At 37.0% G+C, this 50,770-nt stretch overlaps 5 protein-coding genes across 5 annotated transcripts in view; 3 read left to right on the top strand and 2 right to left on the bottom strand.

Annotated features, from left to right (window-relative positions):
* Positions 1–11,285: 11,285 nt before the first annotated feature.
* LOC118029641 (uncharacterized) lies at positions 11,286–14,847 on the top strand. Its single transcript, XM_035033536.1, has 3 exons — positions 11,286–12,924; positions 13,390–13,633; positions 13,734–14,847. The coding sequence occupies exons 1-3, from the start codon at positions 11,286–11,288 to the stop codon at positions 14,845–14,847; spliced, it is 2,997 nt and encodes a 998-aa protein (XP_034889427.1).
* Positions 14,848–15,252: 405 nt separating this feature from the next.
* LOC118029647 (polygalacturonase) lies at positions 15,253–17,067 on the top strand. The gene is made up of 4 exons (XM_035033542.1): positions 15,253–15,720; positions 15,832–16,121; positions 16,256–16,484; positions 16,594–17,067. Exons 1-4 carry the CDS (start codon positions 15,268–15,270, stop codon positions 16,810–16,812), a joined length of 1,191 nt encoding a protein of 396 aa, XP_034889433.1. The 5' UTR covers positions 15,253–15,267; the 3' UTR covers positions 16,813–17,067.
* Positions 17,068–22,140: 5,073 nt separating this feature from the next.
* Positions 22,141–23,763, bottom strand: LOC118029652 (NADP-dependent alkenal double bond reductase P2). Its single transcript, XM_035033546.2, has 4 exons — positions 23,471–23,763; positions 23,163–23,346; positions 22,815–23,064; positions 22,141–22,633 (listed from the first exon to the last, which is right to left on the bottom strand). The coding sequence occupies exons 1-4, from the start codon at positions 23,735–23,737 to the stop codon at positions 22,255–22,257; spliced, it is 1,080 nt and encodes a 359-aa protein (XP_034889437.1). The 5' UTR covers positions 23,738–23,763; the 3' UTR covers positions 22,141–22,254.
* Positions 23,764–25,513: 1,750 nt separating this feature from the next.
* Positions 25,514–27,097, bottom strand: LOC118029646 (polygalacturonase). Its single transcript, XM_035033541.2, has 4 exons — positions 26,645–27,097; positions 26,251–26,540; positions 25,941–26,169; positions 25,514–25,837 (listed from the first exon to the last, which is right to left on the bottom strand). Exons 1-4 carry the CDS (start codon positions 27,095–27,097, stop codon positions 25,619–25,621), a joined length of 1,191 nt encoding a protein of 396 aa, XP_034889432.1. The 3' UTR covers positions 25,514–25,618.
* A 23,274-nt stretch (positions 27,098–50,371) lies between these two features.
* Positions 50,372–50,770, top strand: part of LOC118029651 (polygalacturonase-like) — a 1,847-nt gene continuing 1,448 nt past the window's right edge. Inside the window, exon 1 of the mRNA XM_035033545.2 lies at positions 50,372–50,770. This exon is cut by the window's right edge and continues 103 nt beyond it. Coding sequence (XP_034889436.1) covers positions 50,421–50,770 — 350 coding nt within the window. The 5' untranslated portion in view covers positions 50,372–50,420.

Genomic DNA, 50,770 nt, shown 5'->3' with positions numbered 1-50,770 from the left:
ACTAGGTTAAATGTGAACAGTTGAATCTGATAAGTGAAAAGAGGATAGCCGCAATCTGTCATCATCAACTTTATCAAAGAAGGATGGCCAAATCATACAACAAGAGGATTCGACCTTGAGGGTCCCACGAAGGAGATCTTATATTGAAGAAAATGTTGTCTTTTACCAGGAGAAGGTCAGAGTAAATGGACGCCAAACAATGAGGGCCCTTTAGTGGTACAAAAAGCATTTTTGGGAGAAGCTTTAATTGTTATCTAGAATGGATGGAGAAGATCTATTTAGGCCCATGAATTCTGACTCTATAAGGAAATATTACGCTTGATGTATTTCGTAATTTCCCAATCAACAAAATTAAAGTCTGACCATGAATTCTCTTTGTAAAGAGCCTTTTTTTTTATATATATATATATAAAACATATGATCTCATAGCATTTGAAATCTTTTACACATGACTAAGGAGATGACTCCATCAATTGGAGAGCACCAAATCAGATCTTCTTGACATATAGTTGCACTCCACACTAGGGGGCAATAAAATATTATTTCCTGAAAGGTTTTACATGTTTTCAAAACGGGATGAGGGCCCGTAGATTTGAAAAAGATAAAGCATTTAACAAAAGCATGACAAAGAGGCAAGGACAAGTCGTAAATTTAGAGAAAAAAAGGGGCTACTTGTAAAAAAGTCGAAGACTTCCTATGATAGGAGGCAACACGAGAGATGAATCCAGCATACGATTTCAAAAGCAAGCTCATGTTGAGAGGGAGTCTCACGAACAAGAAGATGAGGATGGGGCCTATGTTTCAAAACCAGGTACGAATGCATGCATTGCATCTAATCATAAATCATTGCATGTATGTTTTTTTTTTTTTGGATCGTTACAGGAGGAGATCTTAGTGCATTCCAACAAGATTATGGACGAAGAAAGAATCATTGAGTTGATTCTAGAACAACAAGAAGAGAAGATAAGGATTCTCAAACCCTGCCAGCAGGAAGAACGACATCGATAGCATTCGGTAAAAAGGAATCGCCAGATGGGATTCCAAGTTGTTTGAGATCGCCAGAAGGGATCTCGTATTTTGATATTCGTCAATGGAGGTCGCCAGAAGGGACCTCATATTTCATGTTTGAATAAAAGGAATCGCCAGATGGGATTCCAAGTTGATGGAGATCGCCAGAAGGGATCTCGCATTTCACTATTTGGAGGTCGCCAATGGGACCTCATATTTCATGTTTGATAAAAAGGAATCGCCAGATGGGATTCCAAGTTGTTTGAGATCGCCAGAAGGGATCTCGTATTTCGATGAAGGTCGCCAGAAGGGACCTCATATTTCATGTTTTAATAAAAGGAATTGCCAGATGGGATTCCAAGTTGATGGAGATCGCCAGAAGGGATCTCATATTTCACTATTTTAGGGGTCGCCAGATGGGACCTTATATTCCATGTTTGTTAAAAGGAATCGCCAGATGGGATTCCAAGATGATTAAAGGAGATCGCCAGAAGGGATCTCATGTTTCACTATTTGGAGGTCGCCAGATGGGACCTCGTATTTCATGTTGGTTAAAAAAGGAATCACCAGATGGGATTCCAAGTTGGTTAAAGGAGATCGCCAGAAGGGATCTCATGTTTCGATATTCATCCAAGGAGGTCGCCAGAAGGGACCTCATATTTCGGCTTTGAATAAAAGGAATCGCCAGATGGGATTCCAAGTTAAAGGAGATCGCCAGATGGGATCTCATACTTCGACATTCATCAAGGAAGGTCGCCAGAAGGGACCTCATATTGAAACCATTTCTTAGAAAAGCATTGGAGTTTACTAAGAATTCTTCCCCCTGGGTAGGTCACCCATACAATGAGACCATTATTTTTCTGGGTAGGTCACCCATACAATGAGACCATTATTTTTCTGGGGTCGGTCACCCATACAATGAGACCATCATTTTTCTAGGGTTCGTCACCCGTACAATGAGACCAGCACTAGGGTTCGTCACCCGTACAATGAGACCAGCATTTTTCCTGGGTAGGTCACCCATACAATGAGACCATTATTTTTTTGGGTCGGTCACCCATACAATGAGACCATCATTTTTCTAGGGTTCGTCACCCGTACAATGAGACCAGCACTAGGGTTCGTCACCCGTACAATGAGACCAGCATTTTTCTTGGGTCGGTCACCCATACAATGAGACCAGCATTTTTCTAGGGTTCGTCACCCGTACAATGAGACCAGCATTTTTCTTGGGTCGGTCACCCATACAATGAGACCAGCATTTTTCTTGGGTTTGTCACCCATACAATGAGACCAGCATTTTTTCTGGGTAGGTCACCCATACAATGAGACCATTCTCCAGCATTTTTCTGGGTAGGTCACCCATACAATGAGACCATCATTTTTTCTTGGGTAGGTCACCCATACAATGAGACCATTACGCATTTTTGTATTTGGTTGTGAGTAAAGGAATCGCCAGATGAGATTCCAAGTTGGTTGAGATCGCCAGAAGGGATCTCGCATTTCGATATTGGTCAAAGGAGGTCGCCAGAAAGGACTTTATATTTTAGCCTTGGTTAAGAAGAATCGCCAGATGGGATTCCAAGTTTTTGGGGTTAAAGGAGATCGCCAGAAGGGATCTCGAGATGGCTAAATTTTGATCATGGTTTTTGGGTTGAGGAGGATTGCTGTAAAGACAAAGTTTCAGAGCGATCAAGCTCCAACCAGATCAGTTTCGGGAGTTCAGTTTGGGTTTATCTTTATAAATCTTACTGCGCAAAACCTATGCTCCGTAAGCTTTATAAAGAGGGGGCATCTGTTGTAACCCATTTTTGGGTCCCCACAAAAATAAATAAAATAAATAGCCAAAAGAGGCTAGAAAAATAACGGAAGGCAGAAGCACTCAGAAAACAGTCAGAAAATTTGTCAAGGAATTTAAAAAATACAAGGATTGAATTTTTGACAATATATTCTTGAAGGATGAGGACCCTGGTGGATAAGAAAATTTGAATTTTGAGGAGAATAGCCCAAATTTGAATGTTTATGGACTTAATTGGATTTTTGATTGAATTTATAGAAGATTTGATGGCAAGAAAAATTGATTTTTAAGTCAATTTGGGCTTTAATTAGAAGAAATTTAAGTTCTGGGGCCAAAATATATTTTTTAGGAATTTATTGGGTCAAATCAGGGGCTTAATTGCATAAATATTGAAGTTTAATGGCCAATTAGGGACTTAATTGTAAAAATCCGAAACCAGGGACCAATTTGGAGAAGGCGCAAAGATAGAGGGGGCTGTTTGAATTTGATCCAGGGGCTTAATTGAAGAAATTAGAAGTTTATTGATCAATTGAGGGCTAAATTGCATAAATCAGAGGCCAAGGATCAAAGTGGAAAACGCGGCCAACTATGGGGACGGACCGAAATTGGAAGGGCCGAAATTGAATTGAACACAGATGATTAAGGACTGATTCAAGAAATGTTCTGGCGCCTTTATTTTAAAATGGAACGGCGCGTTTTATCCAAAACGACGCCGTTTCATGCAAAGAAAAAAAAAAGACCGAACGGTGCCGTTTTGAAAGGCACTGTTCACTTTCTTCTTCCCCCGAACATTACAGCGGGGAAGAAGGAAAAGTTTGCATTATTTATTTTTCTGCAGGTCCCTCTTGTCACCGACCGAGGCCCCACGCCGGTGGGCCACCGACAGAAGACACTGGCCGACCACCCGCCGCGCTGCCGAAGCCGAGGGAGGCCCGCCTGGACAGCCGCTCCCCGACAGCCGCTCCTCGACCCGCTCCTTGGCTCCACGGTGAAGCCACGCCCGCTGGTTCTATAAATGAGGAACGGACAGAGAAGAGAGGGGAGGAAGACAGAAAAGAAAAAAAAAGAACCCAAAGAAAAAACAAAGAAAACCGAAGAGAGAGAGGAGGAGAGAACCCGAAGAGAGAGAGAGAAGAAACCGGAGAAGGAACGGACAGAGAAGAGAGGGAGGAGGAAACAAAACAAAAAAAAAGCAATGAGACAGTGAGGGGACGACCGAGAGAGGAGACCATTGTACACAGAGAAGGATGAACAGCTGACAGAAGGAAACACCCGGGATCAAGAGGAGAAGAACCAGACATAAGCAAAAAGGAGGAAGACAGAGGTACGTGCGTCTACATAAAGAAGAAGAAATACTGCAGAAAACAGTTGCGCTTCCCAACCACTGCCACCGTCAGAACCATCGTGAGCCCCCATTGGCTTCCTGTCCACCGCCACCAGCATCACTGGGAGTGTTCGCCATCGTCTTCAACATCATTTCTGCCACCAGGTTTGCACCCCCTTCGTCGCTGTGCATGCACCATTTCCTTGCATTTCACTGTTGAAGTGAAATATAATTCACTTAAACAGTGAAATGTTAATTCACTGTTCACATCACATATAATTCACGTGAACAGTGAAATGCTATTTCACTGTTCACATCATATTTATTTCACTGTTCACATGAGGCCTGCTGGGTTCAGCCCAGCCATGTGGGCCCCGCTGGGTCAGCCCTAAAAAAAAATAAAAAAATAAAAATTCTTCAAAAAAAATTATTTCAAAGAATTTGTGATTTTTCTGTAATTTTTATTATTGTATTTTGGGTCAATACCGGTTTGTATTTTTATATTGTAAAGATACAAATTCGGTATTAAAATACCCGGTTTTCGTCAAAAAAAATATTTACTAAAAAAAAATGTTTTGTTTTCATGCATACGGCCAATACACTAACATGTTTTGAATGTTCTTTTTATATATAAAAAAAAAAAATATTGGAAGTTTTGAAAATGTGTTTTCGCATGGATTTCTTAAACACAAATCATTTTCTTGCATTTGTGGATTTTACAACTTGTTTGTAAAACTCCAAAGGGTATTGGCCAATATTCCAAAAACTATAAAAAATCTTATTTTGGGAGGAGAAGTTGTGGTTATTGTTCACCGCTAATGTTTGGATGAAGAAATCCTTAAAAGGACGAACATCCAAAATATTATCGGGAGTAATAAATCAACGCACATGTTTGAAAGAAGCTTTGGTTGCGATCGAGAACATTTCAAAAATTTTAATTTTTTTTCTCCACGGTTTACGAGTCACCGACTTTTGAAATACTAAAGGAAAAAACGAACTTTCATAGCACATGGAATTTCCTTAGATTTCTATCTAAAATAAATTGACGGGTTTAGAAGACACCAACACCATAGACTATGGAGCAAACCAAACACCAAGCAGCTTACCTTAGGTAGGGCGTACTAGGGGTGCTAGTACCTTCCCTTTACGCAACCAGTCCCTTGCCTTAGAATCTCTGAAAGACCAGTTAGGGTTCCTAGTGACCAAACACTAGGTGGCGACTCCAAAGAACCAAATCCTTAGAACACAACGAAAATCGCCAGCCGATGTCGTGCCTTTATAAATTTTTTTGAGGGGGTGTGACAGACCTCATTTAATTCAATTTAGCATAATGTCTTTTTCAGCATTAATAAGTTAATAAAATGCATGAACTTGTTAATCTTTAGGGCTGCTTTGATATTTGTCATGACCCAATTTTGGATTCCCTAAAATTCTTTTATGTAAAAAATATTTTTTCTTTTTGAAAAAAATCAAAATTAAAAAATATTTTAGGGTCACAAATGGACAAGCCATTTTAAAGGTGGCAAAAATGGCTTGAAAAGGGACTTAATCGCACAAACTAAAAATTAAAGGACCAGATGGCAAAGTTTGGGAACTCAATATACATTAATGGAGAGCCTAATTGAACAAAACAATGACAATTTAGGACCAAATTGAAGAAATATATTGAGTATTGGGGTAGACTTGTAAAATAATTAAGTTCAGGGACTTAATTGAACATTTGATAGACCAAAGTAAAATTAAGTTTGAAAGCTAATCTAGATAAAATTAGAAGGATTAATTAAGTTTAATGATTTAATTAAATATTTAATGAGTGTAATTGACTTAATTGAAGGAAAACTAAGTTTGAAAGCCTAAGTCGAGTCACATTGCAAGAACTAGAAGTTTTGAGGATCAATTTTGAATTTTAATAAGTTAATTGGTCAATTAGGGTGCTTAATTACAAAGAAAATAAAGTTTGAAGGTCAATCAAGGGTTTGATTAAAGAAATTCAAAATAAAAAACTAAGTTACAAAATATGTGTATGTTTAGGGATTGCAATTGACTAAATCATGAGTCAAATTAAGACAAATTGAAAGTTTAATGGTCAACTAGGGATCACATTGTATAATTTGAAAACTAAAGATCAATTTATAGAGGCACGTAAATTAAAGGATTCTAATAAATATTGTCAAGAGTGCGATTTCATGAATTGAAAAGGTTTTTTTATTAATTACGGGTGCATGCACCAAAATTCAAAGTTCAAGTGCTAGAATGAAAATTCACAAATACTTAATTGAAATCCTAATTTTTAAGGATTTAAGATAAGAGACAAGTCATTTGAGCTTTAATGAAGGGAAGATATGATGCATCATTCAACCATTGTTCTTCTTTTTCTTCAGGCAAGAAGGTTGAATGAGGAGTCGTCTTTAAACAAATAAATGTAGTGTCTCTTATTACCTTAGAAGTTCTAATTGGCACCAAACATTGAGATACACTTTCTATGTAAGAATCATCCATCCTAATCATATATATATATATATATAAACATCTTGTCTCAAAGGATAATTTTTTAAACTTGTGTTTTTTCAATTAAGAGTGTCTTTAGAAAACATACCCTAACATATTTTTTCACATTCTTAACTGAAAAACACAATTTTTAGATTTTTGGAGAATCATTTTACAATTAATTTTAGGCTTTTTATACCACTTTTATCCTTCTATATTTAATACCTGAAATTGTTAACATATAATCAAAATACTTTTCTAGTATTAAATAAACCAATTTTAAAATATAGAGAACAACAATAAAAATCCTCCTTTAAAAAAATTATGTTTTAAATTGCATATGGCTAAATTCTAAAATGATTTTCATGCATATTTTTTTATTAAATAAAAAAATATTTTTTGAATTTTTTCTTTAGAAAAATCAATTAATTGATTTTACAACTAGTTTGTAATTTTCCATTAAAATTTGGCCTAAATTTCAAAAATACTATAAAAAAATCAAATTATTTATTTTTAATATCAGGATTTACAAACTTTATATAATTAAGATATATTTTCAATGTTAAAAAAAATAAGCTCACAATCAATAAAATAACCTCCTTCTCTCTCTCTCTCTCTTATTTACTTTTAATATTTAAAAATTAAAAACTTACGTATTCCTAGTATCAAGGAAAATAAAAATAAAAATATAATAAAAATGTTATGTTGAATCCATTAAGTCATAATTTACCTTACTAAGATATATTTGTTTTAACAAATAAACAGATTAATAGTTAGGGAAAAAAAAAAAACAACAAAGCCTTAGTGTTAATCAGATAAATAAACAATACAATTTATTTTAGGTAGGATGTATTATAGATGATATTGTTATTATTATTTACAATTTATCCTTTTACTCAGACTCTTTGTAGAATAACTAGGATTACTAATTATTAAAACACTAAGTTACGCCTCCAAATCTGATTATATACAAGAAATATATTTTTTTGTTCTTTCTATACTCAAATAGAAACGATGACTACGAAGTCATACACGGACGACAATATACTAGACAGTAGACACCATTTCTTTACACAATACTTTGATTCAGACTTGTTGATTTTCAGCATAACTAGATCTAGCTACCTTAATTAGTGGTAATTTTATAATTAGCAATGGAGTGATAAGATACCATAGCTAAGAAAGGCCTTAATAAGATCGTCCATAATTTTTGACTCACATATCGTACATGATGTCATTCGTTGGATACGGTGGGAAATGAACTTGAAATCCCTGGTAATGTGGAGCTTTGTGCCTGTCTACGTGCTAGTGATTTCAGCTCACATGGCTTCCTCTGATTTGAATTTAGTCCCAGCAATCATGCCATAAACTCATGGAGTCCATTTATCAAGCAATCGAACCCATGAAAAAAATAAAATAAAAAATAAAAACGGGGGGGATGAGGAATAAATGGTTAGTGAAGGCCACGCACGCATACTTTTATTTTATTTTATTATATTTTACAATTGAATGAATGAATGATATGCAACTTGTGAAGCAGATTTACACACCATTTGACATTGCGTTCCAAACAGTGTTTTATTAAATTAAAATTTTTTTTTTTGTTAAAATTAAATGTGGTTTGTACTTTTTAGATCGTTTTGATGTGCTGATATCAAAAATGATTTTTAAAAAATAAAAAAAAAACATCATTGGCATGTATTTCGGCACAAAAAACTATTTGAAAAGCAACCGCTACCACACTGCCAAACACACTTTTAGAATATGTCATTAAGGATGAACACTCCATTTCTTTAACTTTCTAAACTTACATTTTGGAGCTAACATCTAAGGGATTTTATTAAGAAGAGTCAAGTGACTAAACTATAAGTTTCAAAACAAGAAGGACTAGGATGCAATATATTTCAAAACACAAGGACCAAAGAATAGGGTGGTCAACAAGTTAATGGTAATTCAAATATGAACTGAGGAAATAAAGATGGCAGCGTAGAATTGTGGAGTTAGGCGGCGTGTAGAAGAAAAGTGACAGAAAACAAGAAATACGTGCATTCAACAAGCAATATTTACGGCTAAATAGTCAAAAAAATTGAAATACGAAAAAAGTTAATTTAAGGAAGAAACCATGATTTAAGGTAATGATGGATGAAAACGCAAAAAGAAGAAGCATCAGCTTTCCCCCCCGTTCTTTGCTCCACCTGTCACGTTTTACATCCTTCAATATTATATAATATTTGACCAAAATATTAGTGGTGCTTAATCTGAAATTACATCATTAATTACCTTTTCAAGTTAGGCTCGACAAAGATTTAACAAGAGTTATTTCACCAAGTACAACTCAGCAGGTCAATTCAATGACCTGCCAACCTGATCAAGATTGAATTTTTTTTTTTTTAAAATCAAATAAAAAATAATGTAAGTTAATTTATAATTTAGGTAATCCAGTTAAAATCTTGTTTAATTATTATTATTAAAAAAAAGAGATTAAAATTCACTTCTAAAATATATAAACTCCATGTTTATGCTACATTTGTAGTGATGATGCATGGTACAATAATATGTACTATGTGAATGACTCAACTAAGACAAAGAGCAAGAAAGTACATGCCTGGACTTGTTCCCTTTTTTTGTATTTGAGTTCAGTCATGGTCTAGTGAGAAAACAAGCTTGTTTTTTTTCTTCGCACTCGGATTTAATTTTTTTTTTGTGCATGTTCTGTGATATCTTACTTATTTATTGGTTTCCAGAATATTTAATAAATCTAAAAATTAATTGTGATGTATGTAAATTGATCCAAATACCCTGAATTATATATAAAAAAGGTATATGCCTGGCTTGTGATTCTACCAAAAAGACAATGATCATCCTTTCACTCAGATAATGACAACATTTTATACAAAAATCAAAGTTAATTATATTGTTTTATAAATCAAGTAATAACATATCGTGGAAAATATGTAGTAGGGTGCATAAGAGATGTTTATATATATATACACACCCACGCGTGCATTTTTTTAATTTCAAAAATTCTTAATTAATATGCAATATAATTTATTAAATTTATCTAGAAAATATATCTTTAAAATTATTTTAAAAAAATAATTTTAATTAACATATAAAGTAAAATCATAATATCTTATATCATTGAAAGCAAAATAATTGTATTTTATAGAATAAATTTTTTAAGTGGTTTTCATGGAAAGTAAATTTTTTTATATTTGATAGTGTCATAAAAAATAAGTTGGAAAATATTTTTTAATGTTTGGTTATGTCATAAAAAATAATTTATTTATGTTTTAATTTTTTTTTGAAATTATTAAAAAAATAAGGATCAAACCTAACATATGAAAAACTTGAAAGATAATGAAATTGAAAAAAAAAAAATCAATCTCATAAACTATTTCAAATAAAATAAATAATAATAAAAAATATGATCGAATTTGACAAATAAAAAAAAATTTAGAAGATGATAAAAATTAAAAAATATATAATTTTATAAATTATTTCAAATAAAATAAATACTAATAAAAAAATGATGATCAAATCTGACAGATAAAAGATAATGAATTTTTTTTTAAAAAATATAATTTCATAAAATAAATAGCAATAAAAAAATTAAGATAATATATAATAGATAAAAAAATTAAATTAAAAAAATAAAATAAAATAAATAACAACCAAAAGAATGATAACTAAAGTTGATATAAAAATTAAATTTTAGATGATGAAATTTAAAAGAAAATAAAGAAAAAAGATTGAAAATAAAATATAATCAATAAATAATAAGATTTTTTATTTTTTTATAATATTTAAAAAAATATATCTCATCTAAAATTTTAAAAAAAAAAGTGGAATTGTACCTGTCATTTGTTTGTGCGTGGTCAAATTATTCGGAGCACTTCAGTACTTATTTGCCCAATGGATCCGAGGTGACCAATGCCATACATCACCATGCTCCTCACGGCGTGGGTTGGTCTGCTTTTTGAAAAAGGTTTCATACCCATGTTTAACTTTGCATTGACTTTTTAATCCGGTAATCAAGGAAGTAATCTAGACCCACATTTATTTATTTTTTTTACCATAATTAAGAACACCCATTAATACCTAATTAACCACTCTAATTAACAAGATTATTTAGTATAGTAATTAATGGCTCTGAACAAATCATTAATGTTTCTAAGTAGTAGCTAAGCTCGCACATGGGATATGTTGTTTTTCAAGAGCTTGTTTCTTTTATATATTTAGCCACACAACAAATAACAACTCTCCTCTCCTAATGGTCTATTCTTTCCATTTCTGTCATCAACTAATGGGATTTTATTTGTTATATAGATATGGATGGTTCAATTACAAGGTTAAAGAGTTTTGATCAAAGTTATTAAATCCAATTTAAAACCCAAGTCATGGGTTGTTCATCAGATATGCAAATTAATTTGATCAGTGTTGTTTTAATATATATTTTTTTTAAAAATTGACCTATTAAGTCAATCATGCTTGATGAAACCAACTTCAATCTAATTTATTTTAAAACTCGGTTAAGGTAAAGTCTTGAATTGTTGAGCTGGGATGGCTTTTACAACAATGGTTTGATTTTTTGCAAAATGCTTCTCCAAATCGGCTTCAAGGGTATTTTGGTGACTTCAAGGAAATGCTGCAAGTCGTATTGATAGAATGTTTGTGACGGGCGATTGGCTGCAACATCTTCCATCATCTACTCTGTATGGACTCCCGAAGAATTTTCCAGATCACAGACCATTACATATGCTGGTAGACTCTACAAACTGGGGACCAAAGCCTGTTCGGATGATGAATTGTTGGTGGCTAAACTCTGAATTTGTGAAGATGGTTCAGCTCTACTGGAATACAGCCTCAAATTCAAGCTCTGGCAAACGAAGTATGGCTGTAGCCTTAAAGTTATTAAAAGATAGATGCAAGAATTGGAGCAGAGATGTTGTGGGCAACACTTCTAGCAAGATCTCATCTCTAGAAATTGAAGCAGACATCCTAGATTCTCAAAGAGAGAGTAGAGACTTATCAGCTGATGAATTACGCCGAAGCAACATAATCTCTGCCAATCTTAGAACGTTATACAAAATGCAAGAGTCTGCATGGCATCAAAAGTCAAGAGTGCAGTGGTGCAAACTTGGAGATAGGAACACCCGCTTCTTCCATTTATCTGCTACAACACGCCAGAAAAAGAATCAAATCTTTTCTCTGGATGTTGACGGAGCCACTTTGACGAAACCTGGTGATGTGAAGATGGCTGTATTCAATTTCTTCAGCAAGTTGTACTCTTTTACAGATAGACCAAGAGCCTCCTGCAATAATCTGAATTTCCTAAAGCTTCAGCCCTCGTCCTCGACTGCTTTAGAACTGCCATTCTCTGCTGATGAGGTCAAAACTGCTGTGTGGGATTGTGAAGGAAACAAAGCACCAGGTCCCGATGGTATCAACTTCTTCTTCATCAAGAAATCTTGGAACATCATTGGCGGGGACATTGTTCAAATGGTGGATGAATTTTACCGGACTAATATTCTTCCTCCAGGCATCAACAGCTCTTTTGTCACACTTATCCCAAAGGTAAAAGGAGCCAATAAGCTGCAGGATTTTAGGCCTATCAGCTTGGTAGGCAGCCTCTACAAAATTATCTCAAAACTGCTAGCATCCAGAGTGAAACGAGTTCTGCCTGAAGTCATCAGTGACCACCAAAATGCTTTCATAAAAGGAAGGCAAATTCTGGATAGTGTGTTGATCGCCAACGAGGCAATTAACTTCATGAAGAAGGAAAAGGGCAAAGGATATCTCTTTAAACTAGACTTCCACAAAGCATTTGATTCAGTGTTATGGGACTATGTGAATGAAGTCATGGCCAGTATGGGTTTTGGAAGTCGATGGCGAGGCTGGATTATGCAATGTATATCAACAGCCAAGATGTCTGTGCTGGTAAACGGCTCCCCCACAAAGGAATTCAGTTTAGAAAAAGGGCTTCGTCAAGGAGACCCTCTTTCTCCTTTTCTCTTCAACATTGCGGTGCAGGGGTTGAGCTGCATGCTACAACGAGGGTGTGATCTGGGGCTGATTGAGGGAGTGAGCATCGGGCAGGCTGGTTTTCATTTATCTCATCTACAGTTTGCAGACGACGACACACTCATTTTTAGTTCAGCCTCCTTAGAAAGCATGCAGAATGTTAAGCGCATACTATTGTGCTTTGAGCTCATGTCAGGCTTGAAAGTTAACTTCTCCAAAAGCAGTATCTTTGGTGTGGGTATAGAAGATCACGTGTGTGATTACACTGCACAGACACTAAGATGTAAGCAAGGGCACCTCCCTTTCAAATATCTTGGCCTCCCCATTGGTGCAAATTCCTGCAGACTTCTGATGTGGAATCCTATCATTCAAAAATATCAGCTCTAGGTTGGTTGCATGGAAAGGGAAGCTCTTATCGATAGGGGGAAGGTTATGCTTAATTAAATCAGTTCTTAGCAACTTGCCAATTTACTTTCTCTCTCTGTTCCCTATGCCTGTGGCGGTATCAACAGCAATTGAAAAGAAGTTTAGATGCTTTTTGTGGTCCGGAAAAGAGGAAGGCAAGTCTATATGCAATGTTGGCTGGCCAACTGTGTCGATGCCAAAGAGTGCTGGTGGACTTGGCATTGGATCTCTGCAAAAACAAAAATAAAGCTCTACTATTCAAATGGCTATGGAGGTATGGCTCTGAGGAGTCGAGCATGTGGAAGGATGTGATTACAAGCATTTACAATCCTAAATACCACAGTCTTATACCGCAGGATCATATCACAGGTGCTGGAAGCACATGGTCTCGGCTTGTTAATTACTGTGGCAAAAGATTCTAGATTGCGGAATATTGTGACTAATAACACTGTGATGCTAGTTGGCAATGGAAAATGGATTAAGTTTTGGCTTGATGACTGGACAGGCAATGGCAGATTGGCAGAGAAGTTCCCTACTCTATTTCAGTTGTCCAATGATAAAGACGCCAGCCTAGAAAAGATGGGAATGTGGGATGGTCATGCATGGTGCTGGGTTTTCTCCTGGATCAGAGATTTGAGAGGCCGGAATACTGGACTTCTTACTCAAATGTACGCTATTTCTGTCAAGAATGCAACTGGACAAAGAAGCAGAGGATCGGCTTGTCTGGAAAGCCAATAACACAGGAAGATACTCGGTTAAATCTCTATGTGGGCTTTTATCTCCTAGTTCTCCATTGAACACTGTCTTCTCCTTTAAGGGGATTTGGAGAGGTCTCGTCCCACCTAAAGTAGAGGTTTTTTGCTGGATGGCCATCATCAACAAAATCAACACCCGCAGCATGTTAGTTAAAAGAGGCATACTGGATATCTCAGCTGCAATCTGTCCGATCTGCTTGGCTGAGGAAGAAATGGTCGACCACCTTTTTATTCATTGCTACAAGCACTGGCTCATTTGGTCTAAAATCATCAATTGGTGGGGCTTAGCTTGGTGTTGTCCAAGGAACTTGGCAAATCTCTTCTCTCAGTGGGACTCTTTGGTTTATGGCAAATTTCAGAAAAAAGTATGGGTGATGTTGTTCTTTTCTGCGACATGGTCTATGTGGCTTCTTCGCAATGATGTAATATTTAAGCAGAAGATCCCAGATTATGATACTTTGTTCTTCCTTATTGTTACTCGGCTTTGCTTATGGTTAAAGGCTATTGATCCGGATTTTCCCTACTCCTCCTCAGATTTGCTTCGATCTGCTGAAGGTCTGGTTCGGTGGACTAATTCTCAAAAGTTGAGGATTGGTATTATGTGGTCTCCCCCTATGACGAATAGATTCAAATGGAATGTTGATGGATCCTCTATCGGAAAACCTGGCCCCTCCGGAATAGGTGGTGTTTTGCGGAATCATCATGGAATACTTTTAGGTATTTTTTCTATGCCGATTGGGATCTTAGACTCTAATGTAGCTGAGCTGAGAGCAGTAGTCAAAGCTATCGAATTGTCAGCCTCTAACTGCTTCTTACATCATAAACATATTATTATCGAATCTGATTCTGCCAATGTCATTAGCTGGATGAATAATTCTTATAATAGGCCTTGGATTCATCATAAACTCTTCTCTTCAGCTCAGAGGCTAGCTTCATGTTTTGATTCAATCACCTACTCTCATTCTTACCGGGAAAGCAATCTCATGGCAGATCATCTCGCTAAACAAGGAGTGCACAGAATATCTGATTTTGTGGCTTGGTTATGACCCTCATAGATAATTTATCGGTACTTTGTTTAATCCAATGCAGATTATGTTGATTGGGGCATTCTTTTGGCTCCTATGCAGGAACCAGATGGTGGAAGGTTTTTATTGAGTTTGTAGGGTTTATGTTAAATAGGTTTGCTAGCTATTTCAGCAAACTTTTTCTCTGTGTAATGATTGCATTGCACAATTTTGCATTACTTAATAATAACAGCTTCTTTCAAAAAAAAAAAAAGGGTATTTTGGTGAAGAAACCTCCAAAAAAATGAGACAAAAATACTTCTGAAAGTACGGCGCTGATTGTTGTCAATCTATTTCCACCTCCAAACTTCCTATAAATACCATCTTTAACGGCTTCAACTGCCCCATCACAACCCTCTCTTTCTCTCCGTTTCCACCGCTGATCACTTGCATTAACTCATAATGGCATCCCTTCCACCGCCAATGAGCCCTCTTCTCCTTACCCTTCTCTCCATCATTTTCCTTGCCTCCCCTTCAGCGAAGGCAGCGCAGTTTAGTGTGTTGAGTTATGGGGCCAAGCCTGATGGAAAAACTGACTCAACCAAGGCCTTTGCTGCTGCTTGGTCACAAGCATGTGCCTCTACAGGGCCAGCCACAATCTCTGTTCCTAAAGGGAGTTTCTCTCTGCGTCAAGTGAAGTTTCAGGGCCCTTGCAAGAATAATGCTATCATGGTACGTATAGATGGAACCCTAGTCGCTCCATCAAATTATGGGGTCCTAGGTAGTGCACAAAACTGGCTAATCTTTGAGCATGTTAATGGAGTTACTCTATCTGGAGGGACTCTTGACGGTCAAGGTGCTGGACTGTGGTCTTGCAAGAACTCCGGCAAGGGCCATTGCCCCAAGGGCGCAACGGTACTTTGCTAATCACATGCATGCATGACATAATTATCTTACAATTTGGTCTCTGGACTAGAGTTGAATAAACAATCTATCCTTAAAGTCTTAAATCTTTTTATTGTGCAGTCACTTGAATTTTCCAATTCAAAAAACATTGCAATCACCGGATTGGCGTCATTAAATAGCCAGATGTTCCATATTGTCATCAATGGCTGCCAAAACGTCAAATTGCAAGGAGTCAAAGTCTCTGCTGACGGAAACAGCCCTAACACGGATGGCATTCACGTTCAATCATCAACCGCTGTCACCATCTTGAATTCAAGGATTGGAACGGGTGACGATTGTGTATCTATCGGCCCCGGCACATCTAACTTGTGGATTGAAAATGTAGCATGTGGACCGGGCCATGGAATCAGGTAATTAAGAAAATATCAGTCCAGTAGTCATCAGCTATACATTCATATCAACTATCATGAGCACATGATGTCTGATTTGTTGCTAATTATGGGAACTGAATATAAAACAACGTGTGAATGCATGGTCAATGTAGCATTGGAAGTTTGGGCAAGGAATCCCAAGAGGCTGGTGTGCGAGATGTTACAGTCAAAACCACTACATTTACGGGTACCCAAAATGGACTGAGAATCAAGACTTGGGGAAGGCCTAGCAGTGGTTTTGCTACAAATATTCTTTTCCAACATATAGTCATGAATAACGTCAAGAATCCCATTTTGATAGACCAAAACTACTGCCCCGGCAACAAGAATTGCCCTGGCCAGGTACGTCAAATCTACTGCCTCTGTACTCTTTCTTTTCATCAAATTATGAAAGTAAGATTAACATAAAATACACTTGAATCTTTCTACTAATTTCTTGTGCATTAAACAGGCTTCCGGTGTGAAAATCAGCGATGTGACCTATCAAGACATTCATGGAACGTCAGCCACCGAACTTGCCGTGAAATTTGATTGTAGCAGAAAATATCCGTGCACCGGGATTAAACTGCAGGATGTGAAGCTCACTTACGACAACAAACCGGCTGAAGCATCATGTATCAATGCTGGTGGAGTTGCTTCCGGCATGGTTCAGCCTACTAGCTGTTTGTAGGAGTCTAAAGTTGAACTAGTTGACTAAGCAGTTAAGAAGAAATCGTAATATTCCTATGCCAAAAAAAAAAAAAAAAACAATTTAGTGAGCAAAGTATAGCTCATTGAGTTGAAGTTTATTGCTTGAGCCTGAGGCACGTTTGTGCCCGACCCTTGCAATTAAAGTTGTAGTGAAAACTAAAATTTCCAAACCACTACAGTTTGGTTAGTTCTTGTAACTCCTTATTTGATCTTTATGCGAGAGTTATATTCTCTACTTTATTATATACAATATAACCTAGATAAATTAGTAACTTTGATTAAATAATAACCTTGTTCCATCCTTATTTAAATTAGAAGTTTAAATAATTATTTTAAAATCCAACCCAGCTCAACCTAAAAGATTAATAGGTGATCCAAGATGTAGGGTGAACTGAGTTAATTTCAAAAAGAAATATATAGTGGGTGAATTGATTTGGTGTGACATGATTAAAAATATTGGTTAACTGGTCAGTCCAAGAAAAATCTAATTAAAACCTGTTAATTTTTTTTTATTTTTAAATGATATTATTTTTAACATTTTTTATAAAATAAAAAAATAAATTATCCTATGTAGTTAATTTACTTGACCCGCGGAGACATGAAACACCCCGGATAAAGTTTGAAGACTGTAGTTTAAAAATCAAATGAAATATCTAAAAATCAATAATTTCAATTTTTTATAGACTCAAAAGATAGCTAGTACCTATGCTTCATTAGGGTCGTTAGTGCCAAGGAAACAAGAGACAAAAACAACAAGCTGTTAGCTATATCTATTACAAGCCCTCCCTCCCTGGTTTACGTTTGGAAGCTCCATCCACTTTCCATTTCACGACACCAGAAGGATAAGTTCCCTACTTTCCGGATAAATAAAGCTGCATTTAAGAGTGGATCAGTTCCCTAGAATATTGAACAGAAAACAAACCCCATATCAGCATTCATGTCTTCACACCATTCTCTCCTCAGATGTTGGGAAAAGATGAACCTGGGAAAGTATGTTTATAAGATGATCATAGTACGTACAGGTCTACTTCATCAGTATGAAATTCTCTCCTCCATGGTAAGTTCCAAATCACCCATATCAGCAATCCAGCCATCCTTCTTGCTAAAAAGACTAAACAGCCTAGGGAATAGGCTCCTCAGGCTCTCATTTTCCACCCAAATATCACTCCAAAAATGAACTCAAACACCATTACCAGCAGCGAAACAGATACTTTCCTTAAGAGCAATGCCAGCTACTAATGAGTACGAAAAAACAAGAAGAAACAATGTCTTTCCAAATAGGAGACAAATTATGATAGAAACGTAGCAATCCATCATAAAAAGAATGATCGTATTTCTGAAGGACAAAAGACCTCCAAGTTTCAGTGTTAGACTTGCTAAGGCGCCATAAAGGATATTCGATAAAATGGAAAATATCCATAAAAAAGCTGAGTAAAGTATTGAACAAATCCAAAACCGTTGTCCTGTCTCAAGGTTAAGAGGCAGTTGTACAAGCTCCACCATACCAAATGGTTCAAAAAGCTGTCTAAGCTGCATTTTTGTGATGTAAAATGCATATTCCCAACATATAGTTTTCTGTTAGTACATACAATTATGTTGGGTGAATTCGACCGGTGATGTACGGTTAGTTATCTATTGGAAGCTAAGCACATTGATACAATATTTAATATGGTTCGGAAAACCACCTACATCCATGGGAGAAGTTCATATTATTAGAGATAGAGAAATGATACAAAATAAATATATGGAGGAGAAGGATTACATCCACTCAAACTTAACTCCTAACTCACATTACTGCCCTTGTAGCTGCTGCAATAGCAGCAAGCCTGCTGCCATTTCAACTCTTCTCTCTTTCTCTCTTATTCTCTTCACATACTCTCACTCTCATTTTGCTCTCAAATAATGCCTCTATTTATAGGCATCAATGGTAAGACAAGATGCCATCAATTATGGCACAAATGGTGGCAGCACATGGGTTGCACCATTTTTGTCAATGGTTGGTGCAACTTCCATTGTAGCCTTTTGACAATGGCAACCCTATTTCTTCGGGTAGGTTGCACATGTTGTTGTCCATTAATGACAATATCCCAACAATCACCCCCTTTGACATTTATATGGGTAATTGTCCTCTTGCTTCTTCAGCACAAGCTTGCATCCTGCAGCTGTTCTAAGCTTACCATTCCGAGAGCGTCTTTGGTCAAGTTTACAGGTACTTGCCAAACCTTTCAATCACCAGAGTTACCAAAGCACACATTTTCTCACACCAAAGGATCACTTCAACTAGATGGTCTCCCATATTACATCTGAAGAGTGTTAATGCTTGTCTCTAGGACACAATATTCCCCTTTGAGCGTATCAACCATGCTCGGTCCGAAATGATTTTTCAAGCCTCACACCAAGGCTTATAACCATAGTTTTAAAACCCAGCCCGGCTTGGCGAGTTGACCCGGGACCTGTCCGACCCGGGCCTAAGGTCAGGCCAGGTCTATGTAAAAACTAGCCAAGGATTTGATCCAGGGAAACCCGGTCGACCCGGGTACACCCAGCTGAGACCCGATATATATATATATATATATTTCCGTGTGCCCTCATGCAATTTCTGTTCTCTAGATTTCTCCATATTCCTTGTTTATGTTTGACAGCAGCTCATCCTGTCACAACATCTATCAAAGTCGAAATAGGGTGCCTATCTTTATCACCTTGCTGCATTTCTCTTTCATTATCAAGGTCTTCATCAATTCTCCCCTCAAGAAATTATAGTCACCAAATCTAACTTCTTTGGAGAAATCACCACTCCATCAGATCCTTGATCATATGGAACCCAATTGTTCCCCTTCTGCTGTCATCCTGCTAGTCTTCACTAGTTTCATTAAAAACTGTTACATATACGAAAATAGTACCGTATGGATAATCCTTTAACTAAGCAAGTTCTTAGGAAAGATTGGAGGGGTCACGACGGTCCTGCTTAAAACCCAATCTCCTAGCCAGAACTTCTTAAGCCATATCTATTCAACATACTGTCTTTCCGTATATACAACCATTTACTAGCTTTGTTGTGGCTTTTTTTTACAAGTGATCTGGGTATCCTGGTTTTATACCTGATTTCTCAACATCTGGTGACACTACCAATGCTTTGATTTGCCAAGATTGGTCTTCTTTAATTTCCACTCTCCACCTCAAATCATCCACATGATCGGGTGTCCAGAATATACCAATTTTGCCTTCCTTCAAGGCAATTAAATTTTTTCCCACTAAACAGTTCAACACATGTAATTGGGCAAACATATGCACCTTCTTCTTCTTCATCTCCATCGACCACCATGATGACCTTCAGATGCCTCATGATCGGGCAATCTCTCTTTAATAATTCACCACCACCACTTTTGATCTCAAATCTTAATTATTGGATTGTACCATTGCATCCGGAATGATCAAATTAGCTGGAAACAAGTATGAAATTGTCCAAATCGCTTTCAGACAACTAAGATTTGACCAAAATAATTCTGGTCTCATTAACAGCTCAGATTTAATCTCAGATCCGGTTGCACGTAGACTCCGCTACACAAAATCCTATCCCTTAGCTCCAACTCAACTCGGCTCGTGGTTGATGACGTGATAGGTAGGTCCCACCGTGCTGACGTGTCTTCTAACTGGTTGATGACATGGCATGACAACTATGCATGTTGGCGCCATAATGACGTCATGCTAACATCATCCTTATCCGAGTCAGTCATGTGGGTTGGGTCATCTGGTATTTGGGTCGGGTCAGCCCATCCGGGTGAAGAAGACGCGTGAGGCACGTCTGTGCGTGTGACCAGCCAGCTCGTCGGCGCGTGCGGCCATGCCTGACGTCTGATTTTGATGCGGTTTTCACTAATGTGCTTGTCTTTTCCTCCTATACATAGTGGTATGATCAAAACACAATTTTAACAACTTTTATTTTTGAGCAAAAATCAAACACCTCTTTAAACAAAATGCTCTGATACCAATTGTTAGGTGAATCCGACCAGTGATGTACTGATAGTTGTCCATTGGAGGCTAAGTACACTGACACAATATTTAACGTGGTTCGACAAACCACCTACATCCACGAGAGAGGTCCATATTATTAGAGATAGAGAAATGATACAAAACAAATATATGGAGGAGAAGCATTACATCCACTCAAATCCAACTCCTAGCTCACATTACTGGCCTTGCAGCTCTTCTCTCTTTCTCTCTTATCTCTTCATATACTCTCACTCTCATTTTGCTCTCAAATAATGCATCTATTTATAGGCATCAATGGTAAGACAAGAGGCCATCAATTATGGCACAAATGATGGCAGCACATGGGTTGCACTATTTTTGTCAATGGTTGGTGCAACTTCTATTGTAACCTTTTAACAATGGCAACCCTACTTCTTAGGGTAGGTTGCACATGTTGTTGCCTATTAATAACAGTATCCCAACAAATTCATCGTAGAATTCAACATGGCCAACCTCTTTTAACAGCTTTGAATATCTGTTCATTATTAGTCGAGCATCCATGACCTTGCCTGCTTTCATGAAGAATTCATAAGAATATCTCTTTGTTGCCTTCAAATACTTTATTTCTCTCTCACGATAGCAATTAGATGGGCTATGCGGTGTTGTGAATTTGTACCTTTTTAATTGCTTGATTTGTTCATTTGTATCTTCGAAGAAAAGCTATAGTTTTTATGAATAAATTATTTGGTAGTGTGGTTGCGGTTGCTTTTCAAATAACTTTTCGGACCAAAATACATGTCAATGATTTTTTTTTTTATTTTTTAAAAATCATTTTTGACATCAGCATATCAAAATGATTTGAAAACACTAAAAACATATTAATTTAAAGTTAATAAAAAAAATAAAATATTTCAATGTTTTTCAAAAACGCTTTAGAAACGCAGAAACAAACATGACAACTACACAACTATTCAAGAATTTAAGGTAATTTTAATTTTTGTTGTCTGGAAAACAAGATAAAAGAACAAAAAAAATTTCCGTGAAATTCAATTGGGCAGAGTAGTAAATAATAAATAAAATATTTTTTGATGTGGCTCATCCCTTCACAATTAGCACCTTTGCAAATCTGTCATCTCCATCACCTAATAAATTAACTTGCTATCACTGTAATTATAAATTAATCTTTACTAAAATTAGAACATAAACGTTTTCTTGATTTCGATCTGTTGAGAGCTCCCCAGTCAAGAAATTCAAAGCAGGAAGCTGAAGCATTCAAGGGAACCTTACAAAATGGAAAATTGACAGCATGCGCAGAACCGAGTGATGATCTAATGAGGCCACTTGAATTTTATTACAGATCATAACATAAATTTTACAGCAATATATATAGCTGCAGCACTATAAAAGGAGACAAGCAATGGGATTGGCAAGAAGACATGTAAAGGGAGACTGATCACTCCTGAGCAACCTTCACTACTTGCTTGCCTACATTTCGGCCGCTGAATAGGCCAATCAATGCAGCAGGGCCACTCTCGAGTCCTTCAGTTATGTCTTCCACATAAACAATCTTCCCTTCTTTAATACAAGGCAGAACAAAATCCAAGAACTTGGAGTATTGGTCATAGTACTCGGTAACCGCAAACCCTTCCATCCGGATCTGCTTATAGAGTAAAGCGATTAAGTTCTGCACACTTTCAGGCTGCTCGAGATTGTATTGAGAGATCATTCCACACAAAGCAATACGGCCATGGTGTCTCATGTTTAGAAGGACAGCATCAAGCATTTTTCCTCCAACATTCTCAAAGTAAATGTCGATGCCTTCAGGGAAGTACCTGGCAATGGAAACAATCATTCCTTTTTCCACTTGACCCAATCCCCACAAGATTAACATTCAAAAACAAACAAAATAAAGCACATAATCACAGATTAATTAAGCTGCAGAGCTTCTAGAGGTTCTGTAAGGCTTGAGAGTGCTATTTCAGATTGTCTCTTATGCAGACGTCATACACTAACCTTTTCAAGGCTGCATCCAAGTCATGCTCCTCTTTATAATTGAAAGCATCATCAAATCCAAACTTGGTCTTCAATAGTTCAACCTTTTCTTTACTTCCAGCACTTCCAACAACATAACAACCTATCAGCTTTGCAAATTGCCCAACAAGCTGACCAATTGCACCTGACGCTGATGAAACGTAGACACGGTCTCCTTCCTTGGGAGAACCAATGTTAAAGAAGCAAAAATAAGCAGTGATGCCAGGCATTCCTGTGAGAGCAAGAGCACAAATTCAAGAATATGGCTCATTACAGTCATAACAAAACAAGTTCACATAAGAAAATCATATAGGCCAAGAGCTTACATACCAAGAATTCCAGTGTAGTATGAAAGGGGTATATCATCAGTATGGTTGATTTTGCAGAGGTATTCAGGTGTTGTTATTAGACTGTATTCTTCCCAGCCGATTGTCCTTCCCCAGACCAAATCACCTTTGTTGAAGTCAGAATGCCTGGAATCAACAACTCTAGCCACTCCATATCCAACAATTGGCTGCTCAATGTCTCCAACAAGAGTAAGTAAATTCACAGTAACTAGCAATAAAATTACCATAAATAATCGTAATATAAATTATAACAATTCAACAATGAATTAAAGAGGGAGATTGAGAACATACAGAGCCAAGGGAGTAGGAAGATATTTCAGGTTCACCGGGTGGCAGATCTCTCCGCATGCGTCCACACATGAAAGGATCACAAGACAAGTAGAGATTCTTAACCAGCACAGCATCTTTACCACTCTCTTCTTCTGGCACTTTGAGTTTGATGTTATTTGTCGTCAGGTACAGGTTTGATTCTCTTGGAAAACCACTCACATGGTCCTTGAGGATCACTTGTTTGTTGCTGATCACTTCCACCCCACCAACACTATGATCACTAGCCATGTCTTGTGCTAATGTTCTTAGATTAATTTGAAATATTGCTGATGATCTACAAGGTTGCAACAGGCCAACCATTATATAGACATGCATTAGCTGGATCATGTTGAAAAGTCAATTCAATGAGTGAGTTCTTTTCTGACTCTTGAGGTTGCTTTGAAGTTTTCAAGCTATCTTGGTCGCAGAAGAAAGGGAAAGCAACAGATAACACATTAATTTGAATTGGGATTTTATATATATATGGATGATGGATGATGCTTCCTCGCAGTTAATAGTGACCATCAACACAAGCTAAAAGTAAGGCAGTAGACAATTGAAAATGGATTACTGCTACCCGTGGATATTTTGTTTTCTTTGCTATGAACCTTGTCACCTACGGCAATTATTTTATTTTATTCGAAGTACTGCTGATTTGCTGATGATCTAAGTGCTGACCAGTAGCCTCACAAGATTTTCTTTTAGAACATGGGCCTGTCAATTTGGAAGGAGACGGGCTTGTCATTCCAAATTTTTAGAATATTGGTCTGTCTCATAAATCAGAACTTACACCTAATAGAGACGGGCTTGTTATTCCAAATTTTTAGAATATGGGTCTGTCTCATAAATCAGAACTTACACCTCATAGAGACGGGCTTGTCATTCCAAATAGTTGTAGGAGTAGCCCTTGGTATTTAATCAAGAAAATATTTTCTTACAATGTGAATATTTACGATCAGTATCTGAGATTCTTCACACTGTAATCTGCAATAATATTTGGTATACAATCATAGATATTAATTTGATTCTATGCACCTATGAAAACTCAGTTTTGTAGCTTAACAATTATTTGTTTTGGTATCACAACTTATTTTTCAATTTCATAATTTATGTATAATTTACATTGTATATATATTTTCATAATCTATTTTGAGTTATTTTCTATTTCATATTTTTTTTCTCTTCAAAAAAATAATAAAATACAAAAAAATCCAATAATACTAATATATTATTGAATTCCTTTTCTCTCCACGTACTTGCCAAGAATATTATTAATTTTTTTTTAGAATGGACGATTGACGCGACGCTGCACACGTATAACATATATCAAAAGAATTTTTGACATCACCAACACTATTTACTACTAGTATATTATTGCTAGACTCGCCAACACTATTGACTACTAAAATATTGATGATTGTAGTCCTTTTTTTATTTATTGAATAGTTATTCTTTTGGGTTCTTGAATTTTTTTTCAATTTTATCTTTTCATGTTATGTTTTTATATGTTTAGGCCTGATAGTTTGTTTTGATTTATGTTCTATGTTATATTTGTGATGTAAAAAAAAAATCTTGTATAGATTGATGCTCAATTTTACAAAATATAATTTAGTTCTAGTTTTATTAATTGAAAGCAATTTTCTTAAAATATTGTATTGGTTCATGTTGATTGTCTAGCACGTAAATATTTTTACCAGACGGATAGGTTCAAGTAGCTTGCTCACGCCAAACAATTTATTTAACAAATATTATGGAAAGTGTTAGATTAGAAAATATTATATTATTAATGTATTGACTTATCATGTATAGTATGCTATACAATAATACATATATTGTCTTAATACTATAAATAACCGAGATGGCTATCTCATTATATTAAACCTCTCAATTATCAAAAACCTTGTTTCAATTAAAAAAAAATTAACTCATATTAAGTCTCGTCGTCGGGATGAGACGTGCCACAAGATCAAGCAAATAAGCTTGCTTAATGAGCTACGGACGTATTACATTGTTTTTAAGCTAAGACATAGAGAAAGTATCCCATTTGTATATGTATATATACTATAAGTGTTACGTAATAATTTATTTTTTTTGCTTGATCAACTATATATTCCCTCTTTAATTAGGCTCTTATAGACAGCTAGTGGGCTGAACAAGTCCTGAAGCAAGTCCACCAGCATTGCTGCATGATGCTTCCGCTGGCTGGTTCTTGTAAGTGAGCTTTACATCTTCTAATTTGATCCCAGTGCATGGATATTTTTTGCTACAATCAAATTTCACCGCCACTTCTGTTGCTGATGATCCATGAATGTCTTGGTAGGTCACATCACTTATTTTCACACCAGAAACCTGTTTAATGCACAGCAAAACACAACAAGATTTATGTATGTTTTGGATATTGTTAGCTTTCAAGATATGAAAAGAACGGTAAAGACAATAGATTTGGCTGTACCTGGCCAGGGCAGTTCTTCTCGCCGGGGCAATAGTTTTGGTCTATTACAATGGGATTCTGGACATTATTCATGACTGCGTGTTGGAAAAGAATATCTCTAGCAAAACCATTGCTAGGCCTTCCCCAAGACTTAATTCTCAGTCCATTTTGTGTACCGGTAAATGTAGCTGTCTTTACTGTCACATTTTGCACACCAGCCTCTTGGGATTCTTTGCCTAAACTTCCAATGCTACAATATCAACACATTAAACATTAGGAGCAGATGATAATTGATATGAACTTATAGTTGATGTTATAATTTCTTATTTACCTGATTCCATGGCCAGGTCCACATGCGACATTTTCAATCCACAAACTCGAGGTGCCGGGGCCAATCGATACACAGTCGTCACCTGTTCCAATCCTAGAATTCAATATGGTGACACCGGTTGATGATTGAACGTGAATGCCATCCGTGTTAGGGCTGTTTCCGGCGGCAGAGACTTTGACTCCTTGAACTTTGACGTTTTGGCAACCATTGATGACAATGTGAAACAACTGGCTATTTAATGACGCCAATCCGGTGATTGCAATATTGTTTGAATTGGTAAACTCAAGTGACTGCACAGTAAATAAATCAACAAGAAAATTAAGACCTTGAAAATATAAATCCTATCTCTAGTCTACTGACCAAAATATTGCATGCATGTGCTTTATTATCATACCGTTGCGCCTCTAGGGCAACCATTGCCGGAATTCTTGCAAGACCACAGTCCAGCACCCTGGCCATCAAGAGTCCCTCCAGATACAGTAACCCCATTAACATGCTCAAAGATTAGCCAATTTTTAGCGTTGCCAATGACCTTATAATCTGATGGGGCGACTAGGGTGCCATCTATACGTAGCAAGATCGCACGGTTCTTGCAAGGACCCTGAAACCTCACTTGACCTAAAGAGAAACTCCCTTTAGGAACAGAAATTGTGGCTGGTTGTGTTGAGGCACATGCATGTGCCCAAGCAGCAGCAAAGGCCTTGGTTGAGTCGGTTTTTCCATCAGGTTTGGCACCATAACTTAACACACTAAATTGCGCTGCCTTTGCTGAAGGTGAGAACGCAAAGAAAACGATGAAGAAAAGGGTAATAGGACGAGGGATCATTGGAAGTGGAAGGCCTGCCATTGATCTTTTTGGTATCGGATAATATTTGAAAAGATGCAAGTGATTAGTATAAGTTGAAATGGAGAGATGGGAATCTGAAGCAGCTGAAGGTGGTATTTATAGGAAGTTTGGATATAGAATGCACGTGGAGATTTACTATTGGGTATTTGAAAATATAAGGCAAAATCCATATGTTCATCTTTTATTGGAAAAAATAAAATAAAATAACGGATGCTATTAATGCATTCATATTGATTAGTTTCTCGTGATAAAATAAATCAATTTAAAAAAAAATTAAATATAAAAATTTTTTATTGTTAGAATAGTTTTAAAATAAATTTAATTATGTCAATTTAAAGTATAAATTAATAACAGGTAAACATAATTTTTTCTACCTCGAGATAGAAATTAAATGCTATTTAAAAAACTAATTATTATTACTTAATGGTAATTAATGTTGTAGTAGTAATTAGTGAAATTCAAATATCATATTTTTAATCTAACCTTAGAAGTGATCATTAGATTAAAAATTAGAAACTAAAGATTATCTAATTATTAGTGTTTATACACACACACACACCGATTAATTTATTCATCCTTACAAAATTTTAAATTATTTAATTCGAACAACATTTAACTACCATAACCTAACAATAACTAACTCCCTGTTAATGGAAAAAATTAAGATGATTAGGAAGTCAATTCATTCTATGTCTTAGTGCCTCAACCTTGAAAAGTTGATTACGTAGATAGTTTTCCACGTTATTTTGGCTATTAATACACATTATTTAGTATATATGAAAGAACTTTTGCCAAATGAAATTGTTGAAAAGTGGGATTGAACGTGACAGGTGGAGCAAAGAACGGAAATAAAAGAGGGTATTTCTTTTAATTAAGTTCTTATTACCCAGAAATCATGGCCTTAATCTCACAATTTTTTCTCTTCTTGCGCGTAATTCTTTCACTTTTCGTGTTTGTGATGGGATGGCATAGGTTTTTACATGTGCCTAACAATTAATGCAATGGAAACAGTGTACTTTTTATTTCCTTTGTTCCCATTTAGCTTTTTACATCTTAGTTCTTTTTGTTTGAAATCCTAAATAATAAAATAATATTTTGTGTAAAATAAAAGACTTAACCTAATATATATGTCGGACTTCCTCTCTTTCTCTCCATTAGGGCAACATAATAAGTTTTCCACATGGGGTTTCTTGTCTTGTGTTCCAATATCGAAGACGGTAAAAAAGAGAAATCAAAGTTTGCATCTTATCTTGACTCCACTTATATTTGTTCCCATAACTGTCAAATTCCTGTTCGAACTTTAAAAGATATTAGCTTACTTCATTCATACAGAAAAAGTCTATAATTGAATAGTTAAATAAACTTTAACAGTATAAATGCTCACCAAATAAACTTTCAAGGATCGGTTGCTGATGAATTAAATTAATTGCTCGTGCATGTTCTTCCATGTATAAATGCATGGCGCCTCATCAATATGTGTGTGTAAATGAAATACCTTATCATCAAAATGCATGAATCTCATTTTTACTACACATTTGAACAAGAAATCCCCATGTGGCGAACTTGAATTAATGATTATTTTAACGGTACATAATCTGAGCATGAACTTGGACCTACATAGATATTTGCCATCATATGTTACAGGGAAATTATGCGGCTGTATGTAGTATATGCTTGGAATAGTTATTTAACATTCTATTTGTTTGCTCTGTACTTGCAATTTCGCGTTAAGGTGAGAAGAGAGTTGAATGTTGAGTACATACCATGACACAATGACTTTCACTATAATTATAGTTAATTACTCAAAAACTATCCTGAATTTAGGAAAGTTAAATATTTATGCCCACATAAATATACACACATACATAGATTGAACGTATTTAGTTTATGGGGGTGTATTTTTAAAATGATAAAAAGATAAAAAAAAATATTCTCGATTAATTAATAAATATAACAGAAGATACCCACTATGTTATATATATATATATATAATTAGAGTTAGGCTGGCTCAATATTACCTTCTATACTAAATAAGTTGGGAAAAATTATAAGCTCCTCCTCCTTCTCTTCTTCTTTTTTTTTTCCCCCAATTCAGCTCTCATTTTTATTATTATTATTATTTCTTTTTTTTCCTTTTAATTTTATCTTTTCAAAAAACAAATTTAATAATCCTCTTGTATTGTCTCTGGACAAGCAAAATTAACTAAATCATATCAAGATAATTTTTTCACATTTAATTTTAAATTCAAGTTAGATAATAAGTTTGTTTGAGAGCTGTTTTTAGTCAATCTCATCAATTTTTTTCTCTTTCATTCCCAGACTTCTTTATTGGTTAGTTGGGCTACCTTTGCACTCGCCAAGTTGAATGAGTCACATTAAAGCAACTTTTACATGATTTAATTTTAAATTCATGTTGGGTAAGAAGTTTGTTTGAAAGGTTTTTTTTCTATCAATCCTATCTTTTTTTTTTCTCATTTTAATTTGTAAGCTTTTTTTTTTGGTAGTCGAGTTATCTTTAGATTGATCAAAATAAATAAGATTACTTAGGGTCAACTCCCACACGGTGTAATATTAAACACAGGCTAGATAAGGACTCAAATAAGTTTCACATCGGGTCATATTTAATAATAATATTAAGTAGTTTTTTATAATTTGAATATTTTTTATTACATTAAAAAAAATACGATCGACCCACAACACTGTGTGGACCTTTAAACTAGTTTACTAATATACAAGTAGAAATTAAACACACACACATTAATATATAGAACTAAAAAGAATAAGAAGAAAAATGTATAAAATATTAATTGTTACTTTATATTCAACACAATTAACACAATTTTCCAAATAATTTCTGGGAAAAACTGCAAGAGTTGCATATTTTCACAATTAATTCCTTGAAGAAAAAAAAAGTACAATTCATGTGTGTAATGTTAAGGAATTAACATGGGTTCATGACCTAGATTTAAAATGAACATTGTTGCTACCTAATTTTTGACCCATGTTTTGATAAATTTTCAGAAAAAATTCAAAAAATAGAAAAAAACAAAGAACATCCAAAAAATATGTTTTTTAATATATTTGCGTCACTTTTAGCATTTTCAACGTCGTCTAAAAAAGAATTTAAATTTTTAAGAGATTTTCAAACGCGTTCGACTTTTCACACGTCATTTTTAAAATCATTGATTTCCCTCATTGAGTCGACGTTGATATTGCTCATTTTTAAAAAATACAAAAAAATTAAGAAAAAATCAAATTTACAAAAAAGAAAGAAGTTGAGGGACCAAGTTGAAAAACCTAGCAACATTTTACCTATAAATACTGGTCTTCAACTCACACAATAGGGGGGCAATTTTGTAAAGGGGGAGAAACCACAAAAACCCTAAACTTAAACTTAACTCTACCAAAAAAAAAAACACAGCAGCCCCCACCCTTTGCTTTTTTTTTTCTTCTCCTTCACCCGGAGCCAAAGACAGCCGCCTCCTGACCAGACCTCTCCCTCTCACCAACACCAAGACAGCTGAATCACCCTCATCCCAAACACAGCCGCCCCCTTCCCCGGAGATTGATTTTTTTTTTACCCAAACAACCGGACTTTGCCCTTCTTCCCCCCGGCTAGGAATTTTCCTCCCCATATACTATCTTCTCGTCCCCTCCACCGCAGCCTCCCACAGCCCCTCTCTCGGCTGCTCATTTTTCTCCTTCTCACAGACCAGCCGTCGGCCACACAACGCAAGTCTCCCCTTTCGTTCGGCCTCCAGTAGCAGCGGTCAGAGCAATCGACCACGAGCAGCTCCAAGACAACCTCTCCACCGTAGCTTCAACAGCCCGAGCTTAGCCTCACGCTGGACAGAGACTAGCACTGTCCCCCTTCGCTCTCCCTTCTCGCCGGCCACCTGCTTCTCCTCCAATGATCTCTTCATCTCCATCGACAACGAAGCCGCCGAACGGACGACAGCAGCAGCGACCCCAGCAGCGTCACCCCCCTCCCGGCCGTCACTCCTTCTCGTCGCTGGATCTGCAACCATGGAGTAACCTTCGTGTATAGAAAATTGTGGCCACCAAAGTTGTCGCACGTCGGAAAATCCTCGTGCGGCATCTGCTGGCGAATTTTATCGTTGTTGTGTTTGCTTTAAATTCATACGTTGGAGTCGCCACCTAGTAATTGATTGCGGGCTACTAGGAAACCGGATGTACCGGTCTTGTCAGAGATTCGCGGGTAAGGGACTGGTTGTGGTTAGGGAAGGTATTAGCACCCCTAACGCACCCTACCTGAGGTAAGCTGCTTCGCGAATTTGATGCGTTAAAGAAGTTTAATAATTATCTTTTCATCGGAAATTAGAAATAACTTACGTATAAGTTAATAATTCTTAACCGTGATCCAATCAAAATATTAAATTCTTCTTTAATCTTTGCAATTTTATCATAAATAAAAAAGTAAATAAAACATTCATAAAAATAAATACAAAAAAAACACACACATACACTTTCACTATTTTTTGTTTCTTTTCTTTTCTTTTTTCTTTTCTTTTCTTTTCTTTTACATCCATATTTACAAAATACAAAAATTCAACACAACTAAACAAACATTACATTAAAATTACAATAATAGCCCCAAAACAATCTGGAATTTACAGGGCACCACCGGAACAGTGCTGGGAACATCTTCTGGGCATCTAAACAGTGGCGGCGCGTCTGCTCCACGCGCTGCCGCAGACAAACCGGAACAAACTGGTGGATCCGGCTCGACTTCATCTCCTCTTCCCTCCTACACTGGCAGTGAGGAGCAACATCACCTGCAAAGAAGAAAAGGACACAATCCAGTTGGTTTTATTTTATTTTTCTTTTCTTCCTGTTTCAGATCTGCTCCTCTTTCTCTTCTTCTCCATTGCGCCTCTGCTTCTTCTTGGTTTCGCCTTCTTCTCTACTTTCGGTGGTGGCGAGGCCAAGGGGGAACGACCGCGCGTGTGCTGCTGGTGGCCTGTGATGGCTGCGGTGGAGCTTTGATGGAGAGGGGATGGCTGTCCGGTCTTTACTCCTCTTGGCAGATCGGATGGGTGTTGGTGCTGGTGGCCGCTGGAGGCTATTCGGCCGGTTGATGGAGGTCGACTGAGAGAGGGCCGCTGGTTTCTTTGCCTCCGAGAAGGGAAGGACCGTCGCTGTCTGGCTAGAAGAGAGAGCAGAGACGAGGAGGTGCTCTCCGATTTGTTTCTTTTCAGCGGTTTGGGGCGGCGGCTTCTCCTTGGTTTTGGGTGACCGCTGTAGAGAAGATTTGTGAGGGGGTAATGGTTTCTTTGTGGCTTGGGGCTGGCTGAGGAGAAGGGGAGAGTCCAACGGAGGGAGAGGAGGAGAGAACCGGCTGTGGTGGCTGCTCCGGTTTTGTTGGCTGGAAAAGGTGAAGAAAATGGGGCAACGACGTGGGTAGAGGCTGAGGGAAGTGGTTGTTTGGCTTTTGTTTGTGGCCGGCGGCTGTAGGAAAAAATTAAAACCAGGGGGGAAGGGGGGCGGCAGGCTTGGTAGAGATAGGTTTAGGGTTAGGTTATTTTTTTTTGTATTTTCTGATATTTCAAAATTGCCCCCCCCTTTGAATGTGTTGAGGAAACCAGTATTTATAGGCAAAATGTTGCTAGGTTTTTCAACTTGGTCCCTCAACTTCTTTCTTTTTTGTAAATTTTGATTTTTCTTATTTTTTTGTATTTTTTGAAAACGAGCAATATCAACGTCGACTCAATGAGGTAAATCAATGATTTTAAAAATGACGCGTGAAAAGTCGAACGCGTTTGAAAATCTTTTGAAAATTTAAATTCTTTTTTTAGACGACGCTGAAAATGCTAAAATGACGAGAATATATTAAAAAACATATTTTTTGGATTTTCATTGTTTTTCTCTATTTTTGGATTTTTTGAAAATATATCAAAAACATGGGTCAAAAATTGGGTAGCAACAAAAGTAAAGGGTCTCCTCTACAGCAGACCCGTCCATGGCAGAGAAGAGGAAGGAAATAAAAATCAAATCTGAAAAACGAAGAAATCTAAAATCTAAAATCGACTGTTGTGTGCGTTTTTCTTCTTGTTTCACAGGTCACAGATGGTCTAGGAAGACCGAAGGAGAAGCCGGTCGTGATCTGCTGTATCCTAGTTCTTTCCCTGCGGTGGCGCGTGGGGAGACGCGTCGTTACTGTTCAGGCGACCCAGAATTGTTTTTGCTGAATTTTAGGGACTATTTTGTATTTTTTTTGTATTCTTTCCCTGCGGTCGTGATGTAATTTTTGTTTAGTTTTGAATTTTTTATTTGTATTTTGTATTGTGGATGTAAAAGAAAAGAAAAGAAAAAAGGAAAGAAAAGAAAAAAGAAAAGAAACAAAAATAGTGAAAGTGTATGTGTGTGTTCGTATTTGTTTTATGAATGTTTTAATTATTTTTTTTATGATAAAATTACAAGAATAAAGAAGAATTTAATATTTTGATTGGCTCACGGTCCAGATTTACTAACTTATACGTAAGTTGTATTTCTAATATCCGATGAAAAGACAATTATTAAAACTTCTTTAACACATCAAATTCGCGAAGCAGCTTACCTCAGGTAGGGTGCGTTAGGGGTGCTAATACCTTCCCTAACCACAACCAGTCCCTTACCCGGGATCTCTGACAAGACCAGTACATCCGGTTTCCTAGTAGCCTTCAATAAATTACTAGGTGACGACTCCAACGAACCAATCAAAGCAAACGACACAACGAGAGAAAAAATCGCCAGCCGATGCCGCGTGGATTTTCTGACATGCGACAAACACTATTAATCTAATTATTTGAAATCCAAACACCGATGGCATTCATGTACAACCATCCACCGGTGTCACCATCTTGAACTCCAAGATTGGAACCGGTGATGATTGTATCTTGGTAGGTGCCGGAACCACCAACTTGTGGATCGAAAATGTTGTATGTGGCGCTGCCATGGAATCAGGTAGTGATGAAATTAAATAATTAAGCTCATGACCTCCACATCTATATATAATACATGATCTATCTTTAATTAATTATCTACGCATAAGATCGATGATGATGTTTACATACAGAATCTATACGCGGCTGTAAATGTGGGACTCAAACGTTGTGTTGTATCTTGCAGCATTGGTAGTTTAGGCAAGGATCTTAAAGAGCCAGGGGTGCAAAGTGTGACAGTTAAAACCGTTACATTCATCGGTACTCAAAATGGGTTGGGAATCAAGACCTGGGGCCGGGAGGACAAGCAATGGTTTTGTAAGGAATGTTTTATTTCAACATGCTGTCATGAAAAACGTGCAAAATCCCAATGTCATTGACCAAAACTACTGTCCTGGTCAGGCTTCTGGGGATAAAATTACCAGCAGTGAGATTTGATTGTAGTAAAAAGTCCCCGTGTACTGGGATCAAAATGAAGGGCTGGAGGCTAACTTACAAGAATCAACCAGCTGGTGCATCTTGTAACAACGCTGATGGGACAGATTCCGGTATCATTCAGCCAAGAAGGAAATTATGTCGTGCATGCTAGCAATTAGATTAGCTAGGGAGTTTGTTACTCGAGCCAGTGGCGTTGAGGTTGCTTGGAGCCCGGCCTTGAAATTATTTTTTATGGTGAAAAGAAGGTCCAATCATTTGCTGAATTTCTTATTATATGAATGAATATTTCAAGAATTATATTTCCAACCCATTTCGATAGCGCAGCAGTCTATCCACAAGGCCACTAAATTGCTTGCACAAAATTGGAAGACCATCTACAGATAAAATTTGTCTGAACCTTTTCGATACCGCACCAATTCGAGCAATGTCACTTATTTCAAGAAAGGAGAAAATATGATAAATTAGGGGTGAACAAAAAAAAACCAAAAAACCTCCAGGTTTTGTTGACTTTGCTCTTCCCTCTTATATGTGCCTATAGAAGGAGGATCTGTTTTGTGAAAACGTTATATTGCTTGTTCATTGAATCACAGGTTATATACACAGCAGAGACAGTGCTGCAGAGTTTCAATCAAATACAACAATTAGAGTCCTATACTGTAGCAAACTTATCACTTGTATAAGTCCTATTCTTCAGGTGATTGGTTAGTGTTTGTTTCGGACTTTGACACTTGCTTACATGCCCCCTCAAGATGGACGGGGTCAATAAGTCCAATCTTGTCTTTAAGAATCCAGAATTGTGAGCGGGGAAGAGACTTCGTCAGTGCATCAGCTAACTGGTCGTTCGAGGAGACATGAGATACTCGTAGAGCACCGGATTGGACCTTTTGTCGAATGAAGTGAAAATCAATGGCAACATGTTTCATTCTTGAGTGAAACACAGGATTAGAACTCAGCTGGGTGGCACCGATATTGTCACAATAAATAACCGGAGTATGACTCACTGGAAAGTGTAGTTCGGAGAGTAAAGAGCAGACCCAGCTGATTTCAGCTGCTGTGTCTGCAACAGCTCTGTATTCAGCTTCAGTGGATGAACGTGCCGTGGTGTGCTGCTTTTTGGAGGACCAGGAGATGGGATTCCGACCTAGATAAATTACATAGGCGCTGGTGGAGGATAAATCTTCCTTGTTTCCCCCCCAGTCTGCATCAGAAAAGGCATGGACTGAACATGGAGAATGACGATGAAGAAGCAGACAATGATGGATAGTGCCAAGTAAATACCGAAGAAGACGTTTAACCAATTTCCAGTGAACATCAGTGGGCTGGTGCATGTATTGAGAGAGTTTGTTTACAGCAAAACATACATCAGGCCGAGTGAGAGATAGGTACTGAAGACTGCCTAATGTTGCACGGTAAGGTGTAGGATCAACTAGAGGAGCACCCATGTCCAAGCTCAGTTTGCAGCCTGGAGGCAGCGGAGTAGACGTAGGCTTTGCATGAGCCATATTGGTTCGGTGGAGAAGATCAAGAATGTACCTTTGCTGGGAGAGAAGTATACCACCGGTGTGATGAGGTTGAACTTCAACCCCCAGAAAATAGTGCAGAGTACCCAGGTCTTTCAAGGAGAATCGTGCTGCTAAACATTGAATGAATGTATTAACTGCATGTGCATTATTACCTGTAACAATGATGTCGTCCACATAGATCAGTAGATAAATAATGTGAGATTGCTGATGGAAGATGAAGAGAGATGTATCTGCCAGGGAGTTAGAGAAACCCGAAGCATGCAAAAAATTGCGTAATTCATGATACCACGCACGGGGTGCCTGCTTCAAGCCATAGATGGCTTTTCTGAGTTTACAGACATACTCGGGTTTGTCTGGATCATGAAACCCTGGAGGTTGGGCCATGTAGACATCTTCATCCAGTGTGCCTTGAAGAAATGCATTGTTAATGTCTAGTTGGCGAAGTGTCCATCCATTGCTGACAGCAATGCTGAGAACTATACGGACCGTCGTTGGTTTCACAACGGGACTAAATGTCTCATGATAGTCCAGGCCAGGGCGTTGATGAAACCCTTTTGCCACGAGTCTAGCTTTGTAGCGAGCCACGGTGCCATCTGAGTTGCGTTTAATCCTATAAATCCACTTACAGCCAACTAAGTTAGAAGCACAATCAGGTGGGACTAAAGTCCAAGTTCCATTGCGTAGTAGAGCACTGAACTCCTCATGCATGGCAGATCTCCAATGTTGATCTTTGGTGGCCTGTGCGAATGTAGTAGGTTCTTGAGGGTGAGTGTTTATCATGGTAGTGAGTGTGAGTTTTTGAATGGGTTTGTGAATGTTGTTTTTGGATCTGGTTGTCATAGGGTGGCAGGGGAGAGGGTTTAATGGTGCTGGAATTGAGATGTCCGGGTTATTTGTAGAGTTTGTGGAAGGAGGCAGGGAAGAGGTTTCTAGATGGCTTGGTGAGGGAGGAAGAACCTCCGGTTGTGAAGAGGTTGGAGGGAGAGATCGCGCATCAGATGCAGCCGCCGAAGAGTGTGTACAAGATGTAGAGGTGGGTGATGGAATAACAATGAGTGGTGGAATCCACATGTCAATTGTGGTTGATTTGCTTTGGGGCTCCTGTTTATGTAAAGAATGATATGGAAAAATATTCTCAACGAAAGACACATGCCTAGACACCATGATTTTAGAGGACTCGGGTTCAAAACATAAATAAGCACTTTGGGATAAAGAATAGCCGAGAAAAATGCATGGTTTGGATCGAGGGTCTAATTTATGAGCAGTATACGGGCGAAGCCAAGGATAACACAAACATCCAAAGTTGCGAAGTTTTTCATAATTCGGGGAATGTTGAAAAATAACTGCGTAAGGTGAAAGATTTTGTAACGCAGGAGTTGGCATGCGATTAATAAGATAGACTGCTGTAGCAAAAGCATAAGACCAAAAAATACGTGGCAAAGATGCATGAGTTAAAAGTGAAAGACCTGTTTTCACAATATGTCTATGACGGCGTTCAGCAAATCCATTGTGTTCAGGAGTGTGTGGGGGGGTTGTCAAATGAGATATGCCATTCATAACAAGGAATTCTGTTAATGCAATATATTCACCCCCATTGTCAGAATATAGAGTCACAATTTTTTCTTTGAAATAATTTTCCACAATTGCTTTAAAACGAATGAAGGTGTTTTTAACGTCTGATTTTTTCTTTAGCGGGTAAAACCATATGTATTTAGTGAAGTGGTCCACAAAAATTACATAGTATTTAAAACCATCAATAGACAAAAGGGGTGAGGTCCATACATCAGAGAATATTATTTCAAGAGGTTTATGAGAATTCAATGTGGAGATAGAGAATGGAAGTTTATGACTCTTATTACAGTGACACGCATTGCAGACAAAATCTTTGAATACTGAAGATGAATTTAAATTATGCTTAGTCAAAATTGTGTTTAAAACAGGAGGAGCTAGATGACCTAATCGAAAATGCCAATTTATTGGAGCGAGTTTCAAACTTGAAAATGCATGAGGGGTGACAACGCACGGCCATTCGTACACACCTTCTTTGGTTTTACCCTTTGCGCGAATTTCCCCCGTCAACAAATCCTTCACAAGAAAACACCAGGGTAAGAATTCAACAGAAACATTGTTGTCAACGCAAAATTGATATATAGAGAGTAAATTGCGTTTAATATCAGGCACACATAATATATTGGTAAGTCTAAAAGGGTGAGTAGATGAGTGTATTTCAGAGGAGCCCAAGTGTGTAATTCTTAAACTTTTACCGTCCCCTATCATAACATCATCTGTGCCAGTGTAGGGCAAGTGTTGAGCCAGGTTTTGGAGATCTGCTGTGATGTGGTGGGAAGCCCCACTGTCTAGGAGCCATGGAGACCTGTTTGAGGAATTAGTGTCTGCAAGATTAGCCTGCGATTGCCATGGAGAGGGGCTTGAACTTGGGTTGTTGCTGAGAGGAACAAGACGGAATGAGGGACACTTTTTCGCGGTGTGACCTTGAATTCCACAGATTTGACAATATCCTAGATATGGCCTTGGCTGAAATCGGTTGCTGTTGGATGTGTTGTGGGTGGCCACAGTCTGTCCAGTGTAGCGGTTTTGTTGGTTGGCAGAGGAGCGCCAATTTCCACCCGAGATGTTGGATGTGGATCGACCAGCATTGTTGGGGTTATACCTGCCACTGGTGCGATTGGAGGGATGTGCAGTAGGAGAAAAATGAACAGCTTTGGTGGTTGTCTGGAGTGAGGCCTCAAACATCAATAGTTTTTCATGGAGTTCATCAAAACTAATTGCATTCTCCCTGGCCTGCACCGCTCTTACCAGTTCTTTGTAGTCATCACCTAGTTCTTCTAGGATTTTGTCCGTCAGATCTTCATTGTCAATAGGTGCTCCTAGGACTGCGAGTTCTTCTGCTTTACCCTTGACTGATTGCAAGAATTCTGTAATGCTGAGGGTGCCTTTGGTCAGCGATTTTAGATTGGCTTTTACTTGTTTGATGCGACCCCGTGATGGAGTGGCATATGTGGCTGCAAGAATATTCCATGCTTCGCGAGCTGTTGTGGCTCGAGCAATAAATGGAATAATGGATGGTGTAATGGATCCTATGATTGCATTCAAAAGCAATTGGTCTTGACGTATCCAGGTGTGATACTCTGGATTTAATGTTTGAGGGGAGGTGGTGGTAAGGTATTGTGATGGGGATGGTTTGGTACCGTCGATGTAGCCTTGCAGATCATACCCAATAAAGAGTGTCTGAAACTGCAGTCGCCATGATAGGTAGTTGGTGCTGTTGAGTTTCAGCGGAGCTTGAGCTGTAACATTAATAGTTACAAGGGTGGTGTTTGAGGAATCACTCATGGTGATTGAATGGGAGCTAGACAGAGAGAAGAAAATTTTATGTCAACAGCTCTGATACCATATAGAAGAAGGATCTGTTTTGTGAAAACGTTATATTGCTTGTTCATTGAATCACAGGTTATATACACAGCAGAGACAGTGCTGCAGAGTTTCAATCAAATACAACAATTAGAGTCCTATACTGTAGCAAACTTATCACTTGTATAAGTCCTATTCTTCAGGTGATTGGTTAGTGTTTGTTTCGGACTTTGACACTTGCTTACAGTGCCAGTTGCATAAGTCTTTATATTGTTTGAAACAAGTTTCACGGGCATGGTACCCTTGTCTGAGTGATTTTTTAATTTCTATTGGCTTTCATGCTTCCAAGGTTGACACCTCCTTATTTATCTTATCTATTGGTGCTGATATCTTCTATCTTTTGGTTTATGTTGATGACATTCTGCTTACGGGTAGCAACTCCGCTATGCTTCACCACCTAATACAGGTACTGAGTTCGGAATTTAAGCTCCGTAACTTAGGCGTCGTTAACTATTTTTTGGGCATTGAGGTTTAGCCCACTACTATGGTTCTGATGTTACACCAGTATAAATATATTCTTGACATCCTCACTTGAGTGGGTATGACCTTTTACAAACCAGTTGATACTCCTATCTCTACTTCTAAAGTCACCATACTGCCAGATCCCTTGTTTTCTAACCCTACACGGTTTCGTCAAATTATGGGTGCTCTTTAATATCTTACCTTTACGAGACCAGATATCTGCTTTGCTGTTAACATAATCTGTCAGTTTATGCACGCTCTTAAAGATTCTCATTGGGGTGTCGTAAACACATTCTGTGTTATCTACGAGGTACGACCACCTGTGGCTTACATATCACTCGTAGTTTCTCCTTTGCTCTCCATGGCTTTACAGATACGGATTGGGCAAGTAGTACTGATGATCGCAAGTCTACAGGTGGTTATCTTGCTTTCTTTGGTCAGACACCGGTTTCATGGAAATCTAGCAAGCAACGCACAGTTGCTCGCTCCTCCACCGAGGTTGAGTATAAAGCCTTGGCTGATGGCATTGCTGAGGTTATCTGGCTTCAGTATCTATTGAGAGATCTGTAGATTCTTTCTACCTCTACTCTTATTATTTGGTGTGATAATCTAAGCGCTACTTACTTATCTACAAATCTTATCTTCCATGCTCGCACTAAACATGTTGAGGTTGACTATCATTTTGTACGAAACAAGGTTGCGAAGAAAAAAGATTTATATTCGTTTTATCCCCTCTCACGATCAACTTGCAGATCATTTTACTAAGCCACTCCCTACTACTCCATCGACTATCATTTCTTTCTACTTCAGGTTGATCATCCACCCTCAACTTGAGGGGGCCTATTAATGTATCTATATAGGAAATATCTATATATAAAATATTGTAGTCATACTCTTGTGTTGTAACTTCACCATTACTATTGTATATTACCCTGCACATATATATAGAAAAGGTTGGCTAACCAAAAGGTTAAGCCTCTCAATTATTCTCAACTTTACTCATCATTGGCATTGCGTTACCCTTATTTTAGATGGATTGAAGGAAAGCAATAGGATACAAAAACAATTACGATTGAAATAGTAGATGATGCATAACCAATGTTGCTACCCATTTTTTGACCCATGTTTTGATATATTTTCAAAAAATTTCAAAAATAGAGAAAAACAAAGAAAATCCAAAAAAATATGTTTTTTAATATATTTTCGTCATTTTAGCATTTTCAACGTCGTCTAAAAAAGAATTGAAATTTTTAAAAGATTTTCAAACACGTTCGACTTTTCACGAGTCATTTTTAAAATCATTGATTTTCCTGATTGTGTCGACGTTGATATTGCTCGTTTTCAAAAAATACAAAAAAATAAGAAAAATCAAAATTTACAAAAAAAGAAAGAAGTTGAGGGACCAAGTTGAAAAACCTAGCAACATTTTGCCTATAAATACTGGTTTCCTCAGCACATTCAAGTAGGGGTAATTTTGACAAGATCAGAAAAAAATACAAAAATCCCTAAATCTATCTCTTCTCCAGGCAGCCGCCCCCCACCCTTGGCTTTTATTTTTTTCTTTTGACACTGGCCGCTCACCATCTCCCCCCACGGTTTCTCCCTCTTGAAACCAAAAGAGCCGGCCACCCTCTCCCCCTTCATCACCATTTCTCTTCTTCTTCCCCACTAAGACAGCCAAAAAAACGCAGTCGTTCCCCCTTTTTTTTCTTCTCATCTTCAACCTTCAGCCGACAACCATCTCCCCTCACTTTCCCTTTCACTCTCCCATTCTCTTCAGCCATCGACTCAACCTCAACAGCAACTTCGAACACCTCCCCCACGCACCAGACTTTCTCCTTCCCAGCGGCGCTTCTCTCAGCCACCGAGAACGCCGCCTTCCAGCCCGCAGCTGATAGATCCTCCATCTTCAACTGGTCGCGAGCCACGATCTTCTTCATCTCTCCACCACTGGCCACCGAACAAAAGCTTCAACAGCCATAGAGCAACCGCCCGATCTACCACCCGAAACAGATGAGGAGAAGACGAAACCCAGCGCCCACCGAAGCCAACCGCTCCTCAGCTCCGACCGGCTTCTCTCTCTCAGCCACCGTGGACAGACCCGATCTCCTCAGCACTGCCACCGGGCTCCTGCTTCAATCGACCACCGACAGCTCCTCCTCCATGCCCGATCTGCCACCGGAGAAGAAGAAGAAACACATACAGATCTGCCAAAAACAAGAAAAAACCAAAGCAGATTTTAAAACAAAGAGAACAAAATTAAAATCAATTGTTTGTTGTGTGCATTTTTTTGTTATTTTTCAGGTCACGACATCTTCGCCGGTGAGGAGGAGAAGAAGAGAGGAAGCCGTGGCTGATCCCCTGCTTTTTTCTCACGGCGGCGCGTGAATCCATGTGCCGCCAGTGACGGTGGCGCGTGGAACGACGCGCTACCGCTGTTCCAGCAGCTCCAGAAGTCGTCCTGACACTGTTCAGAGGTGTTTAGGGTCATTTTTGTAATTTCCAAATTGTTTAATGTAATATTTATTTAGTTTTGAGTTTTTTTTTTTGTATTTTGTAAATATGGAAGAAAAAGGAAAAGAAATAAAAGAAAAGAAAAGAGAAAACGATAAATTAAAAAAAAAAAAGGAAATGTTTGTGTGTGCTTGTATGTTTGTTTTTTTATTTATGGTATTGAATCATTATAAAAAAAAAGGACAAAAAGAATTAATTGTTAATTTAAATATGGTTAAATATCTCAAGGACAAATAAAATCAAGTTGTATTTTCCACCAAAATGTAAGAACAAGTTTCTACATATATTCGGGGATTTAATAACTGATTTATTCAAGCCTTAGAATTTAATTAATATTTTAAATTTTCAAATCGCATCAGAACACAAAGTAGCTTACCTTAGGTAGGGTGCGTTAGGGGTGCTAATACCTTCCCTAACCACAACCAGTCCCTTACCCGCGATCTCTGACAAGACCAGTACACCAGGTTTCCTAGTAGCCCTCAATGAATTACTAGGTGGCGACTCCAACGAACGAATTCAAAGAAAACGCACACAACAACGATAAAAAATCGCCAGTCGATGCCGCGGCGCGGATTTTTTTTAGGGTGCGACAACCAACCACAAATCCACTTTTGAACGGGGAACAAAATTCTTTTATGTGTCCTTGGCAGGGTTTAGAAGGCCTACCACTACGTTCATTGTTGATTCCCACCTAGAAGTTACTATTTATAATTTAAAATATTTTTCTAGCACAACTAAATGTCACACCTTCGCAACAGAGCACAACGTCACGATGACCCTTGATTGATTTCAGGGTTTTTTTTTTGGTTTTGGGTAAAGGAGTCGCCACCTGATATTTGGTCACTAGAAACCCTAATTGGTCTTTCAGAGATTCTAAGGCAAGGGACTAGTTGCGTAAAGGGAAGATATTAGCACCCCTAGTACGCCCTACCTAAGGTAAACTGCTTGGTGTTTGGTTTGCTTTATAATTGCTATGGTGTTGGTGTTTTCTAATCCCATCAGTTTTCCTAGGTTTGATTCAAACTAAATTTATTAAGATAGAAATCCATTGAGATTCCATGTGCTTTAAAACCTCATTTTTCCCTTAGTATTTCAAGAGTTTGCGACTCATAAATCGCAAGGAGGAGGGAAAAAAATTTAGAAATCTAGGGCGCTTTAAAAACATATTTTTGGCTTAGCATTTTATACTCTCACAGCTCGTAAATCATGGAATAAAAAATTGAAATGTCCTTAATCATAATCAAAGCTTCTTTCAAGGATGTGTGATGACTTATTATTCCTATAAAATTATTTTGGATATTTACCACTTAGGGTTTCTTTTATCCAAATATTAACAGTGTATAAATAACAAGTTATTTCCCATTAATATTTTGGATATTTATCCCTTTGAGATTTCTTTATCAAACATTAACGGTGAATAATAGATCAATTTCCTCCAAAAATAAGATTTTTTATTTTTATTTTTTTGAAATATTAGCCAATACCCTTTGGAGTTTTACAAACATGTTGTAAAATCCAGAAATGCAAGAAAATTATTTTTATTGTGTTTAAGAAATCTATGAGAAAAACACATTTTCGAAAAATTCCAATATTTTTTTATGGTAAAAAAGAATGTTCAAAACATGTTATGGTATTGGCCGTATGCAACACACAAGAAAACAAAATTTTTTTATCGAAACATAAGCATCACAGTTAATCACAATTAAAGATGACAAAACCTTTGTGCATATACATATATTTCTCAAAATTCTACAGAAATAAATAAAATATAATAAAACAAAGATGGCCCCTCAAAACTAACCTTTAGCAAATAAAATTCGGTTCATTCTTAAACCCCAAAAATCAAGCTCAGTCACTATTTAAGTGAATTATAATCACTTGAACAATAACACAAATGTTGTCATTCAACAACCAAAAGTATAACGCCTCCCCCCTTTGAATCTACTTGAAACCTTACTGCAATTGCAGAAAGGGTTTCCCCGTAATTTCAACTTCCTTCCCCGGCCTAAACTTTATCAAAGATACCCCATTCCAGATTATAAAGTAGAAAAGGAAAACATCTGAACTGAAGAGTGGGCTGATGATAGCCCCCCTCTCCCAGTTCCTCATGCACCAGAGAAAGAAAAACAAAACAAGGAAACCCGCAACTTTAGCATAAAAAACCATCTAAACTCAAAGCCACGGAAGGAAACAGAAGACAGGCATTCATTGTATGGCAAAAAGAAAATAGAAAATGAAAGTGCAAAGCCAGAAGACAACACAGTTTTTTAAACATCAAAGCAAGTACTTGCAGGTCTCATTGAAATGGTTTACTGTAACAGCTGAAATAAAAACCAAGTGCACGTTGCTGTCAAGGTTTAGAGCAAAACCCCCTCTCCATCTTGTCTTTTTTTCTCTCCTCTTTCCTCATGGTAACACCAGAATGCAAGCAAGAAACTTCCTCTATTTACTGCATTTTTTTTTACCCTGCCTCTCTTGCGTTTTTCTTTTCTGTCTTTGGCTGTTTTTTTTCTGCCCTTTTCTCTCCGTTTTTCTCTTATTTTATCCTCTTCTTATCCTCCTCTTTTAGGTCATTAGAAGGGCTTATATATAGTCTAACATATCTCTATTTAGGAAAGATTTAATGCATTAATTTTAGGATGCAAATCCCTACTGATTTGTAGTAAAAAAAAACACAAAAAGAAACTGCAATATTCTGATTTTGATTTTGTGTTCACGTTTGATTTCTTTACAGTTTTAGAGGATGGTGTGGCTCTTTTCTTTCCTTCCATAGGGCCAGCTGCTCCTTTTGAAATGAGGCAATAAAAACGTGGTCATCAACTCCAAAAATCAGGCATGATGATAAAGGAAAACAATAGGAATTTGCAGAGAAAAAAGGAAAGAAATCAGATGGGTAAAGGTGTATGTTGCAAAGTCTTATTTTCCTTATTCGGTGTGGTCAAAATCTTGTCATTTATGATGATCCAGCCCCCCTCTCCAGCTTTCCATATCCTTCTTCAATTCAATCCCTCATTTTAGCACTTTTCAATTCAGTCCTTGGTCCAAAAAAAATCCTTCGAATCAGTCCCGCGAACTTGGCTAGATCCTTCCCGCGGCAGAATTCTCTACCTTCACGTTAGATATTCAAACGGGAATATCTTGAGTTTCTAATACTGAAATCAAGTGATTCAAAAGCCCAAATTTATTTATGCATCCAGGACTAAAACTTTGATGAAGGAGTCAAAGTGAGATAAAATCATTTTAGAGAACAAAATCTAGAAATAATCTAGTTGGTCAAAAGGGTCTCCTCATCTAATTCAGAAACTAACAATGCCGAGCATCCCGACATGACTAAGAGTATGAACTAATAACAACAATCACAAAATTTGTGATGGAAATAAAGTTTTTTTAGTGCAAACTCGGGTCAGGATCCTTCTCGCGGTAGAAATCTCTACTTTCACGTTAGATATTCAAATGGGAATATCTTGAGTTTCTGATATCAAAATCAAGTGATTCAAAAGCCCAAATTTATCTGTGCATCTAGAACTACAACTTTGATGAAGGAGTCGAAGTGAGATAAAATCATTTTACAGAACAGAATCTGGCAGTAATCTAGTTGGTCAAAAAGGTTATTGATCTGACAATGTTGAGCATCCAAATCTGACTGAGAATCTGCCTTAAGAACAATGATCACTATAACCTAATAAAGGTGCAGGTCTATTTTTCAACATGTCATGAGTGACAGAATATAGCTAGGATGGTCAGATATCGTACGAAACCAAGTCAGAATCAAAGCATAAGTTGAAACAAAAAAATTGCGACAACAACAGGACCATTTTTTTAGTGCAAATTCTAAGGGATTTATCCAACCTTAAAGACCAGATAAAGAAGGAATGAATTTAGCATTATGAAGACTTCTAATCAGTCTAGGAAACTTGACATTTTCAGTAGCAAATGGGGAGGATAAAAAGAGTAGAAAGCAACTACATGAGATACACTCATGCACTTGGTTCAAAAGAGGTATACACCGTCTCTAGTACGTGCGGTCCAAAAATAAGTAACAACACCAAAAAATTAGCAAATGCAAATGAAACACTGACATGATTTTTTATTTGTCAAAAGTATTCCGATGAACTTTATTGACAGACTATTCCCTTGTTATATCAATTGATAAACATTGATGGAAATATTACCTTGGTATATACCGAAAGAATTACTGTGATAAAAGAAGGAATTGAAGAAAAAGCTAAAAGGTATGATTACGTGTCACTTTTACATACAGAATTACCAACAAGTTAATTCTATTAGTAAATCTATTTGTAAAATTTAAATTATGACTTGACGAGCTACCATTCTCTCCCCCTCTTTCATTTCTTCTTCTTCCTTCATTTTTTTCAACAACAAACAGCACCCCCCTAATGTTTTCACAAATCAACCTCTCACTACAAATTCGGCCACCCCAACACTTAGTTTGTCAACATCCTTATTCTAAATTAGATTTTATTGTGGATTTCCTGTTTCAAGTAAGCAAAACTACTTATTTTTTATTTGAACTTAGTTGTAAAATGTTAATTTTTATTTCATATTTTTCTAGTATATGTATTTTGTTTGGGTATTTACTTGTTTTACAGCTTTTTTCTCATAGAAATTTATTCTATGAATATATGATTTGTACATGTTAGGTTTGTTTGAGATTTTAAAAAATTATATTTGTTTGTAAATTGATGAAATTTATTTTGAATTTGTGATTTAAGTGTTTTGTGAAGAAATGAATACTAGCTTATTTAACGAGTTTGTTTTATGTTGTCAATTTATTGTTGAGTTGAAATTTTCGGTAAATGTATAGAAATTTGAATTTATGTAGATAATTGATAATAAATTAAGAATACTATTAAAATAGATTGAATAAGTTTGAGTTAAACTAATGTTTGCAAATTTATTTAGTTAACGTAATTATATAATACATGTTGTCAAGAATAATCAATATAGGTTTGATATAAGTAATAGATGATCATTCATGGATGTATTGAGATTCACCTAAAGGGTTGTATAGGATGGATTATTGAAATGAGGTTCAGGGTTTTATTAATTACATATTATTTAATCCAAGAAATATTAGTGAAAACAATTTTTGATGTCTGTCATAACCCCTTTTTGGATTCTTCCCAATTACATTTTCATTTCTTCAAAAAAAAAAAAACATTGAAACAATGTCATTTTAAACGGTGTTGTTCTCCTTCTTCCCTGCGCATGCAGAGGCAGGGAAGAAGAAGATTTTAAATCTTTTTCTTTTCTCATTATTCTCCTTCTCTTTCCCCTCCCACTTGTCCACAAAACCCGAACACAATCCATCCCCCTTACCCTGCCACCATCAATACAACCCATGCCTCGACCATGCCCTACAGACAACCGGCCACCTTACCATGCAAGGGTAAGGTAGCCATGTTTCCCTCATGTGCCTTGATGGAACAAGGCAAGGGGGACTCTCTCTCTGCTTGGCTATAAATACAAAGAAGGGAGAAAATTCTGAGGAAGAGAAGAAGGTTTTGAAAATGAAAAGAGGGGTGAACATTTGAAAACAGAGAAGGAAGGAGAGATTTGAGAAAAAATAGAGAGAGGAGGACATTGTTAATAGAGGCAACACACAGGGGAAAAGAAGAATTGCAGCAGCTGCCTCTACTCCTCCTCGTCGCCCCCCACAGCAACTCCACTAGTCAGCAACCACCAGCAACGCCACCATCAGCCTCTCACCATCTTCCTCCCCTGCTACAACACTAATAAAGAAAAGGAAGAAACCCACGCCTCTGAACAGATGAGAAAACAGCAGCAAAACACTGTTCGCCACCGTAGAGAAGAGCCATCGTCGCTCCGCCATCATCATCACCGCTAGCTGCCACCATCTTCCCCGTCGACAACAACACCATGAGAAATACAAGAAGAAAACATAAACAAATAAGAATAGAGCAGAAACAAAATGCAGAGAAGAAGAAGAAAGGCTGACCACCGTTTAAGTCGTTCTCCGGTTAGCAACCGCTAGCAACACTACTTTGAAGCCACTGCAGGTCCACCCCTCTTCCTTCTTCTTCTTCGTTGCACCGTCTCCACTAATCTGCGTGAACGGTGGACAGTGAATTAATTCACTCTCCACTGTTCACTGAGCCGAGTCCGACCTAGTGCAAAAAAAATTTTCAATTTTTTTTTTAAAAAATTGTGATTTTCCCCTCATATTTTTCTACTTAATTTTGCTTAATATTAGTTTGTATTTTTATATCGTAAAAATACAAATCTGGTATTAAAATACACGGTTTTCGTCAAAACATTTTTTTTAAAAAAACCATGTTTGTTTTCATGCATGGTGCCAAGTCTCTCAAAGAAAAAACAATTATATTGTATTTTTATACAACAAAGAAAACTTCAAAAAAATATGTTTTAACATGCATTTTGACTTTAATAACCAATTTATTAAAGTCACGAGAACTTGGCCAATATTTCAAAAAATCCAAAAAAATTATTTTGTTTTCTTTTAACATCAAGGATTATGAATTTATACATAAAACGTATTCTCAATATTAAGAAGATAGTTCTTTTGTTGATGTTAGGACGGTTAGGTTTTACCCGATAAGATAAAGATCTCCTTACCGAAGAGGACTTTTCTTTAACTATAGACAGACCAACAATTAGAAATACGATACAACCATGGCATATATCAAACAATAAAACAATACATCTTATCTTAGGTAAGGCGTATTTATGGTGATAATACATTTTCTTTATACAACAAATCCTCGTACCCGATCTCTGAGACCATTTAGGGTTTCTAGTGACTAAAATAGTTGGTGGTGACTCTCATTTCATTTTTTCATTAATAAGAGACAAAAATTTTGTCTCCCCAAATATAAAAAAAATAAAGAAAAAAGGATTGAAAACAAAATATATAAAAATAGAAAAGATTAAGGATAAAATTTGATATAATTAATAAATAATAAAATATTTTTTATTTTTTTTATAATATTTAAAAAATATATCCCATCTAAAATAAAATAAAATGAAAAAAAAAAACCTGGAATTGTACCTGTCATTTTTTTTGTGCGTGTCAAATTATTCGGAGCACTTCAGTACTTATTTGCCCATGGATCGGAGCTCCTCACGGCGTGGGTTGGTCTCCTTTTTCAATTTGAAAAAGGTTTCATACCCATGTTTAACTTTGGATTGACTTTTTAATCCGGTAATCAAGGAAGTAATCTAGACCAACATTTATTTATTTATTTACCATAATTAAGAACACCCATTAATACCTAATTAACCAATCTAATTAACAAGATTATTTAGTATAGTAGTTAATGACTCTGAACAAATCATTAATGTTTCTAAGTAGTGGCTAAGCTAGCACATGGGATATATATTTCATTTTTCAAGAGCTTGTTTCTTTTATGTATTTAGCCACACAACAAATAACAACTCTCCTCTCCTAATGGTCTATTCTTTCCATTTCTGTGGGATTTTATTTGTTATATATATAGATACGGGATGGTTCAATTACAAGGTTAAAGAGTTTTGATCAAAGTTATTAAATTTAATTTAAAAACCAAGTCATGGGTTGTTTGTCAAATATACAAATTAATTCGAATCAATTTAAACAATATTGTTTTAATATTTTTTTAAAAAAATTTAATTTAATTTTTATTATGACCAGCTTGACCTATTAAGTCAATAAGTCAATATGAAACCAAATTCAATCTAATTTATTTAAAACTCATTTAAGGTAAAGTCTTGAATTGTTGAGATGGGATGGGTTTTACAACAATGGTTTGATTTTTTGCAAAATGCTTCTCCAAATCGGCTTCAAGGGTATTTTGGTGAAGAAACCTCCAAAAAAATGAGACAAAAATACATCTGAAAGTACGGCGCTGATTGTTGTCAATCTATTTCCACCTCCAAACTTCTTATAAATACCATCTTTAACGGCTTCAACTGCCCCATCACAACCCTCTCTTTCTCTCAGTTTCCACCGCTGATCTCTTGCATTAACTCATAATGGCATCCCTTCCACCGCCAATGAGCCCTCTTCTCCTTACCCTTCTCTCCATCATTTTCCTTGCCTCCCCTTCAGCAAAGGCAGCGCAATTTAGTGTGTTGAGTTATGGGGCCAAGCCTGATGGAAAAACTGACTCAACCAAGGCCTTTGCTGCTGCTTGGTCACAAGCATGTGCCTCTACAGGGCCAGCCACAATCTCTGTTCCTAAAGGGAGTTTCTCTCTGCGTCAAGTGAAGTTTCAGGGCCCTTGCAAGAATAATGCTATCATGGTACATATAGATGGAACCCTAGTCGCTCCATCAAATTATGGGGTCCTAGGTAGTGCACAAAACTGGCTAATCTTTGAGCA

This window comes from Populus alba, chromosome 17, assembly GCF_005239225.2.
Source record: "Populus alba chromosome 17, ASM523922v2, whole genome shotgun sequence".
NCBI lineage: Eukaryota > Viridiplantae > Streptophyta > Magnoliopsida > Malpighiales > Salicaceae > Populus > Populus alba.
Note: the sequence above shows the minus strand (reverse complement) of the source record. Positions and strands in the feature narration are given on the sequence as shown.

Excerpts from the sequence above, each read along its gene's own strand:
- LOC118029641 (XM_035033536.1), top strand. The coding sequence starts at position 11,286 with ATGTTTGTGACGGGCGATTGGCTGCAACATCTTCCATCATCTACTCTG. Across the intron at positions 12,925-13,389 it reads CACTGCACAGACACTAAGAT|TCTTATACCGCAGGATCATA; the intron begins GTAAGCAAGGGC and ends TAAATACCACAG. Across the intron at positions 13,634-13,733 it reads AGCCTAGAAAAGATGGGAAT|AATGCAACTGGACAAAGAAG; the intron begins GTGGGATGGTCA and ends ATTTCTGTCAAG.
- LOC118029647 (XM_035033542.1), top strand. The coding sequence starts at position 15,268 with ATGGCATCCCTTCCACCGCCAATGAGCCCTCTTCTCCTTACCCTTCTC. Across the intron at positions 16,122-16,255 it reads GGACCGGGCCATGGAATCAG|CATTGGAAGTTTGGGCAAGG; the intron begins GTAATTAAGAAA and ends TGGTCAATGTAG. Across the intron at positions 16,485-16,593 it reads ACAAGAATTGCCCTGGCCAG|GCTTCCGGTGTGAAAATCAG; the intron begins GTACGTCAAATC and ends TGCATTAAACAG.
- LOC118029652 (XM_035033546.2), bottom strand. The coding sequence starts at position 23,737 with ATGGCTAGTGATCATAGTGTTGGTGGGGTGGAAGTGATCAGCAACAAA. Across the intron at positions 23,065-23,162 it reads ATACTACACTGGAATTCTTG|GAATGCCTGGCATCACTGCT; the intron begins GTATGTAAGCTC and ends TTGCTCTCACAG. Across the intron at positions 22,634-22,814 it reads TTGGATGCAGCCTTGAAAAG|GTACTTCCCTGAAGGCATCG; the intron begins GTTAGTGTATGA and ends TTCCATTGCCAG.
- LOC118029646 (XM_035033541.2), bottom strand. The coding sequence starts at position 27,097 with ATGGCAGGCCTTCCACTTCCAATGATCCCTCGTCCTATTACCCTTTTC. Across the intron at positions 26,170-26,250 it reads GGACCTGGCCATGGAATCAG|CATTGGAAGTTTAGGCAAAG; the intron begins GTAAATAAGAAA and ends TTGATATTGTAG. Across the intron at positions 25,838-25,940 it reads AGAAGAACTGCCCTGGCCAG|GTTTCTGGTGTGAAAATAAG; the intron begins GTACAGCCAAAT and ends TGCATTAAACAG.